Source organism: Urtica dioica, chromosome 4, assembly GCF_054948205.1.
Source record: "Urtica dioica subsp. dioica isolate 48M chromosome 4, U.dioica_male_clone48M_v1_H2, whole genome shotgun sequence".
NCBI lineage: Eukaryota > Viridiplantae > Streptophyta > Magnoliopsida > Rosales > Urticaceae > Urtica > Urtica dioica.
The window spans coordinates 12122986-12192076 of record NC_142759.1 but is presented as its reverse complement, the minus strand read 5'-3'; the positions used below and the strand labels follow the sequence as shown (position 1 = coordinate 12192076).

The window sequence follows — 69091 nt, the reverse complement described above, 5'->3', positions numbered from 1 at the left end:
TATGAAAACTCAAGTTTTACCATATAGTCAATCTTTGATAAATTTTAAGTAAATAGTCACAATATTTCATTAACAAAACAAAAAAGACATTAATAGTTGTAAATGTTAAAAAGTCCAAACAATATCGCATCATCATAATGACTATTTAATTAAAATTTACATTTTTTTTTTTGCTATTTAGCGAATCTCTTAATTTTTGTTGCTTAATTACTTAATTAATTGTTAAAAATTTATAAATAATCACTTTTCTTTCCCTTCTCTTCCACCGTACTTAATTCATCTACCAATTTTTCTCTATTTCCTTATAAAAAAAAAAGTCGTAACTCGAGATTCTCTTATCCCAAGATCTTCCAAAGTCTCTTGTTTCATTCTTTTCCCGAGCACTCGTGGAGCAACTTTAATGATTGTTCAAAAAAGACTTGCTAACAAATAATATAAAATTAAATAAAGTAGCTCCACCATTATTTCATATTTAAATCATTTGCTTTGTACAAAAAATTAGTTCTATAGAGCTAATTAGCTCTAGTAAAATTAGTGAGCCCAATAAAAACTCGTTGGATTGTTATTGGTGTTGATATGTGCGACATACTTAAAACAAAACAAAAAATGTATTGACTTATCATTAAAAGAAATTTTTACTTAAATAGATTTGAAAATTTTAAGTGGCAAGTAGAGTGATGTCAAAATAGTACTTGATTCACCATTAAAGTCGCTCTTATCTGGATGGATGTCTAGTTTCTGATATGAGACCACGCACATTCACCTCCTCATCTATGTCGTTTAGTGCAAATAAAAAATAAAATAAAAAATCATAGACAAAATGACTTTGTCTTGTCGTATTGCTGATTTGGCTGTTAGGACTTTAGGCTACCTAAAATATTGTTGACCGAAAAGTGAATTTTCGCTGCGTTTGATTAGAGACATCCACTCGGCGATCGCCATATTCTGGTGGGGGGTGGAACAGTGACGAAGAAGATCCACTGGTGTAAGTGGGAGGACCTCACGCGACACAAGTCAGAGGGCGGGATGGGCTTCAGAGATCTGGAGAAGTCCAACCAGGCCCTTCTGGCTAAGAGTGTCTGGAGGCTTCTCAGGAGACCGGATAGCCTGGTAGGGCGAGTCTTTAGACAGAGCTACTTCCCTGACGGTGAGATTATGACGGCTCTCCCTGGTTCGTGTAGCTCTTCCATTTGGCGCAGTCTTCTTTGGGGTCGTGAGATCATTCAGTCCGGCTCGAGATGGAGGATCGGGGACGGGGAGTCTGTGTTGGTCATGGGCGACAGTTGGGTTCCGAGGGACAGACCGGCCACCTGGACTGACCCATTTTGGATTCCCCCAATATGCGGGTTGCTGAGCTTATGAGACTCGACGGTAGCTGGGACGCTGATCTTATCACAGCGATGTTCGGGGAGGAGGACGCTGCGGCGATCCTGAGCATTCCGTGTGGGGGTGAGGGCATCCCTGACGTGCGGCGCTGGCATTTCACCGAGAACGGAGAGTACTCCGTCAAGAGTGGCTTCCGTGTCGCGATGGAGATAGCCAGTACTCCAGTCGCCAGTTCTTCAGACCCGACGGTGATGGAGAAGTGGTGGACGAAGTTCTGGCAGCTGAGAGCTCCTCCTAAGGTGAAACTCTTCTGTTGGCGAGTCTGTTTAGGCCAGATCCCGGCCAGAGCAGTCTTAGCCAATAAGAGGATCACTTCTGACGACAGCTGCCCTGTCTGTCATGAGGCGAGAGAGACTGTTTTCCACTCTTTTTGGGGTTGCAGGTGGAGCAGGAGAGTCTGGAAAGAGGTGGGCTTCGGCCACATTCTTCCGCCTTTCAGAGACGGCGATGCTTTTGACGCTATCCTCAGAGCGACGGAGACCCTTGAGGTTCGTTTCCATGAGCTTTTCATTACCATTATTTGGGAACTTTGGAACCACAGGAACAATGTCTTGGTCGGGAGATCTGCGTGGAGCCAGCCTCAGCTTGTCCAGTGGACGGTGAGCTTCCTCGAGGAGTACAGAGCGGCTACGGTTGGGGAGACTCCGACGAGCACGAGGGTGACTACGTCCCCCAGATGGACCCCCTAGAGACGGGACCCTTTCGATTAACGTCGACGCGGCACTCGCTCGCGACCGTGGAGGCTTCGGTGTCGGTTGTATAGTTCGAGACCATACCGGAGAGGTGATCGCCTCGCAGACGCTTTTCCTGGCTAGAGGGTTCTCCCCCCAGCTTGCGGAAGCGTATGCTGTCCTCCAGGGCATAGAGCTAGTTCGCAGCGTCGGTGGCAGGCGAGCGGAGATCCAGTCTGACTGCTTGGGGGTGGTGAGAATGGTCGATGAGGGCGGGACGCCTGCGACAGAGCTTGGGACGATCCTGCACCGCATCTTCAGAGAGGTGAGGGAGCTGGAGGTTTTTCGCATTTTGCATATTCCTCGTCTTTGTAATGTTGCTGCGCATAATCTAGCGCGCTACGCGGTTAACCATCACTCGTCCTCGACCTGGTTGGGTTTAGTCCCGCCTTGTTCGGAAGAGGCCATTAGAGCCGATGATCGCGAGTTGAGGTCCCGTGCGGCCTCCTAGGGCCTTGCTTGTTTGAGTTTATTTCTGTTTTCTTTCCGTTGGTTTCTTTTCACTCTTATCTTTGTAACCACGGTATTCCTCCGCCATACGTGAGGGCTTTTATGATATTCTGTGGCTCCGACCACGTTTCCTCAAAAAAAAAAAAAAAACAAAAGTGAATTTTCCTCTAAATAGCGCATGAATACGGAGAGATACCGCCTATATTTTAAATAAACATGGTTAAGTTAAATTGTTTTTTCTACCAAAAAAAAATCTAATAATGGATATTTTTGTTTCCGACAGCTGACCCACAATCAATTTAAGATCAAGAGGAGAGCTGACTATATTTTCAAAATGTTTCTCATCAGTAAATGCCATGGGTTAAATAATGATAATAATAAATAATTGATAATAACACCCACCAATTATGTAGATTGATTTGGTAGTTGGTGGTACATCTTTTCCCAGTCTCGTTGTCTGGAGATTTTTGCACTGTAAATTTGAGAAATAATTGATTGGAATAATAATTTGTTTGTTTTATTATATAGGAAAGGGTTCTAATCTATTCTTGAAATTGAAAGGAGAAAAAATAATTGATTTTGATAAATTATATTTAAGATGAGTAAATGTGTCACTTACCTTCAGAATATTTTATATTTATTTACGAATGTTAATTTTAATTGAATAAATTTTGGTCATTATTCAAATAAGATATAGCTGCATTTTCTAGACATTTAATAAAATAAATAAAACATTAATTTTGAAATAATCTTAGCAAAGTAGTTTTGGTCCTAGGTTAAGCCATGTTAAGTTGTTAACTGTTTCTTAACTTTTAAAGACGCGCACTATATAATATATGAAGAAAAATAATTTACAATTTGGATGAAACGCAATTGAAAGAAGAATGAGCTCAAATACTAATAGCTTAAATTAAATTATGTAACAAATACTTATAATCTGAGGTTTATCTCATTTGAGAGGACGACGGTTCAGTCACCATCGATGTAAAAACATATATTATGTTGATGTTTATTTTTATTTGTACTTAAATTTATAGTGTAATGTAATATAAGAAATAAATTATTTAAGAAAAATAGAGTGAGATTCAAACCACAATAACACATTTAACATGCCTAAAAGACTTTTGAATTTGAAATATGTTTTTAAAAGGCAAAAGGACCCTCGCTAAATCTCTTCCCCTCCAAATATGCTCGACAAACGTGAAAGAATATCTCAATACCTCACGCAAGAATAAGATGATACGAGACAAAATAGAGTTTGATATACTCCAATTCAACTTTATTTTTTCACCTCATTATTATAGAGTGAATGAATGATAAAACTCTAAATACGAAGTCTCACCGATCATTCAACGCTATTTTGGAGTAAAATTTGTAAATAAATTTATCTAATTAAAAAGCTGAATATTTATTATATTTAAATATTTTATGTGTAGCTGTATTAATCTATCACAAAATTACATATTAAATTATTTTATTTTATTCTAATTTGGTATGAAAATTAATTTTGATATGTGATAGAGAATAATTATACTAAAAAGCCATAAATATTATTAATTTTTATTGCAAACAAACAAGAAAATAAATTATATATATAACATACATATATAATGTCACTCTAGCCAATTAGCCATTTTGAAACGTTGTAATTTTAATATGGCCAATGTTTTGAATGTTTCAATAAACTAACCATGACATGTTAGCCTTTTACCCAAATACCCTTAATTATTTATTTTCATAAAATAAAAAGGAAAGTAATTAGAATCCCGCAAATTAAGTAATTGCTTCCATAAATACACACAATTGATTATTTCTCAAAATCCAAAAAATTCGTTACACTTCCATTTCTTTATAATCGAAAAAATTAAAATTGTTACATCACCAATATCTAAATTAAAACGCATAATTTTATTAACGATAATTAATGACAATTTACTAACGATTCATAAGTAAAAAAAAAAAAAAAAAAAAAAAAAAAAACCCCTGAAACCATACAAAAACGATAAGCAACAAAAAAAATTTGACGATTCAGAAATATAAAACCTAAAAACTATACAAAACTAGCTCTTATTGACATTAATTGACGAAATGGAATTCATGAGGTGGTCCTCTTTCATCCGCGACTGCACATGGAATCTCCTCGGAATAGCAGCTCCGAGGCGTCACTACTGCAGCCAAAACCCAATCCCGTCAAGAAACTCCATTTGTGGGAGAGTTCCACCGGCGAGGTCCGATCTCTGCACGGATTACTAAACCCTAACCCTAGCCATGATCTTCGTGCCTCCGGTCTTGTCATCATCGGACGCGTGAGAGGATGTCAGAGAGTCATGCGAGGAGGTCGCAACTAAGCAAGAGACCGTCTTTGTGGTGGCGCGACATGAGAGAGAGAGAGAGAGAGAGAGAGAGAGATAGATCCCTAATAATTATGAACCTTGAAAATAAATTTGGTTTTCAATTATTTTGAAATAAATCTTATTGAACTAACTAATAAAGACAGTAATAGTATAAATTACCTGACACATCAGCTTAATGGCTATATGTTTTTCTGTTTTCTAAACTTCGGTTATATTTAAATTATCATGTTTGAAGTTGCCTAATTGAAATTAGTTGATGTACTACTTTTAATAAATTGTGTACCAAGTATATGAAGTATACAAATGCTATATGCAATGGTGCCTCTGAACTTTTGAAAATTAAAATTTTTACTCCAAAAATTATCATTCTTTTATTTCTAACAAAAAAATTATATTATTCTTTCATATACGGCCCCTTTTAATATTTCCTAATTGACAAATCATGACTCTGCCAGTGGCAGCGGTGCTCCTACAACACAAATGCCATTTCCGGCTAGACATTCTTGTCTATTTGTTCGAATTTATTAGATTTTTCATTTACTCATTCGAGAAGACGATGTTATACTGTTGCCCACACATTTATCGGTGGCTAGACTAACATAGATTATGGGAGGGAACAACCACCATATTGCATTTTGCTAGGTGGTATTGATAGTATTAATAAATCATAAATTCGTTGCAACTAATAATTTTATTAGTTTATCTAATAATTTTATTAATTTATTTTAAAATTTTAGCTCGAGTTTTATATTATTAAAAAATAACACATCAACGGTAACAAGTTACAAGACTGCGTACAATTTAAAACGCAAAAAAGTTTCTCTCTCCTCTAAACTCTCTCTGGTTCTTCTTCTTCTCAGATCTAGATCCAGATCTGGTTTTTTTTCTCTCTCCCCTGGGGCTGATCTCGGCAGGGACTCCGGTCACTGCTGGGTGTCTTTCGGCTCCGGGGGAGAAGGTGCGACGGACAGCTACCAGGGTGGAGAAGCAACAACGAAGATTCGTGTCATGGCTGTGCGTTGCGGTGTGTTCTCCTCTCCGGCGACGGCGCTACGTGGCTCTCCGGCGACGACGCTGCGTGGCTCTCCGACGACGGCGCTGCGTGGTTTTTCGGCGACGGGGACGGCGTTGTGTGGCTCTTCGACAATGGCGACGGCGCTGCGTGGTTTTTCAGCGACGGGAGCAGAGTGGCGTGACTCCTCGGTGACGGGGACGGGGCTGCAGGGCTGCGACGGCGTGATGGCGTGGCTGTTCCGCGGCGAGGATAGTGAGGCATTGCTTCTCGGTGTTGTGTACCCAACTCTGGTGGCTAGTTTTAATTTTATGTTGGTTTTTTCAGTTTAAGAATAATTGCGAATGCTTTATTTGGTAGCAACATTTTGTTTGCTTTGTTTTGTTATGGAGTCGGATTAGCCGTCGTCCATTATCCCGGTAGGGATTTCCTGTTAGATTTTGTTCTATACAGGTTGAAGAGGCATCTTCTTCGTGATCATCGGACCGAGGTTGAGTGGACCTTTCCATCAACCATTATTGGTTTGTTGAAAGAGCCATACGTGTGCTCGAATTAAAGTTGAAAATTCGGTTAACTTCAATTAACCTTTAACCGATTTTTGTTTCTCACGGTTAATTGTTAACCGAATAAAAAAGTGAACAATTAATTGTTTTAACCGAAGTGGGCAATTGTGTGTGTGGCAGCTGTGGCTGTGTGTGTCAGCGTGTGTGGCTGTGTGTGTTAGTGTGTGTGTGGTTGTGTGTGTGGCTGTGTGTGTTAGTGTGTGTGTGGTTGTGTGTGTCAGTGTGTGTTTCAATTAACCTAGGTTAATTGATTTTTATTCGGTTAAAATTAACCGTACGGTTAATTTTAACCGAAAATTCAATTAAAATTAACCGTACGGTTAATTTTAACCGAACAATTTCGATTAAAATTTAAATCAAAATTCTTTTTTTAACCGAAATTTTTTCTTTAGCTCGAATATTGTGCTCGTCGTTCTTCCACTTGTTGGAAGCATGCACAAAACGTACGATTACCGGAACTTAGTGTTAGGTTCACTTTGACTTAGGTTTGAGGTGTTCCATGTATTAACTTGTTACTCTCCTGTATGGATGGGTCTTTTACTCAATTTTAATGGAAAATCCGTGTTATTCAAAAAAAAAAAAAATAACACATCAACAGTAAATTAAATTAATTAAAAAATTAGAGTTATTTTTTAATAAAATAAAATTTGGACTACTTTTTTAAATTGCTTATCTTTTTTTTAATATATATGTATATATATATATATGTATATATATATATATATATATATATATATATATATATATATATATATTAGTTGCCGTAGCAAGTGAATCATAAAATTTGGTCACCCACCAGCGTGGCCAGCTCTCTGTCGATTTGAATTTTAGTTAATGATTTGTTTTACAAACATATTAGGCATGCTTTTTTTGTTTTAATAAAATATTAGGCAAGTGTTTGGAAGACAAACTATTTGTCTTATTTATTTATGGTTTATTTTTGCTAGCATGGACCTTACTGTCTGAGTGTGAGTCTGAGTACCTAACACGATACGCATCCCAATGAAATGAATATTATATTATAATAATATTAATATTATATCAGTATTAGGATAAATTAGATCAATTAACTATTGACCACTTAAGAATAAAATCCTTAAAAAAAAATTTAAGTTTGCATGATAATCAACATTTTATTAATTATATTTAATTAGTTATTGATTCTAATAATAACAATTACTTGATAATTTTACACAAATAATTTTCGCATATTGGCAATTAATGGGCGAGAATTATATGGGTAAAATTGTCAATCATTATTATTAATAAAATAATTAATTAATTAATTAAAATTAACTAAACGGTGACTGTTTAATAATAAGTTTGATGTGGTTTGCTTATAAATTATTATTATTATTGGAGAAAAAGCAATGTGGCTAATTAAAGACAAAAATCACAAAATATTGGTTGCTAGGTTGCATGAGTTGTAGGATCCGCATTTTGTTGAAAATAATTGTTTGTTATGGATTTTTTTTTAATATATTTTTAAAGCAAATAGTAAAATGATACAATACTACGGGGCCGTTTGGTTTAGTTTTCTAAACTCGTTTTCTGTTTTTAAATTCTGTTTTCTGATTCTAATTTTTAAATTTAAAAAACAGATTTAGAATTACGTTTCAGAATATTTTAAATGTTGTTTGGTTATGTTTTCCATTCAATTGTATAGAGATAAAATAGAAAACAACTTTTCATTGTTTTCTGTTTTCTAAACAAATTTCAAAGAAAACAGAAACATGATTCTGAATCTGTTTTCTAAATTCATAACCAAACAATTTTTCTAAAACTGTTTTCTAGAATTTAGAATCAGAAAACAGAAAACGGGAACAGAAAACATAACCAAACGGCCCCATATTTTTTTTAGGAAGAGTTAAATGGAAATTTGAGCCTTATAAAATAACCGATATATAGTGCACACCATAAAATAGACAACAACAAAAAAAAAATAGAAAAATAGTCAATTTAAACGTTTCATATTGCTAAATAGCCAAAGTTTGATAAATATTAGGTAAATAGACATAAATGATGACTTAATATGACAGAGATTATTTACTTAATATTTATATTTGTAAATATATAAAATTGACTATTTATCTAATATTTATCAAACTTTGTCTATTTAGCAATTTTCAACGTTTAAGTTAGCTATTTTGCTAAATTAGAAAAAAAAAAAATAGATAGATTTAATACAATTATTCTCATTAAAATGAACTAAAACAAAAATTTCATTTTTTGGCTTCCAGTTTTTGGAAATCCTGCAAAAATCGAGGAAAACACTGTTACACACAAACAAGTCATATCAACTAACAAAAAAAAAAAGAAAAAAGAACGGTTTAAAACTTTACGCCCCAATATCGAAGGTTAATAATAGTTCTTAAAGAGATATATATATATATATATATATATATATATATATATATATATATATATTGGTTGATATCAATTGCTAACATATGAGAAAGTGCAGCAAAACAAAAAAAATCAGAGGGGAAGAATATCAATCAACGATTTATATATGTTATATTGGTTAATAACAATTTAATGATTGTTTGATAATAACTATTAGCAACAAATGTGCAGCGATCGAGTGCTTTGGGGACGGTGATTTAGCGATGAAGAAGAAAACGATAACCAACACGATGTTGAGCGTAACAAAATAGACGCTCATCGGTATCTTAGATTGAGACTGTTTTCCAGCGAATCCGTGATTTCAATTCTCGACCCTAATTGGATAAGGCATATTGTCGAACACGTATCAACATAGTGTTGGAGGGTGTTAGATACGTGGATGTCAGTTATTTAAAACCTAAATTACGAAGGTTAATGTTAATTAATGGAAGAAAAATAAACGAAGCATAAAATCCATTAGTGGAAAATAATTTTACACAACATAAATTTTGTGAACAACCTTTTAAACACAATATGGATTATTTTACAAATAATTAGCAAACTAGTCAACTACAACTGAAAAAGATAATATTTTGTAAATTTTAGATAAATAGTCAACGTTTTGTAAATTTTAGGTAAATAATCAACGTTTTGATAGAGTATTACAGTTAATTTACGCATGACTATTTACCAAAATTTTTGTTAAATATTGACTAAATGACAAATCAAAGCTGTAAATAAAGTTATATATTTAATGAACTCATTATTTTACGTGTGCCAAAGAAGCAAATTATTTTGGTGGATATTTATGCTTCGTTTTCCTAAAACAATATGGACAGATGGAAAGTGTGATGTCCAGATTGATGAACTACAACGGAAAGGGAGTAAATTTTTATGGCTATTATTTGTATATAGACTTGATCACAGAGAATCATATTTACTAAAAATAGAAAAAATAAAAAACTTGTACTCTATTATTCATCTTTTTTTTTTTTTTTTTTAATTTATAGATAAGCATTTGGTACTATATACTTTTAATTATTGGTGCTAGTCCCCACTTATCTTGGCACGATATATTCAAACTCAGAAATAAAAATCCATGGATGTGAAACGTGAAAAAGAAGAAAGGGATAATATAGTAAGATTTGTAGTTAATTAAGGCTTATAACGACAACTAGCAATCTTAAAATGCAAAACGCAAAATAACGTGTGATATTTCTCTATTTTAAAAAGAGAAAGGAAACCAAGATGGTAGGATAGAAATTCATGACACATAAACAAAATAAAAAAATGGTAAAAACATAAATATTAAAAAAATACACCTTTACAAGAGACATTAAGGTCACGATTGCTCCTCCATTGTTAATTAGTTTTGAGATGAATTGCATTTAGTATTAGAGAGCAAAAAAAAAAGAAAAAAAAAAGAAAAGAAAAAAGAAGAAGACATAAATGTCTATTAAAGAGGAAAAACAATGGTAAGGAAATCTACTCTATAAAAGGGTGATGTAGTTGTTCATTTGGGATACACCAAAAAAGCTTATCTCTTGATACATTAATCACTTCCTCCTCTTTCTTGTTCTAAAATAAGTGATTTCAAGACTACAATGGAGAAGAACAATCACATCAATGTCCTATCAAACGCTCACTCGGCGGTGTTCAAAGAGTCGGAAAGCCTTGAAGGAAAGTGCGAAAAAATTGAGGGATACGACTTCAACCAAGGTGTGGACTACTCTCGCCTCCTCTCCTCCATGCTCACCACCGGCTTCCAAGCTTCCAACCTCGGCGATGCTTTCAAAGTCGTCAATCAAATGGTAAAACCGACTTTTTTCCCTGCCCAAAACTCTCTAGGGGTCACCAAGTACAAATTTTCTATTAGTTTTCTTCACACAAGTTAGGTTAATATGTTCATTTAACTTATGACCGGTCTTATGTTATTGCCAAAACAGCTCGAATGGAGGCTTGCGGACGAGGAAATAGTAAAGGGTTGCAAGGAAGAGGAGAAAGACCCGACTTATAGAAAGTCGGTGAAGTGCAAGGTGTTTCTAGGGTTTACTTCAAACTTGGTGTCGTCGGGGGTTAGAGAGTCGATCCGGTTCCTAGTCGAGCACAAGATGGTTGATGTTTTGGTGACTACTGCCGGGGGAATAGAGGAAGACTTCATAAAATGCCTCGCGCCCACTTACAAGGGTGATTTCGCTCTCCCGGGAGCGTCTTTGCGCTCCAAAGGGCTTAATCGGATCGGAAACCTCTTGGTTCCCAATGATAATTATTGCAAGTTTGAAGATTGGATTATGCCCATTTTAGACCAAATGTTGAAAGAGCAAGTTGAGGAGGTTAGAGCTTTTCTTTCTTAAAAACTTTCTTTAAAAAATAAACTTCTTCAAACTATATAATTGACTAGTTATAATTTATAAATTAGTACGGCCTTATTTTTGTATTCTTGGATAGTATATACAAGATAAACAAATGATCTCTATCTCTCTCTCAAACAATTAACACACGAGACATGAGTATGACCTTGACTCTAATTGAGTTTTGTCCTCTCGTCCCAATTCTTTAAATGAAGCTGTTTGCCTGATCTAATTAAGGCAACATATATGTATATATTCATTTCTAAATATGAGTTGACTTTAATCAGAATGTTCTGTGGACCCCATCTAAATTAATTGCTCGCTTGGGAAAGGAGATAAACGATGATAGTTCTTACCTCTATTGGGCATATAAGGTATGTCAATTTTTATCCCCTTGTTTTTTATTTCCTTATTTAAAACATATATTATAAAATAGCTCCTCACCCACCTTTAAAAATATCTTTAACACACCCAAAAAAAAAAAAAACATAAGAAGATAACATTTAAATGTGTATATTTTTAATTTTTTTCAGAACAATATCCCAGTATTCTGTCCCGCCATAACTGATGGTTCCATAGGAGACATGTTGTACTTCCACTCTTACCGAAACCCCGGACTCATCCTTGACATAATACAAGGTACGTGATTACTAATAATTTCATTTTCCTCTCTTTTTTTAAATCAATAATCAAATAATTACTTAATATATTACGTAGATGTTAGGGCAATGGACAACGAGGCTGTCCATGCAAGCCCTAGCAAGACTGGGATCATCATCCTCGGAGGAGGTCTTCCCAAACATCACATTTGCAACGCCAACATGATGCGCAACGGTGCTGATTTTGCCGTGTTTGTCAACACTGCCCAGGAATTCGACGGAAGCGATTCCGGTGCCCGCCCCGACGAGGCCATCTCTTGGGGGAAAATCAAATCCACTGCCAAAAATGTCAAGGTATGTATAGTTTTATTAAATCGAAATAATATGTTGCATATAGATAATATATTAAAATATCCAATGAAGTTAGTTAGCTGTCTACTAGCATTATTGGAACTTTGTATATGATATTTTAAAATTTGTTGTTCTTATTTATTAGGCATTTATTAGTATTATATATATGGTTCGATGGTATTTTATTGGTTATTAATTCGTCAATAATTGTACTGCAGGTTCACTGTGATGCCACCATTGCCTTTCCTCTGTTGGTAGCGGAAACGTTTGCCAAGAAGTTTAAGCTGCCTTCTGATCAAGTGAAGAATTTTTAAGTAATTTATTTGCTACGTGTGATTAAGAATAAGAGCATTAAAGCTAAGGCAATGAGTTGAGATATGTGACCGAACGAAGCACACCCAAATAAAGACTGATATATATCAGTGCTTGCCTCTGTACTAATTTTTTATTTATTTATTGTTTTTTAATTTGGATTTATGTCGTTATACTTATAAGTTGGTAAAGGCAATTATTGCCGATCTATTAAATAAAATTATTGACACCATGGACAACGTGTCTGGCAAAAGTATTATAATTAATACAATTTTTATTTATTATTATATGATAATCTTGCAATTGTTTGGAATTCGAATATCGTGCTGGTGGAAGAGTATATTTACTTCCCTCAACAGAATAACAATATCATAATTGCAAGATTATTGATTCGTTATTGTTGACAGGTTGAAAATCGTAAAAAAAAAAAAAGAAAAAAAAAGGGGGTCAATTGATAGTCAGAATTAGATATTGAAATTATGAATGCAAGTATAAAATCAAAATAAAATAGAGGTTTACCATAAATATAGAGCTCGTAAATGGGTTTATTGTGTAAAAAAAGAAGTACAGGTGCTTGATTGTAAAAAGAGATTTGTAAGTAACTATGCCACTTTAAACATGTGATTTTGGATCTGGCCTATGTTTAACCATTTTTAGGGATATAGCCAAATGGCTTATGTGGCAATAATTAAGGTCTGATTTGCCCTTATTTATTAACAAATTCGTCACTTTCTCTCTCCTATTTTTTTTTCCAAATAATTTTTTTTGCATCAAAACTTCAAAAAATCGTATCTATCTCATACGAACTTGAAATTGAGTGATTTCAGATCCTACAAATTCGTGGCATCGAGATCTTCAAAAATAGACTCATTGTGTTTGATAAAAAATTATATTTAATGCATCATAGTTACGTTTCCATTTATTTTTTTGATAATTTCAAAAATTTCCAGTTATTTCCATATTTAAGGTAGTAACGTGATTTTTCTACATCTATGGTATTAAACATGATTTTTCATCAAACACAATGGATCTATTTTTGAAGATCTCGGCGTCACGAATCCGTAGGATTTGGAATCACTCAATTTCGAGTTCATATGAGATAGATATGGTTTTTTGAAGTTTTTATGTAAAAAAAAAAAGTGTAGGAAAAAGTATGAGAGAGAAAGTGACGAATTTGTTAATAAATAAGGGTAAATCAGACCTTAATTATTGCCACATAAGTATGTTGGCTACTTCCCTAAAAGTTGTGAAACATAGGCTAAAAACAAATTTTATAGTTTTATTTTGGCTATTTCGTTACACTACCCTTGTAAAAATGACTAACCATTCCTTTGTTATTCGAAGGGACTTTAAATAATTTTTTTGGCAATTGTTAACATTCCACTACTTCAAAAGATAACTAAATTTATTTTCTTTGGCATATCAATGCCAGGTAGTTGAGAAGTAGTTGAATTGAATAACCATCTAAGAAGTACCTCTAGTGGGAAATTTTTTGTCTTGCAGTACTCGTTTGATTTCTTATGGAAAAATGACACATATATACTTAGTGTTTTAGTAAAATATATATCGAGTTTAACTTTTGATTTGAAAAATATCGACTTTGTATCTTTTGTTTAATTAAAATGATGAAAATATACCATAAAATAGTAACAGTGCCACAAATATTCATTTTATTGATTTTTCGTTAATGTTAAATATGATATAATAAAAAATATAACCAAACCTCGAACCAGTGCCCCAATCCCAAATACCTAATTTTGAAGTAAAAAATAAACCTAAATTGAAATACGTTAATGAAACTTATACCTCCCAAGAGATGACTTCCTTCCGTATGCAAGTTGTAACTATGAGTCCTGGTTTAACACTCAAATCAGCGATTTTAATGACCATCGACTGTCAATTTTTACCCATTTTTTCTCTGTGTGTATTCTCCTTGATTCATGATTGTTGTTCATTTTTTTTGTTTTTAAATAAATTATATATAGGGCCCGAATGAGTAAAATGAGATTTACATGTAAATATTAGAGTCAACATCAATGAAAAGTCAATACAAAGAAAATTTGTAGCAATGCTATCTATATTAGGGTATAATTTTATCATTTCAATTAAACACAGGGTACTACAAACTCGATATTTTTGAAAATTAAAGGTTAAATCCGACATTTAACTAAAATTAAGGGTATATACGTCATTTTCTCATTTCTTATGGACCCGTTGCTTGATGAGCTAGAAGACCAGAGATTTCTGGCGGATTTGGGCCCAATAACTAGTTCTTATATATGTCGTCCAAGTGAGTGGCAGAAATGAGTTTTGAGTTTAGGTGTTAATAGTCGTGACTCAAGTTCATAAGAAAGAAACAACAACGCACACTAGGATACAATATCTAATTACCACACTCCACTTCCCAAGTGAAAAAAAAAAAAAAAAAAAATCAACTAATGAATACTATTTATAAACATTAGTTAGTAAAAAAAAAACTTTCAAAAAGAGCACTCCACGTAAATAATTAAGTTTATATATGTATATAAATAATTAATCCTTAATTCTTAACACAGTCTTTGTGATGAGTTGAAGAAGCACTAACACTACCGGTACTGGTATTGGACTTGTAACGCTTAGCGCAAAAAACAAAGAAGACAAAGTTCAGAGCCGCGAGAGCCGCCATGAGAAAGAAGAACCGATCCAGATGCCCGTCGTTCAGATTCCTCGCCACCCAGCCTCCTCCTCCGCCGCCGTCCGACGTGGCCTTGGTGACGGCCGTCAAGATCCCGCCGGCGACGTAGCTCCCGACGGCGGAGGAGGACATGCAGAGGGCCACCCCGAGGCTCTTCATCCCGTCGGGCGCCTCGGCGGCGAAGAACTCCATCTGCGCCACGTAGACGAGCGCCTCCGAGACCCCCACCAGCACGTACTGCGGCGCCTGCCACATGAGGGTGGCGGCGCTGCCCTCCGGCGGGAGGCTGAGGGCGAGGCGGCGGCGCTCAACGAGGGCGGCGGCGAGCATGGCGGGGACGGCGGCGGCGAGGCCGAGTCCGGCGCGGCGGAGCGGGGTGGTGGGGGGGAGGGGGAGGCGGTCGTGGAGGGCGATGAAGGCGGAGGTGGCGACGATGTCGAAGACGGTCATGGAGGCCGGAGGGACGTGGAAGGCGCCGCCGCCGAGGGCGGTGTCCATGGCGGAGCCTTGGAGGACGAAGAGGGACATCATCTGGACGAACACCACGGAGGAGAAGATCGTGCATAGCCATATCGGCATTAGTCTCGCCATGCGTTTCACTTCCTCCACCTGGCTCACCCTGCACACCTTCCACCGGCTCCGGATTTCGCCGTTCTCCGCCGTGGTGATTATTGCCGCCCGGTCCAGGAATCTGTTTTCGTCGCCGATCACCAACACAACACAACACAACACGTCACAGCGCTGTGTAAGTGTGTGCTAGATATAGTTTTAATAATATATATTTTTAGGGCAATTGAAATCGCTAGCATAATAGTCCACTCTACTAAAGTAATCCAAGTTTCGTTTTATTAAAAAAATAATGTATCAAATCTGTACTCAATTAATTAGTTAAAAAGTAAATTATATTTACTATTTTTTAAATAATTAATTTATTGCGGACCAAGTAGTTATTTTTTTTTAATAATATAAAACTTTAGCTCATTTTTTTTTTAAATTAGGGGAATGAGTAATTATAACAACTTCTCGTATATATTAAGTGTTCATGCGCTCTCTCTCTATATATTTTTCTCACTAATGTTTTCTCTATAAACTTACTATATCTAATTTGTATTAATTTACAAACTATTGTCCCTAATTTGAATGGATTTTTTTTTTTCTAGAATGGTAAATAAATACATGTCATTTAAAAACTAGATTTAGTGGTGAAATTCTTTGGGTACAAAAATGATGATTTTACAACTTTTTGAAGTAGCTAAAATGATTTTATATAGTGAGTTAAATAATCTCAGATGATTAATTTTTCAGCACTTTAGACTTTATATATATATATATATATATATATATATATATATATTAAATCCACCACCTAAGAAATTTTCAAACATATTTTTAGAACTGAAGTAAATTAAATATTCCTAATAAAATTATGAAATAAAGTTACACGAATTCTTAGTTTTTTTTTCATTATAATACAAGATTTTTCTTAAATGATATATTTTTTTTAATTAGAAGTAAAATATTTAAATTTATATATACGTTTTGAGATGTTTTAAGTGTTTGATGCTTATGGTAAAAAACAATAATATTGTCATAAAAAACTACAAAAACCAATCAAAGAGTATATATTTGTATTCGTTGAATTAGGTTCAAAGCCGTTCATCACACAAAACAGTAATCAGAACATCTCAACTAAAAATATTATTACCTGAACCCATCAGTGTGACAAAGCCTCTTCATCCCATCATCACTCTCTTTCCCACGAACCTCATAAAGCTCTTCCGGTTTATCAGGCAAAGCCCGACCCAAATTCCTAACCGAAGCCACGATGACCTGAGCGAATCTCGAAAAAGGGTTCCCACACGGCCTGAAGCGCCTATACCTGAAACTCCCGCTCAGAAAGGACACGTAACCTACGACGGAACAAACCGTACAGGCCCAAAACGCGGCGACCCAAAATCCCATGGTCTGGAAGTAGACGAGCACGGTCTCGGCCACGAGGCTTCCCAGGTTGAGTGCCACGTAGAAGTAGCTGTAGAAGGAGGTTTTGGACCGCCTCTCGGTCGGGTCGTCCTCGTCGAACTGGTCCGACCCGAACGCGGCGAGCGCGGGCTCGGGAGCTCCGTTCCCCAGCGCGATCAGGTATATCGAGGTGTAGAATAGCGCGGTCTCGAACGGCTTGTGAGGCTCACACGTGTCGCCGATCTTGCCGCAACCGTGGGGTCGGACCAGGAATAGTTGCGTCGACAGTGACAGCGATACCAACCCCTTTTAAGGGAAAATATAATTGAAAGGTTAAGATCTTTTTTTTTTGTCACGCCATCGATCGTATTGTGATGATGATAAAATCTATGTTTTGTCAATGCGCATTCATTTCAATCTGTAATTATGATCACGATATATAGGCAGTGTATTATGATTAATTCTTAAGTTTGAGTATATTTGTGATTCATAATATCTTTTGTTTAGAAATTTTAAGTCAATTAGCTGTAAGTTTGTAAAGTAGTATTACATTTCATTTTGAAAGCTCACTGTCTACAAAATAATTTATGAACTGGATATTCACACACACACATACACACACAAAAAAAAAAAAGCCCTTAATTCCATTTAGAAATTGATAACAAATAATACTAATTGTTTGTCACTTACAAAAAATCGACTAAAATACAAATATTGACACATTTAATACAAAATCGGTCACGAATTTGGTTGATTTCATGACATATTGACCATGAGTTAGTTGCAGTTCGTGACAAACATTTGAATTTTTATTGATTTTTTATAAGTGACAAACAGATGATATTATTGCATTCAATTTTTCAATTCGCTTTGGAAGAGTTTAATAATTTTCCCTTCACAAAACGGAAAAATAGAAATGAATATCAGCTTAAATACAAGAAAGACAAAACGTCATCATTACTAGCTCATTAACGATTGCTTTGTTTAATATATATTTATGACCAGAGAAAGAGTCCTCTTTTTAAATTATGCTTTATGTCTTGGAATTATTTGAGCCGCCACTAATCGAACATCATACCAAAAAACCATATAATATTTCAAATTATACTATATCAATTCAGAGAATCTGTTAAGGAATATCTCAGTTTTGGTTGCGAGCTGATATGTAGAATAGAGCGTTGCAAAATAAGTTTAGTCTTAATATTACTAATTCAATCATATAATGTGTATATAATATATATATATATATATATATATATATATATATATATATACACACACACATGGACGAAATAATTTTTTTAATATTTCATGAGATTTTAAAATATTTATAGTTTATTTCATGTTTTTAACCCTATTCTTAAATTAGAACTCATTTTAAAATATGTATAACAAATATTAATCTATTTTTCTTTAAAAAGTTATTAAATAAATGTGGATTAAAAAAGATTATTATCATTATTTTGCACATCATCCTAAAAATGTTACTTTAGCTCCCCCTCTACTAGATTTCTTAGCTATATATATATATATATATATATATATATATATATATATGTGTGTGTGTGTGTGTGTGTGTGTGTGTGTGTGTGTGTGTATTGACGACCTAACATCATCTCCAACTCACACGAATAGAGTGGGATATAAAGTTAACTTGTTTTCAGCAGAACTCTATTTCCTACTTTGTTGTAGCGACACTGAATAGTGGTACTCCAAAATTAAACACAAAAAATCAGCATATAAGCCTTTTAGGACTTTATGGAGACTTATTGTGATCCGTATATTAATTAAGTTGATAACAGTCATCCATGTAAAAAAAAAATGGTATTCTTTTATCATTACGAAAGAACAGATCCGCTATAGAGACATCCAGTGATCACACTAGCGACCGACATCAGCTTTGCATTCAGATTTACAATAAGAAATATTATAAGTTTGAAAGACGTACGTACGTTAGCTCTCAATAGTAATACTATTGTAATTTGGTGTAAGAGAGAGAGAAGAGAAGAGAAGACGTACAATGATGTAGATGATTTGGAAGACGACACAAGTGAGATATCTTCCGAAATAAGAGTCGCTGAGAAATGCCCCGAAAAGCGAGAACATGTAGACCGTTCCCATCCATCCGCTGAACGCGTGAGCCGACTCGGCGTTGGTGTAGCCCAACACCGTCTTCGAGAACAACACCAAGTTCACCTCTACCCCGGCAAACGCCAAAGTCACCAACCCTTGATTCACTACATATATATATATATATATATATATATATATATATGTATCACCAATTCCAATTATTCATAATGACTTGATTAATTAACTAACATGGAGATTTAAATTAATTTACCTAGCAACATCATTCCACATCTCCATCCACCGCTCTTCCTCTTCAGAGCCGGCTTTCCATGCCAGTCAACGGACCCGTCTTTCGTGCACTCATCATCGTGATCACTGCTCTCAACCCTCTCTACTTCTTTCACATCTTGCACTTGGTTCAGCTCAACCATCTTCAAATACATGTCATGAGAAAATAAGAACAATAATCAATATTTATATATATATATATATATATATATATATATATATATATGCGCCTTCAAGGGTAAAATGATTATTGGGGTTGAAATAAGTGTATTGAGTAATTTGAGAGGGATAAAAAGTTTTGAGTGAAATTATTAAAAATATATTGGAGCTGTCCCTCGAGTGATTATAATTTATAGCCACTTTGAATTATTAATTCATTAGTTTATAATTAGTTTTGCTATCTATTTCTTGTGAATTATTCATATGGGGCTAGGGTAATCATCATGTACTATAATAAAAGAATCACAATGTTTTTGTCCATTAGGCTAATATTAAAAAGCGTATGTATGACTTCAATAGATGAAAGTGATAAACACAAAATTCCCTCTAACGAGAGTAGAGTTATATTAGTCTTTTATAGGTGTTCGTTTCCCTAAGAAAGCAAATTAACAATTTTGAATACTCCATTGTCATTTTCATGAGCTCAATGACATGTACAGAGCTTCAAAACCACAAAATAAATATTCAAACACAATAGCTAGAATAACAAATGAAATGTTACAAATTACAAGAACTAATACCTTAAATTTGTAGACCCTAAGAATATTTACTTTGTGATAATTATCACCAAGTATATGAACCTGCCAGATTTTTCTCTTTGAAAAGAGCTTCCTTGTGTGAACCAAATGAGAACTGTCGTTGAATGAATGGAGGGAATGTGTATATATATAGCCACGAAAGTATTGCTGATCAGCTGTATTTAGTATCATTACTACATAAATAAGTAAATGAATAATGCTGCGTGGACCAACTATTGTACCCCTAAATTTATACAAGCATGAAATGAATAATCATTCATATCAATCCATAACTTGTAAAATGGTGATTAAATTTCAAAACCCTTTATTAAATTAATGTACCGCAAGGTGAAAAAAAAAAAAAAAAACATCAACAGAAAGACAATCTGATAATTGACCAAATCTCAAACTTGCTAATCAACACTAGAGAATATATTAATTAACTTTATTTTTTCTGTCATTTCAAATAATCGATACATAGAATAGAACATCATGATTCGGGTCTAAACTCACTTTATTTCTCACTAGGCGTTTGTGAGAAATTGTCCGTATTTTAGGGTAGAGAGTGATAATGACTGTCTAAGGAGGATCAAAATCGATCCTTTTCTATTGCCAGTATGTATCAATTACATAAAGTCAGCCTATATGTTTGACCACTTGGCCATCTATCATGGGCTATCTTTTTTCTTTATCGTAATGATCTTTTTTGTTTTGTTTTGATGACAACATCCCGATTTTCACGCGAGTCGAGTGTACCAAATTAATAATTGGATTAATCCTTTTGTTAACTAACGATCATAATCATATATGTACTGTCTGACACTTAGTTCGAGAAGCGAATTGAGGTCTGAACCTAATTATGGACTGGATAAGCATATGAGTTAGAGCCTTGTAACTTGTAGGCGATTGAGTTAGAGCCAGAGGCAGGGAAGTTTAAGGTTAATGCTGGTCTTGTAGCTGAATGGCAAAAATTTAAATATAAAATTAATAAAAGATTGCTTGCTCGCTAGATTTAACTTCTAGTTGTGGTGGGCTCGATAAGGTGCGCGTTCCAAACTTGATTTAGATATGCAGAACATGAGAGCCACATGCTGAGAAACATATATATTTTTTTTCTACGTACGTTTTTGTTTGATCTGTTCCCATTTTCTTATTTTGCGTCTTAGATTTAGTTTTAACGTAGTTGTCATAGAAAGATAGTGTGGTCGGACTTATAGATTCCTGTGAGTGTGGGGCCCTCCTTCTCACGCCAACAATTGTCGCTGGAATTTTGACAAGAAGTGACGAGCCGGATAGCTATATAAAATCCACCAAGACTTTCATTCTAAAAAACAAAAATCAAATAGTGGTTTCCCTTTCTTTATTTTTGTTGTCATTTTGTTCTTTTTTAGTGTAGTCGATTAACGACGAGTCGTTTATGTTATCTCAGTCGTTTTTGGCTTGCCTTATGACCGTTGTGTTTAAAAGGGAATTTCCTTTTTCTTTTTCAATCAATTAATTCATTTTTCTATCTCCGATCTGATTTTAAGTTGGTGCTCTTCTTCTTCTTCAATCTACTTCGTATTCTCGATTTCAATATGGTATCAGAGCGATTATGCACAATTTAAAAACCTCGATCCTTTTCCAAAGACGCGTCTCTCCTTCGCAATTTTAAGCTCAGTCACCGCACCGATGACGAAAAATGAGGCTTCATCGACAAAGACGCGTCCTACAGGAATCACCAATTTTCCAAGATCTAGGTCAACGATTGAAGATCCTTTCTCTTTGTTCTATCTCCATCATTCTGACTTGACTAGGGCGAGTCTTGTTTCGAATGTCTTGACTGAGATAACATAAACGACTTATCGTTAATTGACTGTACTATAAAAGAAAAAAACGACAACAAAAATAAAGAAAGGAAACAGAGCCAAACGACCTAGGCATTGATTCCGTACAACTCAAGCAAACTTCAAGCTGCACTAAGCTCCGAAATAAGTACGAGACAAAGTTTGACTTGGGCAAAGCTCATCAACCACTATTTGATTTTTTTTAGAATGAAAGTCTCGATGGATTTTATATAGCTATCCGGCTCGTTACTTATCGACCGTTGTTATATTGAGTTTTTCGAAGTTGAAAGACCATATAATTTGTACCTCCACTAAAAAAATATATGGAACTATGCACGTACGATGCCTCGATAGTTGAAGGTTCAAGTATAGACTCTTCGAGTTGATGGTTGATGTGACTGCGTGGCCATTTGTTAGGTTTAGACCGACGTGGAGGTCAATAATCATTGGCATATTAGTGCAATAAATGCTATGTTGGTTAGATTATTGATGGTGTGGCAAGTCATCGATTTTTCCCATCACAATGATGAACATCGTATTTTTGTGAGAAAAAAAACAAAATCTATGTTGTTAACATTGATTAAATCTCGAGGAAGTTCAAGAAATGACGAATTTTTCTACTACAAGAGTAGTGACATGTTTTACTACGTTATTATTGTGCAACTTTGTGTCCAATGACTCTTATCAGTTATGACACGTCTCTCTCAATTTTATACATAATTAAGACTTTTCTCGTTTGAGCTCTTGAATGTCGCATATCAACATTGTAACATATTTTCTTAATGTCTATTCTAATTAAGGGTTTGTAGAATAAAACGACTTGGATATCTTGCTAAGAAAATATGGTTGAGACAAAAAATAATAAGGTGTATGTGTTACTATCTTTTTGTTTTTACATTTGCATTAGTACTTCCGATTGCTACTACGTACACTGATTCATAGGATATTCTCTGTAATGAATATCATGAAAAATCGCTTACACAATCAAATGGAAGATCAATTTATAAATGATAACTTGATTGTGTATATTGAGAGTGAAATATTTGATGACATATATTGATTACCATCTTATTATCCAAAGTTTTCAAACCATGTATAATATGAAAATTGAGAAAGGTAGTTAAGTAGCCCAATGAACATATCTCCAAAAATAATTACTAGCCCAAGTATCATTTATATATATAAAAAAATAAAAAATAAAAATATTTTTGGCTCAAATAGTTCCTAACCTTTTATGATAGTGGCATTTTAGTTCTTAAACTCCTTTTTGAAGCATTTTGGTCCCTAATCTATTGATTTTGTAGCATTTTGGTCAATATATTTTATTTTATGAAATTATATACTTTATAAACTTAAAACATGTTTGTATACTAAATTAAATTGTTAATTTTACAAAATAAATTTATTACATCATATTTGATCCTAAAAGCACTAAAAAATTATACAATATTAGATTTTTATAGCATTATATATCTTACTTTTTCGACTTTTTAAAATTATAAACAAGTTATTTTAGTTTGCAAATATGTTTTAAGTTGATTTGGTGTTGAATTTTGTAAAAAGGTTATCAGTTCTTTAAAAAAGGATAAAAATGCTACAAAATCAATAGGTTAAGGACCAAAATGCTTCAAAAAAAAGTTTAGGGACTAAAACGCTACTATCATAAAAGGTTGGGGACTATTTGCGCCAATTTTTTTTTTTTTTTTTTAAATACCCCACCAGACTAAACAACATCATACTATACCCTCCCGTAGTAACTTAATTATTTATATTTATAAAGAAATTCCCCAATGAAGTGCGAGGAACCACAAGACAAAATCATTACTGGGAGAAACAAAATTCTTAATGAAATGAACCTACACAATTTTTTTTTAATGCAATCATCAACTATAAGAAGAAAGATCTATCTGGTCAATTAAATTTACTATTCAGGTGAACTAAAAAAATAAAAATAAAATACGTATTTTTTTATTGTAATTTAAGCTTTATCACAAATTAGGGTTTTAATTTACTAAAAAAATCATGAAGTTGTTAGATGAACTACGAGAATATAAAGCAAAGTTCATGACAAAATTATTCGAATGTATATGAGAATGAACCTATAAAAGAAAATTTTATTAAACAACAAAAACGTTAACAACAAAAACTTTTATCTTAATAGTAAATTTAATTTACTAGGCTGGTATTTTTTATTAACTTGAAAAACCTTCATAAATGAAATTCGTGAACCAGAAGGCGAAGCTATGACTGAGATATATGAAATCTTTGATTAAAAAAACAATCTTGAAAAATAGTTTTTTAAATGCAATCATCAACTATATCAAATAGAGAAAAGAAAAAAAAAACAGTAAAACTCTGAACAGTAAATTAATATATTATTATGGTAATGCTAATTTACCAAAAAAAAAATGGAATTCTTTTAAACTAAACTATGAGATGAAGTCGTGAGAATCCTTGACATAATGATTCAAAAAAATGAGCCAGTGAAGTTTTTCAACTAATTTATTTAATGCGGTAACAAATTATAAAATAAAACAAAGCGTCCCATCTTTGTAAACATGAAATGAATAAAATGTTTTTTTTTTTCAATTTGGTTTCGCCCCATCGATTAAAACTTGCAAACTCGATATGATAGTGGAATGCAGCAGAAGAAAGATTAAATATAAACAATATAGATAAAAATCAATGATTTTGATAATAAAACTGTTGGAATAGAAGAGGTCCAATTAGTTTTCACTTGGGCCAAGCCTATTTCGCAAGCCCACGAAGGAACAACACATAAAAGAGAGGAAACCCTAGACAGAGTCTTATGCGGCACTTTTCGACTCTCTCTCTACTCGGCTCTCTCTCTCTCTCTCACTAAAACTCTCGCAGCCTCTCGCTGTTCTTCTCTTTCTGATATACACTCGACTTGTTGCTCCCATTGCCGAAACCTGGTGTGTTCTGTTCGAGTGCGATCGTTGTGGTCTTGTGGAGGAATCTCCGACTCGGGACTCTCGGCTGAGTCAAGAAAAAGAACTAGGGTTTCGTTGTGGTTTGGGGGTTTTTCGTGTGTATTGGTTCAGCGATATCTTGGCTAGTTGTAATCTGTGGTTGTGTGCTTGTAAAGACTCTGTGATTAGTGAAACGAGCTTATCATCTGAGCTCAACGTGGAGTAGGCATTTGGACGCCGAACCACGATAATCCCTGGTGTTCTCTTTACTTTTCTGCACATTGTTGTTCTTTGATTCAATCGTCTGCGTAGGTTGTTAGTTTGGTTAATTTCAGTCTTTATTTGGTTCTTTATTAAAATCTTGAACCGGAAATAATTAGGGCTATAATTGTGTGTGAGCGTTGCTGTGTTGATTCGTTTTTGCCATCCAAAATACTTCAGTCACGGTGTTCAAATCCCCACAGTGGTATCAGAGCTTCGTTTTGCGATCTCAGTGACTCGGTATTTTTTGGATCTGGTAGACTAGGGTTTCTGTTCTTTGTTGTCTTGTTCGAACAATCACGGATCGGTTTGAGTTTCTGGTCCGTGATTCGGTTCGAGGTGGAGGAAACCCTAGATTGAGAGTTCTTGTGTTCTTGTTGTTGTTTAGAGATACCAGTCGAGTTTCTGGTTGTCTCAACTTTACAGCCCAACATTTTTTTTTTAGAAATATCTCTGTAGTTTCTTTCGTGAAAGAATTTGATACTGTTGTGTTGGGTTTTCTTCTTGCGTACAGGTTTGAGAAACTGAAAGGATATTCAAAGTCTTTTGGATCTGGACTGAGACGGACTGCATTTCGAGTGTATTGTGGTCCTTTCGGTGATCTAATTTGTAGCTGTTGAATATCTGGTTGTATTTTTCCTTTTTTTGTGTTTCTCTGTGTACGAAGAAGTAATATCTTTCAGTGTGTGAGAGTCCAGTCGAGTTTTCTGGGTCTCTCAAATCAACAGCCCAACATAATTTTTTCTTTTCAGAATTGTTTTTCAATAATTTTTCTGAAGAATTTTGATACTGTTGTTGTTGTGCTGTGTTCTGTTGGCAGGTGATACGTGAGAAGGAAACTGAAATTCTGTGAGACTGTGAATAACTTCAAGAACGGAGGACATTTCATAACAAAGGGGGTTTATTGTTGTGATATATAAATCCCGGGGTTGTTCTGTGTTGTGCCTCTGTTTAAAGCTTTCTTGGTTGTTATTAGTGTTTGTCTCTGGTTGTACATCTTTAATTGTTGTACTGTTTCAGTTGCTATTTTTCTCAGTTAATCTGCGTATCAGCTCTGTTTTTGTGTCGTTTTGTTACTCAGTTTGTTTTTCCTGAGTGTTGTCTTTTAAAGCTAGGTTGTTGAATCTTGATATTGATAATATAAGTGAATCTGTTTCTCATACTGTCCATATTTACCGATCTGTTTAAATCCTTTGTTTAGTGCCTGTTACTTTTCTGAAGTTTTTTTATAGATCTGTTTTGACTGCTGTTTGATCTTTATATTGGTCAATAATATTCAAGATCTTTTTCTCGGTTGTGTTACAAGTCTGAAACCTCAAGTTTGTCCATAGCTTGTTGTGTTTCAGTTTTGTAATCTTGTTTATAATCCTTGTGCAAGTTACTTCTCCTATAAGTTTCTTGTACTCTAAGATTTTTCACTTCTTTTCATCATCTCTTCTGTCAAGGTACAATGTCTTCGACACGTCTTGATGTGGCGGTGTTCGATGGCAAGAGCGACTTTGATATTTGGAAGAAGAAGATGAGAGTTCTCATTTCTCACTACAAAGCGCATTGGGCTCTAGAGAACGAATTGGAGAAGTGGCCGGAAGCATTAAAGGCAAAGAAATCGGAGGTCGATGAACAAGCGTACAACTTGCTGTTCATGAACCTCTCCGACACGGTTATCAGAAAGGTCGATGGTGCTGATACGGCACTCAAGTTGTGGGTAAAACTCGAGTCGATATATTCTAACAAATCTGCCTCTAGTCTTGCTTTTCTGAAAGGTTCTTTGTTCTCTTGGAAAATGGATTCTCAAAAATCCATTGATGAGAACATCGATGAATTTCTGAAAATCACTTTATTGTTGAAAGGGACAGATCAAGTTTTAGATGAAACCAGCATGTCTATGATTATTTTGAACTCTATTCCTGAATCTTTTCAAGTTGTTAAGGACATATTCCAGTATTCTACCTCTTTGCCTAGTTTTGATCAGATTTGTTCTGCCCTCAAAACTAGGGAACTTGAGCTAAAGAATCAGAATAGGTCTAGTTCTGGATCTGGTTTATATGTGAATAATAAGACTGCGAGTAGTACTAACAAATCTTCGAAGAAAAAGAAGATGTTTGATTCTGATACAGGTGAACGAGAACCAAGGAAGTGTTACAATTGTGGTAAGGCAGGGCATGTAAAGAAGAATTGCTATGCTTGGAAGAAGTCGAAGGGGAGCGAGACTAACGAGACGAACGTGGCTACCGCGGGTGTAGCAGACGTTGAGACTAGTGAGGTCTTGAACGTGTGTCGTATTTCTCGCCACGATCAGTGGATCCTCGACTCGGGCTGCGATTTCCACATGTGTCCGAATAAGGAGTGGTTTGAAGATTTCCAAGAAGTAGTAGAGGAGGATGTCTACTTGGGAGATGACCGTCCTTGTGAAGTCCTTGGTGTCGGTTCCGTGAAGTTCGTATTGGAAAGTGGTAAGCGAGTCACTTTGACTCGGGTGAGGTACATTCCTAGTCTTAAGAGGAATTTGATTTCTCTTGGTGTGTTAGATGATCTAGGATGTGTATATGAAGTGTCTAGTGGAAAGATGAATGTGTTTAGGAATGGGAACCTTGTTTTGAGTGGTACTAAGTTTTCGAACTTGTATGTTTTGGATGGTTCTCATGATTCCGCTTCTAGATACACTTGTCTTTTAGATACTAACCATGCAGCGAAGACAAATCGGCAAGAGAGCCGTGGAGTGCTTTATGCCGTGATCGACAATGGCGTCGAGATTAAGGTGGAGCCACCGAAGGAATTCGTGGCTGTCCCGATTGAGGTGGAGCCTCAAGAGGTTGCTGAAAATCCGGAGAACGACGTCTTAGAGCCTTCTCAAGGCCTCGGCTCAAATCTGATCGTTGACTTTGAGCGTGATGCTTGCGGTGGTCAAACGGACAGAATTGATCCAGGAGTTCCGACGGACGAGCGAGTGTTCCGAGACGGAGAAATAGAGGCTACAAGTGCTTCGGTGAAACTTCTTTCATCCCCTCTCATCTTTACCGCTCTTCTTCCCGAGCCAAAGGTGGTCGTAGAAAAGGGTAAGAAGAGATTTTTCCATGACATGTTGGAGGATCTCAGGGTCATGGGTAAACCCAAAAAGGTTATTGGTTTGCAAGGGTCAAGGAGTATCGTTCTAATCATTTTAGCCTATTGTGAATCGTTGAAATTTGTTGATTTCAAGTTTCGTTTCATTTCGAATATGCTTGCTATTGATATGATTAAATTGTTTCAGGTTCCTTGGGAAGCAAACTATGGGAGTGATGGATCCGAAAGAGCGACGGATGTCGAGTTTAACTTCGGTTTAAACTCGTGGCACGTCGAGTAATTATCGGACCGGGATGAGAGCAATGACGAGGATAAGTAAAGTTCACTAAGTCAGAGGTCGGAATGGGTCGGTGTTAGACCTAGGTGGAGATTGTTGGAATAGAAGAGGTCCAATTAGTTTTCACTTGGGCCAAGCCCATTTCGCAAGCCCACGAATGAACAACACATAAAAGAGAGGAAACCCTAGACAGAGTCTTATGCGGCACTTTTCGACTCTCTCTCTACTCGGCTCTCTCTCTCTCTCTCACTAAAACTCTCGCAGCCTCTCGCTGTTCTTCTCTTTCTGATATACACTCGACTTGTTGCTCCCATTGCCGAAACCTGGTGTGTTCTGTTCGAGTGCGATCGTTGTGGTCTTGTGGAGGAATCTCCGACTCGGGACTCTCGGCTGAGTCAAGAAAAAGAACTAGGGTTTCGTTGTGGTTTGGGGGTTTTTCGTGTGTATTGGTTCAGCGATATCTTGGCTGGTTGTAATCTGTGGTTGTGTGCTTGTAAAGACTCTGTGATTAGTGAAACGAGCTTATCCTCTGAGCTCAACGTGGAGTAGGCATTTGGACGCCGAACCACGATAATCCCTGGTGTTCTCTTTACTTTTCTGCACATTGTTGTTCTTTGATTCAATCGTCTGCGTAGGTTGTTAGTTTGGTTAATTTCAGTCTTTATTTGGTTCTTTATTAAAATCTTGAACCGGAAACAATTAGGGCTGTAATTGTGTGTGAGCGTTGCTGTGTTGATTCGTTTTTGCCATCCAAAATACTTCAGTCACGGTGTTCAAATCCCCACAAAAACAAAAAACTAGGAAAAACGAAAAAAAAAACAAGGAACTCAACAATGACCCAACGATTACGTTATCATAGAAATATTGGAATTTACTACAACAAACAAAATTTTGGATTAATATTTTAAGAGACGGTAGGAGATTAGCTAGTTTACATAATTTTGTGTTTTTAAAAATCATTGTTAGACCTTTTATATGATGAATTAAATATGTCGACACTTTTATTAGCCCTCTTTTTTGAATTCCAAGAACCGCCATTGAGTAAATGAGTAAAATTAACAAGTTATGACCACCAATCTGAATAATAAAAAATATGGTTACTTTATAATTACAATTTACATGATAAGCTAAATCCTAGGCAATACTATTGATTATGTATCATTATATTATTCAATAATTAATAGTAATGTAGTAAATTTATATAACATCATATTGTATGAATCAATCATCACAGGTTGTACTAACTTATTAGTTATGAAAACATTTGCACACGTCATTGTAATATATTTCTAAGTAGAAGTAATAAGATTAATTATGCTTCTCCCCTGAATTATTGATTTTATTTGATGTTGCCCCAAAACTGTAATGGTGTCTCATACATTAAAAAAAAAAAAAAAAAAAAAAAAAAAAAAAAAAAAATTGATGCCAATGATCTAAAATTGGCTGAGCGCTAGATGGTCATGAAGTGGAGTTTCGCTCACGGTGTATTCTCTTTTGTTTTTTGGACAATCAATTATTCCATATCGTTGCTATAAACCTGTCCGATTTTTTGTGGCTCAATCAAATATCATATTTTGATTTTGTAGCTGTCACAAGGGATTGCATTATTCTTGGTCAACATTGCTACCACTAGCAGAATGTTTAAAGTAGCTCAATTGTTGGCTTAGAAACGAAATGATCTTGTCACTAGCTCTTTAGTATATTAAATTGTTTGTCCCTCATGCATGGTATTGTGGGAGCCCCATAATACTTGAATTCAATCGAATTCTATCAATAATAATAATAATAATAATAATCGAATTGAGAGAGAAAGAGAGATGTGTTAAGTTTACTACTTTTTTAACGATGTAAAAACTTTATTAGAAAGAGAGTAAATTTTAAAAAAAAAATACAGATATCGAACGATTTTAACATGGTATAAATAAATGTCAGATCTTATCGTCTGCATCACAAAGATCAAAATGAAGATCAGTAATGTGTCAGCTGTTTAGAGATGAAAGACGACATTTTTAAGTCGTCTCTTTTGAGTTACTCTTGCACATCTAATATTATACTTTTCATTAATCAAACCATGAAAATATCTAATAGTAAAGAAAAAAATACGAACGAAATCTAATACGAGGGAGACAAAGCACCACCATGTTGCGCTGTCATTTGCACGCCTCACTCGGACGAGCTACAAACTCCCAACGAAAGAAACAACACTACTTTTTAAACTAATCGCGATAATAACGTGTATAAATTTGTTACTTCAAAAATAGTGTTTTTCAAATTATTTATCTTAATTTACTACTTAGAGTTTAATGCTTGAGATAAAAAAATAATCTCAACTAATATTTTAAACTTCAAAAACCATTATTTTTTAAATCATTTACATCTAATTTTTTAAAAGTACTACACTTGAAAAACACTAAATTTTTAAACATTATTCTTCCAAATTTGTACCATGTGTCTACGAAAAAGGAGCGTTACGCCAATGGGGCAATTAGGCCTTCGTCTGGGCCTAGAAATCTTTTGGCAAGTCCAACTAATTAAGTAGGGATTATTCCTATTCTATGACCTCCACAATGATTTTGGACCAAAATCAAATAAGTCCAATTTTATCCTAAAATATGACTACCTAAAATGAGTTATTACATTTATATCCTTCCTATTTAGTTTCTTTTTATTAGATAATTAAAACCTTCATCTTCGTCTCTCTCTCCATTTCGCTCTCTCTCTCTCTCTCTTCGTCTCTCTCTCTCTATAAAAAAAACAGCAACAATCAAGATCATCGACCATCACCGTCCCTTCCTCTTCTTCTCCATCTTCTTCTCGTCATCTTCTTCCTTGCGCTCAGCCGCCAGTCTCAACACCGAGTCATCGTGTGCATGCCGTGACCGAGGGAAAGGAAATCGCCGCGAGCCGCCGTGGCCGGCCGACCGGGAAGCGAGCGCCGGGAGAGAGAGAACACACCCCGGAGAGTCCAAATCCACGAAAATTAGGTAAGGAATCAAACCCGAAATGGATTTGTGTGATTCTAGGGTTTGTAGCTCAAATTGGGATTTTGATTTCTTGGTTTGATTTCGTGAAATTGGTTGGTTTTGGATCATGATTAGACTATGTTGGTGATGATTATCATATGGATTTGAGAGATTGAGATTGATGGTTTGAATTTATTCTTGAATTTTGGACGGTTTGATTTGAATTTTTGGACTTGGCCGTGAGTGTATTTCTTGGCCGTGTGATGTTTGTTTTGAAATTCTGATGTTTGGGTGATTAATGATTTGAGAATGATTAAGTATGGTTTGTTAGCACGGGTTCGCATTGATGATTAGAATTGTGACATGTTAACGTGTTTTGTCGCTTTGTTGTGAGTTTTACTTGTCGAGGGTCTAGACTCGATATAGGCAGGCTACGCAGAGCCCACAGCGACTGTTCGGGGCGGCGAAAATGAGGCCGGGAAATGACGGAGCTACGCTCGAGCATCGACGAGGCGAAGCCGAGACCGGGTGAATAACGGCGTTTCGGTTTAGGCTCGGAGACTCGCGGAACGTCCGTTTTAAAAATTCAACGAGTTATCTAATTATTATTACCTTGTAATTATTAGTAGTATCATGAATGTTGGAATGATGTACAGTTTGTTACACAACTATGGAATAGAGTGCCGAGATCCTGCCCAGAGGAGAGTAATGTTACCCAGTTTTTTTCGTGATTCATATGTTGTAATTTTCTTATTTCATATGAAATAGCAAACTGGAGAGTATGTTGTTTCCCAATTTTGATAACATGTGTTTTGTATTGACAGTAGCTAGTTTATTGATATCAATGTCAATAAACTGTCTGGTTTATTTACATTGATGTCAATAAACCAGACAGTTTATTGACATCAATGTCAATAAACCGAGAGGTTTGACATTGTTACTTCAACGTTATTGACATCCTTATCAATAAAACTGTTGGTTTTAAGAGAAGTAGAAGAATTTCATATTCACAAAAGTCAACATCCATAATTATAAAGTATTACATCATCTTCAGAATTACAAAATGGTTACAAAATTAAAACTTATTCAACGACTACTTCTCTGAGACAAAGGAACAAGATCGTCACATGTCTTTCTATTGTGTGCTTCTTTGCTCAACTTCAACAGGAATGTCTCATGCTTTAGCACTGCCATGGGGGTGAATGACACCTAAATAATAACTTCAACAGAAAAAGGTCTCACCTACAATGAACAAGTATTTATAGTTAGTTCTGAAACAATAAGTAATTTTTGTTCTTTTTTTATTCATAATAATGTCAATAAACATTGGAACTTATTGGTATTAATGTCATTAAAAAGTCACTGAGTTATAGAAAAATAATTAGTTCATGTTTTTTTTATTCATATTAATGTCAATAAACATTGGAACTTATTGATATTAATGTCAATAAAAAAGCATAGTGAGTTATTGAAAAATAATTAATTCATGTTCTTTTTTTTATTCATATTAATGTCAATAAACATTGGAACTTATTGGCATTAATGTCAATAAAAAGTCACTGTTAGTTATAGAAAAATAATTAATTCATGTTCTTTTTTTTATTCATATTAATGTCAATAAACATTGGAACTTATTAGTATTAATGTCAATAAAAAGTCACAGTGAGTTATTGAAAAATAATTGTGAGAAAGAACATATCACATTAGTATAGATCTTACCAACATTAAAGTAGAAAGAGCATGAAGGTTTAACCCATGTACCACTATGCTTGACATACACTAAAATATCACTCATTACTGCATAAAAGAGTGTAATCGGGATGTTAATTTCATATTTTAAACGTTTAAAATTTATTTATAAACATTTAAAATCATAACAAAAAAATTAAAAAACTGTGAAGATTTATTGACATTGATGTCAATAAAATTGCATTTTTATTGACATTGATGTCAATAAATCTTCAAAGGATTTTCCCAGAACCGTTGAAGATTTATTGACATTGATGTCAATAAAAATGCAACAATGTCAATAAATCTTCAACGAATTTCCAGAAATTTTCAGAAATTTTTACAGATTTTCCATGCTTCAAATAATCGTTCTTTCGTTGTTTTTTAACTTCAAAGACCACGAGAATTCAACGACTAAAACGCTAGTACAACAAGAAACTTTTTTGAGAGAGAGAGAGAGAGAGAGAGAGAGAGATGAGTTGAAAGAAATCCGAAAGCAATCCTCAAATTCTAAACATAATCCTCACTAATGGAGTCCAAAGACCAAATATCACTAGCCAATTTCACAGAATCCTCACCGAATTTAAAAATCCCCAAATTTGAGCATAAACCCTAAATTTGGAATTCAATCCGAGAAAGAGGAATTCTTACCTCAATCCACGAAATTAACCTTCCTTGGTGAGTTCTCACTTCTTCCCCGACGTTTTCCCTCGCTCCGGCGCGCCGTGGCTCGCGGCGAGACTCGTTTTCCTCAGTTTGGAGCGCGCGTGAATGGAGGAGCCCGGCTGGTGAAGATGGCGCGCGAAGGTGAAGGAAAGAAGAAGAAGAGAAAATGGTGTTAATAAAATTGAAGGTATTTTTGTACTTAAAGAAAATAGGTAGTCATAAAATAGGATTAAATTAGACTTATTTGATTTTGGTCCAAAATCATTGTGAAGGGCATAGAATAGGAATAATCCCATTAAGTAGCCAAACTTGCCGCTTGAAAACGCCCCAAGAAACGTTCGTAAAATGTGTGTCATTTCAGCGTTTCTTTGGTTCGTGTGAAAGAAGACACGATTGTGGTATACGCAATCTATCTATCTTCTACTTCTTCAATGGCGTTTGCTTCGGCACTTTCGCGCCTAAATCTACTTTCAAAACCCGCACTACCTTATCACAGATCACTGAAGCCTCTGACCTCGGGCTGGCTGTCTCGTTCATCATCAGCTTCTTCTTCCTTCGCGGCTCATCGCTCAACGACGACGAACTCAGCTTCAGCAACCTCTCGAGCCCTAGCTCCGAGGCCTCGAGAGAATCTCGTCATTCTCGGCATCGAAACCAGCTGCGACGACACGGCCGCGGCTATCGTACGCCTCTCCGTCCCGCTTCTTTTCGTTGTCGTTTTTCCGTTGACAAATTGGTGGTTTTCTCTTATTTCTTGGTTCCGATGCAGGTCAGAAGCGACGGTGAAATTCTCAGCCAAGTCGTGTCTTCTCAGGTACGCACACGTGCCATTATGAATTGCTTTCTCTGTTTGTTGGGTTTTGAAGAAAATGATCGAAGACTTCACCGGTGAGAAAAAAAAAGTATGTGAATTTCTTTGATTGATTGACTAAATCAAGGCAGATTTGCTTGCTCAATATGGAGGCGTATCTCCAAAAAAAGCTGAAGAAGCTCATTGTCAAGTGATCGATCAGGTACTGAAACTATACGTCTGTTACTTCGTTTCTGCTGATTTAGAGTTAGCATAAGAATTAGATGTGGGTGGATTTGCGAAGCATATAACTAGTTATCATAGGCAATTGGTTTACTCTGTGGAAGTTTCTTGTATTGAAAGATTGCTTCAACTTTGTAGAACCATTACTGGTTTTGTTGATCGCAGGTTGTCCAAGAAGCACTTGATAAAGCTAAGTTATCTGAGAGAGATTTATCGGCTGTTGCTGTTACTATCGGCCCCGGTCTAAGTCTTTGCCTTCGGGGTAGTACGATAACTCTGTTCTATTTACCTTCATTTTTCGCAAACTTAGACTGAAATATGCTTCCAAGGATATTTTCTAAAGGGATTTCAATGCAGTTGGCGTAAGAAAAGCTCGCAAAATCGCTTATAGTTTCAACCTGCCAATCATTGGTGTCCATCATATGGAGGCTCATGCTCTAGTGGCCAGGTACAAGATGAATAATCAATCGATGAGTTCCATTATAGACTACTGAGTATATTTGAAAATTTTGTATTTCATTTCTCTGGAAATTTATTTTTGTGCTTTCAAATGACTTATTATATAGAAACATTCTTGGCGTTTAATGTTTACGTTTATTTTTTCTCCAGATTAACTGAGCAAGATTTGCAATTTCCTTTCATAGTACTGCTTATTTCAGGTAAAAGCTTATTCAGATCAAAGTTTGTTTTGATCAATAATTATGATAAATGAGTAAAAATTCACTCTGGAAGAGAGCCAGGTTGAATTTTATGACTTTTGCTTGGGGAGTTGATTTCTCTGTCTTGTAAGGATTATTTGATTGTTTTACTACTTAACAATCCTCAGGAGGACACAATCTTATCGTGGTTGCTCGTGATCTTGGTCAGTATCTACAGCTTGGCACCACGATAGACGATGCGATTGGCGAGGCATATGACAAGACTGCTAAATGGCTGGGTCTTGACTTGAGGAGAAGCGGAGGACCGGCTATAGAAGAGCTTGCCATGGAGGGAGACGCGGAATCAATCAAACTCTCTGTGAGTTATCTGCCTTACTGGGCATGAATGAAACGTTTGCTCTTATGAAGTTGTGTAAATAACGAATGCTTGCGTTTTTCCACAAGACTCCAATGAAACAACATAAAGATTGCAATTTCTCGTACGCTGGTCTAAAGACTCAAGTGAGGCTGGCAATTGAATCCAAAAATGTGTATGTATATCTATACCTATTGTCAAGTATGAAGATAAAAATTTACCCACTATTGCAATTTTTGTGGTTCTGTGCTGTGATTATATTGATAGCTATATAATCTTTTATATCTGCTTTGTCCTGAATATCCTTCCGATTTCTTCAGTAACGCTGCAGTGCCTATTTCCTCTGCAACTAGTGAAGATAGACAGGCTCGAGCAGATATTGCTGCCTCTTTTCAGGTTACCTAATTTATTTTATTCTTGATGCCTTTCTGCTTTTATTTATGGTGAATAATGATATTATTCATCTTTTTTATTTATGAAAATATTCACTCTGCTCCCTGTTACTATTTAATGGCAGCGGGTTGCTGTATTACATCTTGAGGAAAGGTGTCAGCGAGCAATTGAGTGGGCTTTAAAGATTGAACCTTCTATAAAACACTTGGTAACGAGAATTTTGATCGTTTTCTACTCTTTTTATTTATGCCATTCAAGATAGTTTACTTTTTCACTTTTTCATACAGCATCTTTTTTTTTTTCTGGCGCAGGTCGTTTCTGGTGGTGTTGCCTCAAATAAATACGTCCGGGCTCGGCTTGATTATGTTGTCAACAAAAACAACTTAAAGCTTGTTTGCCCTCCTCCCAGCCTTTGTACAGACAACGGTAATTCAAATGACCATTGGTTTTGAAAACATAGATTTTGAATATTTTGTACGATTGATTTTCAAGTTTAAAAAATTGAAGAAGGAAATTTTCAAAGTCAATCTCATTCGTGGAAGTTCAACTTTCTGGAACTCCATTTCTTTATTTTGTTGTATCTAGTTTGGCACATATTTGAGCGATGATTTACTCAATACATCCATTCCTTTTATATTCCCAACTACACATCTGTTTGGTTTGGTATTACGTGCATGCCTGCTTTAGAGCTGAGCTCATTTTTTCTCCTTGCCACTTGGTAAACAAAAATATATGGATGTTATTATCGGACAGAATTTGAAATTGATTGATCATTTAATAAATAAAAAAATGAAAAAATAATTTGACCAGGTGTAATGGTGGCTTGGACTGGTATTGAGCAATTTTGCGTGGGAAGATATGATCCACCACCACCTTCAGAAGACCTCGAAGATTTTATGGTTTGTTTCAAATCTTCTAAATCTTACAACCTTCCACTTCCTCCTCCAGATTAATTAACATCTTATGACTACTCTTTAATAAAACACCTGAATCAGTTTGATGTGAGGCCAAGATGGCCATTGGGAGAAGAATATGCAGAGGGAAAATCCGAAGCTCGGTCCATGAAAACAGCCCGGGTACATCCATCTCTAACCTCTCTTCTTCAACAACAATAAGAACTACATCGCCAGTGCATGAGGAGAGCGATTTCAGAGTCCATTGTTTGTTTATAGATAGCCATTTCATAAGATCATTGTTTGTTATTTTGTTTATTTTTTAACCGTATGCATTCTCTAATATTAATTGTTGTTACTATCAGTACTAAAATTAGATCTTTTGTTGAATTTATAGGCTTTGAGTCTAATTTATAAATGTTTATGTTGATTTCGTGTTGAGTTTTCAAAGCTCTCCTTATTCATTTTCAAATTTAAGCAATGAAAATGCAATTTTCGAATAACGCTTGCAAAGCACGTGTGTCACTTGAGATCCTAGGTATTGTGTTTTCGGTGGTTTCGAGAGGGTTGTGAATATTTGAGAACTAACTCTAGAAGAATCTCATAATGGCGATGAGGATGGTGAATCGTTTCCGTCGAGATCACGAAGATTGTGGCGATTGGGGTGTTATCCCAAATGCCACAATATCTACGTGTCTTGGGAAAGATATCGGTGATTAGGTCGCTTCTTTTGTCTCCTTCTCATCGAAAGTTAAATTTTGGGCTTTTGTCACCTGAACAAGATAAAAGAAAATATGAACTATTGAAGCGCGCAGGATTTCTCTTGATGTGGGCTCCGACGCTTAACATGACTCGAGAGATAATGTGAGATAGGCGTTTTAGTTCTTTGCCTTTAAATCTTTGGAGTGGTGAGGAGAGAAAGAGAGAGTAGCTCCCGCACGATGCTAGCGAGAAGAGAGTCGTCTTTGACTTGTTGTTTTTTGAATTTTGTTTCATGTCGTGTGTTGATATTTGACTGTCATTTTGCTGTTTGACATTCGTTTTTACCGTACTAAAAATGACAACATAACAAACACTCTTTTTCATAATTTGTTCGTGAAATATTGTGTTTTAATAATGTTATGTATGAAAAATGGAAATATGGAGCAAAATTTTTTACCACGGCTTTAAAAAAGAGCGATAACATATGCTGGCTCAGTTCATAATGCACCACCAAATAAATTAAAATAGAAAAATGCAAATGTATGCCCGAAGTTGAAAAACGACAGTGGAGTTTTGCAAACATATAAACGACAAGAAACAAGGTTTGAGGCGCGAAAAAGCTCGATCGAGAAAGAAGATGGAAATCGGGAGACTGCCAATATCGGCGTCGCACAGAGGCAAACTCATCTCCGCCGGCTTCACCTCTCTCTCCGCCTTCTCTTCTCTCTCTCCTTCCCAACTCGCTCAAGGTTTTCTCTCTCTTCATTCCTAAAACGCTCATTTCACTTTAAGGTTTCAAGCTCTCAGCTTTATTCTCAAATACCCAATACATTCATGGAATTTCCTTCAATGGCTCTTTCTAACTCCAGATAATGCGTCTGTATTTAGGGTTTCCGACATTCCCAGGATTAGAATCACTATCCAATAATTTGATCCCCATCGTTCGATGGACATACTTTCTGGCCCCAAAATCGGTAAGTTAACCTATTAATTTATTCCTTTTTATTTTGACAGAGTTGACGATACCGGAGAGTGAAGCTTGCGAAATTCTCAAGGTTGCTTCACTCAACACTAGACTAGACAGCGGCCATGGAGTCCACCACAACCATTCTATTGCCAGCTCTGGTAATTTCCCTCTCACCGAGCTATGTATTTCTCCGGCCAAATCAACCAAACAAACAAAAGTCAGGAAGATGAGTTTTTATTTAATGTAATAACATTCCAAAGAAGCTTGTGATGTTTCCATGGCGCTTTTTTTTTTTCCCAGTTCTTCCCTTGAGGGTCGGTTATGATGATACTAAAACAGTCGTACTTAAGAATTCGGGCCAATTTTAGAGTCATGGGTGTTTGGAAGGCAATATGGATAACCTTCTGTGAGGCAATCTGGAAGGATAAATGTTCCGAAAAATAAAGTCCAATTTTTTGGTTGGCAATTGGGTGCTAAGGAAGGTCAAGATACCGCCAATAAGCAAGGAGGAAAAAGACACTAAGAACGTTTCATATAGTGCCATTGTGTTTTGAAAGCCTGTGAAATCTTACTCTCTAAGCTTCAACTAGAGACACACACACACACACACACACACACACACACACATATATATATATATAGAAGTTCAAATAGAGAATACCTGCCCGAATTCAGTTGAGGCAGCTCTCACGACCCATACCTTCACGGGAAGTGTTCATGTGAAAACCGGTGTTTTAGCATAGTATGAAATATCTGGGAAAGAAGGAATACATGCCTATTTGAAGGCGAGGAAATGAATTATCTGGAAACGATCAATAGTTTCACCTATCACATGGCCTCGTGGTTTTCCGTCTAAAAAGATTTCAGGGGATATTCCATGTCGGAACTAGCCAGGGCTAGTGGCCTTTAAATATTTTTTATTGGTTTGCCGTTTGCGTATGGTCTGGGTTCTTTAAGTTAAAACTAGTTCCATGTCTTGTGTACTGTTTCCTGGCTTCTATGATAATGGAACGGCAGTTAAAAAGAATTGAGAGTTATGTCTCGTTCTCTGATTTTTTAGGTGCACAAACGGCGTGGGACATGCTTCGGGAGGAACAGATGTTTCCGAACATTACTACTTCGTGTGCTGATTTGGATGAAATCCTCGGTGGTGGAATCAGTTGCAAAGAAGTAACCGAAATTGGTTTGTGATATACGCTTATCTAATTTATTTCTTTAGTTGTGACAGTTTAGTTGGTAGGCTTATTCTGTTTCGTAGTGTGCTTATTTGGTCACGTTCGTCTTAAACTATTTTTTAGGTGGCGTTCCGGGAATTGGTAAAACACAGCTCGGGTATGATCTTTTAAAATTTGAAGTTTGGTGTATTTTTTTAATACATATATTTTCAGTAGAGGCATATTTTACTGTTGGAATCACAGGATTCAACTTGCGGTGAATGTTCAAATTCCCGTTGGTTTTGGCGGATTGGGAGGAAAAGCTGTATACATAGGTTAAGCAATAACTAATTCGGCTCGTTCATTTTTCTCCACACATTCGAAATCACACAATCGATATTCATGTCTTCATGTTGTGACTAATGTATGGTAGCAGATACCGAAGGAAGCTTCATGGTTGAGCGGGCTATGCAAATCTCTGAAGCTTCGGTACTCGACATGTCAGAGTACAATGACTTGTTACGCAAGGAAAATCGTGCGTGCAACGTCAGAATCACACCCGCTGATATCTTGGAAAACATTTACTATTTTCGAATCTGCAGTTACACCGAACAGATGGCCTTGGTGAATTACCTGGATAAGTTCATCTCCGAGCATAAAGATGTAGGTACTAGGTACTACTGGATTTAGCCTTTTTATTTTGAACGCCTTAGTGCTCGTACTTGTTCTAACCAAATAGAAAGGAGGAAAAAAAAAACCTAACTTTAGCTTCTGGTGATTAAACCTACGAATCTACAGGTTAAGATTGTCATTATCGATAGCGTCACTTTCCATTTCCGTCAAGATTTTGAAGACTTGGCTCTCAGGACTCGATTGCTTAGCGGGATGGCTCTAAAGTTTATGAGCCTTGCAAAAACCTACAAATTAGCGGTGAGTATAGTTCGTGGACCCTGGTGTTGGTCGCATGGGATTATTATTAAAAAAAAAAAAAAACAACCTACTGAACACAATTTCTGTACTAGTTTGCTATCCAATTTATACGAAAAATTATGTTTGCATGGCAGGTTGTTATGTTTAACCAAGTGACCACCAAGTACATGGAAGGCTCGTTTCAGTTAGCTCTTGCACTAGGTTAAGTTCTGACTCAGATGCACTTTTTGACCATTTATAAACCCTCTGGTAAAAATTAACCGGAAAACCCGAGTTTTTTTATTTTTTTTATTTTTTATGACGAGACCTGTTAAAAAATGGTCAACCGAGACCCCCCTAAAGATATGGATTTTAATTAGAACCAATTTTATGATCTATATTCTGAGCTCTTAAGTTGCGCGGTTTTCACATTTGGCTTGTTTGTTCAGGTGAAAGCTGGTCACATTCTTGTACGAACCGAGTGATCTTGTACTGGAACGGCGATGATCGGTTTGCTCACATTGAAAAGTCGCCCTCTCTCCGCTCCGCATCGGCTCCGTTTTCCGTCACCGGAAAAGGGATCCGCAACTCTCCGATCAACTTCAAGCGAACCAAAATGATGTGAGCTTCGTAACAGTAACAAGAAAGTTACTGACTGAAACTTTGGCTATCTGACAAAACTTTTTTCTGCCATACTAAAAACAAAGAAGCGCCAAATTCTGTGATAATATATTGGAAAAATATTTTGGTGCACAAGTCAAAATAGAAGTGCTCTGAGACTAATATAGTAACTTCATTTCTTATCATGAGTCACAAAGGGAAAAAGGGTGATGAACTTTGAATGTCAAAGGGTTTGTTACTATATTTCCCTTCCACCAACTTACTTCAGCATTATTTTTATAACAAATCTTTGAACCAAAGCAAAACATATATTTATTTATTATACAAAGAATATTATATAATAACAATACTTATGCCAAAATGCTTACATGAGATGATATCGTTTGACGACCGAATTCCCTTACCAACCTTCGCAAACTTTTTTTGCCTGCCAACTACCACAAAACAAAGTGATGGCACATGACAATATTTTTCTTTAATTTTTTAATTAAGGCTAAAACTATTGGCGCTTTGATTTTAATTTGCTAATTGATTTTTCTACTGGTTGGAGCGCCCTGCACAGCTGTTAGCTTTTTAATTAAATAGATTTTGAGATATGGAAACCATTAAGCATAAGAACTTGGTGGGAATTTTGAGGATAGTTGGATCATTTCCAATGTAATTTTTTTTAAGGAAGTGCAAATATAAATTCATGCTAGCAAAACTAAATTGATAATATAACTATTATTATATATTTTAAAACTTAGCAATTATTATTAGGACAATAGAATGTCTGCATGAATTGAGGATACTGATTGAGAAAAGTGATCATAAGCAACTTATTAATGAATGACATTTAATTGGTTATAAAATCATATGCTTGATTCTTTAGTGACGAAGCTATATGTTATCCAGTCTAGAACTAACCAAGCAAGAAAAGAAAATGGATGAAAAAAATGTTAAACAAAAATGTTAAAATTGTTTTACGTGATAGTTTTTTTTATAAAATCGGCTGCGGAGAAATCAAAGTCAGTTATCTAACATAAACAATAAAAAAAATCCGTTTTTTTTTTTGTTGGCAAAAGAGACAATTGAAAAGGCAAAGCAAACAGAAAGCCTTTTTTAATAACCTTTGTGGCTCTTTCAAAAAAAAAAAAAAAAAACCTTTGTGGCACTGAAAAAATATACCCAAAAAATACAAGTGGATTTTTTATTTCCTTTTATTTCTCCAAGAAGAAAATGAAAGGCAGAGCATTTCTCTAAACTGATAGACCCAGCCAACGGTTGATATTGACTCTTCAGCGAATCGAACGGCCATTACTCTTCACCCCTGTTTTCTTCTCTCTCATCTTGTTGGCGATAAAACTAAGAAGGAACCAAAGCCTCGAAAAAAAATCACTCTCTGTGTCTCACTGAGGTTTGATTTTAGCCAAACAGACCTCAAAACAACAAGCTTCGTCAACCAATAATGGCTTCCTCAACATCCCTAACCCTATCCCAGGCCCTCCTGGCCAGAGCCATCTCTCACCACGGCTCAAACGCCTCCTCCGACCGAGTCTCTCTCACCACCGCCTCGATCCCCGCTTTTTCCGGCCTCAAATCTCAGCAAGCTTCTTCTTCGTTGCCGTCCCGGGCTGCTCGCCGGAGACTGAGCCGTGGACGCGCCGCCGTGAGAGCCTCGGCGGTGGAGACGCTCGATGCGACCACTGAGAAGTCGCTGGTGGAGAAGTCTGTGAACACGATCAGGTTTCTGGCCATCGACGCCGTGGAGAAGGCGAACTCCGGCCATCCTGGTCTGCCTATGGGATGCGCTCCGATGGGACACGTGTTGTACGACGAGGTCATGAGGTACAACCCTAAGAACCCTTACTGGTTCAACCGTGACAGATTCGTACTCTCCGCCGGACACGGATGTATGCTTCAGTACGCTCTTCTTCACCTCGCTGGCTACGACAGCGTCAATGTATGCATATCTCTCTCTCTCGCTCTCACTTGTCATAGAGATAGATCTGTTTGTTTCGATGATTTTTGTTTGTTTTATTCGTAACTGAATTTAAGATTTCATTTCTGGATAATTACACGGTGAAAGAATCTGTTTTTATTCAGGATAACTTTTGGATTGATCGAGTGGACAATTGTGGGAAAATATTGTTTCGTTTTGGATTTTAAACATGCTTATTTGTCTTCAGTGGTTTTTCTTTTCGTTGCTCTATTTGGTGTCGTTTTTTCATGTTTATGCGATGGGTTTTTGGCTTAATATGACTCTTTTGTTTTGGATGGATCATAGGAAGAAGATCTGAAGCAATTTAGACAATGGGGAAGCAGATCTCCTGGACACCCTGAGAACTTTGAGACTCCTGGCATTGAAGTGACAACAGGTCAGATTTAAATTTAGTGCCTAATGTTCGTTGTATGATCTTGATAAGTTTTCTTTTTCTCGCTAGAAAATATTTAACGATTGACTGACTAGGTCCCGGTTTCTTTGTGCTGTTATTAAGGTCCGCTTGGTCAGGGTATCGCAAACGCTGTTGGTTTGGCACTTGCTGAGAAGCACTTGGCCGCTCGTTACAACAAGCCTGACAATGAGATTGTTGACCACTACACGTAATACAACTTCCTTATGCTTAAATTCGTAACGGTTATTCTTGTTAATTCATCTCATCTGTTACTGTTTATCGTATATATTGGCTAATAAAAAAAGGTGTTGCTTGAACACAGATATGTTATCGTGGGTGATGGTTGTCAAATGGAGGGTATATCGAATGAAGCTTGCTCTCTCGCTGGGCATTGGGGACTTGGAAAGCTTATTGCTTTCTACGATGACAACCACATTTCCATTGATGGAGATACCGATATCGCATTCACTGAGAGTGTCGACCAGCGTTTCGAGGCTCTTGGATGGCACGTTATCTGGGTGAAGAATGGAAACACCGGATATGATGAAATTAGGGCCGCGATCAAGGAAGCCAAGGCCGTGACAGACAAGCCCACCATGATCAAGGTCAGAAACTTGTTAGTTGTCTGTCTGAAAGAAAGGTGTTGTGTTCTTTATGTACTCGAGACCGTTTATACTGATCGCGTTTCTTGTCTCAACAGGTAACCACAACCATCGGTTACGGATCACCAAACAAGTCGAACTCATACAGTGTGCACGGAAGTGCACTCGGTGCCAAGGAAGTGGATGCTACGAGGCAGAACCTAGGATGGCCATACGAGCCATTCCACGTTCCTGAGGAGGTTAAAAAGTAAGAAAACACGGGTAATTTTTTTTACAGTCGATATAGCCTCTGATGTTATGATCACGTGTTGAACCGATGTTTTTTTTGTGTCTCAGGCATTGGAGCCGCCACACCCCTGAAGGCGCTGCTCTGGAAGCTGAATGGAACGCAAAGTTCGCTGAATATGAGAAGAAATATGCCGAGGAAGCGGCTGAGTTTAAATCCATCATCACCGGCGAGCTACCAGCTGGTTGGGAAAATGCTCTTCCAGTGAGTCATCAACTTTTGGTTAAAAAAATTTCTTTTTTCGGCAAAAGTCAGCTCATATATAGTGATCCACCGATAGAGCATAAATATAAGCGACGCATTTTTTATATAAAGTTGCAACTATATTCCCGATTTTGCTTGGCGATCCCCATGCTGAGACTTAATCCTTGTATCTGATTTATGTGGTTTAATTTTATATGTATTATAAAACACTCCGCTGCTCGATTTTGCAGAAATACACTCCGGAAACTCCATCTGAGGCCACCAGAAACTTATCTCAGACGATGCTTAACGCCCTCGCACCAGTCCTTCCCGGTCTTATCGGTGGCAGTGCCGACCTGGCTTCTTCAAACATGACTCTTCTTAAGATGTTCGGAGATTTCCAAAAGGACACCCCGGAAGAACGCAACGTGAGGTTCGGCGTCAGAGAGCACGCAATGGGAGCGATCTGCAACGGGATTGCCCTTCACTGCCCGGGATTCATCCCTTACTGCGCCACCTTCTTTGTCTTCACCGACTACATGAGAGCCGCGATGAGGATATCCGCTTTGTGCGAGGCCAGAGTGATCTACATCATGACCCACGACTCGATCGGGCTCGGAGAAGATGGCCCGACCCATCAGCCCATCGAGCACCTCGCCAGCTTCCGAGCCATGCCAAACATCCTCATGCTCCGACCGGCCGACGGGAACGAGACCGCCGGATCGTACAAGGTCGCAGTGGAGAACAAGAAGAGACCCTCCGTCCTCGCGCTCTCGCGTCAGAAGCTTTCGAACCTCCCCGGAACTTCCATCGAAGGAGTCGAGAAAGGTGGTTACACCATCTCCGACAACTCGTCTGGGAACAAGCCCGACGTGATTTTGATTGGAACCGGGTCGGAGTTGGAAATCGCGGCTAAAGCTGGAGACGAGCTTAGGAAGGAAGGGAAGGCTGTGAGAGTGGTGTCCTTTGTTTCTTGGGAGCTGTTTGAGGAACAATCGGAGGAGTACAAGGAGAGCGTTTTGCCCGAGGCGGTGACGGCTAGGGTTAGCATCGAGGCCGGGTCGACTTTCGGGTGGACCAAAATCGTGGGAAGCAAAGGGAAGTCCATCGGGGTCGACCGTTTCGGAGCGAGCGCACCGGCCGGGACAATATACAAGGAGTTCGGTATCACCGCCGAGGCTGTTGTTGCGGCCGCGAAAGAGCTGTGCTAGGTTTTGACTTAAAGAGCTTAGTACTCATCGTCTTTTGAACTCCGGCTAGATTGTTATTGAGCAAATTCCATCTCGATTGATTATTGATCTGAGGAGCAATATGTTGGATGACAGTTTTCTATTTTGTTTCAATAAAAAAAAGTATTAATTTACTTATGTTGCTTTAAATTGTGGAAATAGAGCATAAGAAAGAGATAAGTAGCGAGTCAAGAATGTGTCTCAAATGTACTTATAATAACTCTCGGACCTGAATTGAGTTTTTGTATTTGTTGTATGGTTGATTAATGAGGTTCAGTTTTCTGCATCTTCTGAGCCTTCTCTTTCTCTGACAATAGCTGTAAACTCAATTAGCAAGCAAAAAATTGTTGAGCAAAAATGCTACTAGACTTGGAATTCAAGGCACCAAAGAAGAAGCCAGGTATGTTTGTATCTTGTGGGACCCATCAGAGGAAATTTGGCCGCCACATGGCGTACTTGTGGTTTGTTGAAACTCTTCTTTTGCCTATCTATATTGTGTGGTGGTACCAACGTCCAATAACTTCCCTTCAAAGTTGTGGTTTGGTTTGGGCTAATAACAAACATCTCTCTTAGTCTTATCTACTTGCGCCAACTAATTCATGGTTGAGTTTACAGTGCCTGCCAATGTGGGACCCTATTTTACTTGACTATTGTGTATTCATATACCATGATATTTGTTAAAGCATATTCTTCATCTTATCGGACTCTTGATACTTGGCATATGCTTTTGCCTTGATAAGTACTTGTGTGTTTTTGTTGGATACAATGATTGGTGTTTGTTTGTCACTTTTTTCACAAATCTAGCTTATCTCAGACGATGTTGTCATCACATAAATGTATCACCTAACAAAATGTATATACATACATGATATTCTTTTAACTAAACGATGACCAAAATCTACATAAATAAATGAATAACTTCTCTTTTGTTTCCACATTTTCCGAAAATAGTGGTGGTATTGGTATTGATGGACTGTCGATGAAATCTTTGCGCGTGCGCGTTGACTGAATTTACGTTATATGGTTGGACGAAATCAAATAATAGTGTTATACTAATTTATGACATAAGATTTGGTTGCTTTGATTGTTTTGCTGCTTGTGCACATTGGTAGTATTATTATGTCTAATGCATTTCTGTTTGATAGATTAAATATAATTTCTGGTAGGGTGTCGTGTGAAGATGTAGTGGAGATACTGATAAAAGAAAATCTTAAATGTGACACATTGTGTAGGATTAGAATTTAAACAATACTTTCGAGTATAAATAAAAATAAAGTGGCAATTGTTTTTATAGTAATTTTTTATTTTATTGCAAGAATGGCGGGTTTAAAGTTTTTACTGCAAAAATATAATGTTTTTTAACTTGTGAACAATCATTTTTCTTGAGGTGTACTAATTATTTTTAAGATTAGTCTACTATTTTCGGATATATTTAACGTTAATTACTGTTTACAATTTTATTTACAAAAAAACGCTAATTTTTTTAAAGAATTTACAATGACCGCTATTTTTAAAATGTTAGCAAGTTTTGTTATTTTCGTAATCTTCTCCAGTGGTTTTCTCAGAAGTTCACTTACGCTTATGGGCTACTCATGAAGTAGTCCATGGTCTGCTACTACCCAAAATGACCACTTGATTAGTTGGAAAATTCAAGGAGAAATTCCATAATCAGATTCTGATAATTCCCTAAATATTTAACTTTTTAAGTATGTACATAAGTGAGGGAAAATTCGATTTTTTTAAAAAAAATTTAAAGAGTCAAAGTCAATACAGTTTCAAATATAAAGAATATATTGGTCGTATAAATTAAATTTATTAGTACTCTTATAAATAATAAACTAAAGGTATAAATGTGACAAATATGAAAACTAAAAATAATATAAACGTAATATATTTCTTAAACTTAGGGTATATCCATGTCATTTTCCCTATAATATAATACATAATTTTTTTTCAATTCGATGGCTTATGGGTATTTTTTTTTTAAATAAGAAATATACAAAAATTAGAGATACTTTGCTATTATTAATATACTCCACAACTTATATTATATTCATGTCCCTTCATGTAGAAGATTTTTATAAATAATTTTTGTTAAATTTCACATTTAGCCCTTGAACATTCCCACTCCGAAGCCAGGAGTACAACAGCAGTCTTCAATTAGCCACCTTTTAAATGATTGAAACGTCACAAGAAGTAAGCAAACTACACAATATTCACGTAGATTTCATCTTTTTTCTTTAATTTTATTAATATTATAATTATACCCCATCTTTCTTTTTGCTTGTCTTTATAATTATATTTATATTTATACCTACCAAACCAACCCCTTCATTTTTGTCCGGTGGCTTAAGCAGTGGTCCCACAGAGTGGCGACGAGGGTTGGTGAGAGACTTCTCTCTAATCCCAATACCTAAGACGTGGACTACTTCTCTCACCAACCCTTATTTTCTTATAATTACATAATACCCCTTGTATTATTTTTATTTTCATTCTTACCCCTCAATATTCAATAACCAAAACAGAACTATTTTCCAACTACCACCGGTCAAACAAGCCCTTATAGTTTTCAAAAGTTGTTCTTTCCTCCACAAACGAACGTTTGTGATTGATAAATCCAATCTTCTTCACTAAATAACACACCTGTTTTTAATTTTCCCATAGCCACCAAACACAAAGCTTTCTAGAGAGAGAATCCCAGAAGAAACCGGAATGGCACAAGCGAGCAGAGTCTGTGGCAGCGGAGCTCAAAGCGCCGTCGCTTTACCTAGGATCTCGAAACCCAACAAACCCAGATCGTTCGCTTCGGTTTCGCTGGGGTCAAAGTTCCTAGGCTCGTCGAGCTTGGCGGGCTTAAAGCTCGAGACCAGACCGAGCACGGTTCGCGTTGCCATGGCGGGTCGGGTCGTGGCTTCGGTGGCGACGGCGGAGAAGTCGTCGGAGATCGTGTTGCAACCCATTGAGGAAATCTCAGGGACCGTGAAGCTTCCGGGCTCGAAGTCGCTATCGAATCGGATTCTTCTTCTCGCTGCGCTCTCCGAGGTGCGTTAAAATGCTTCAGAGACTTCAAGAAAGTTTGACATTTTGGTCTTCTCGATTGTGATGCTTTGGTTTGTATTTGAGTTGAAACTTAGCGACTTTTAGGGGGTGAATTGAATAAAAAATTCAATCTTTTTTGCTTTTGCTGATAAGAATACAAAAATCATACCGGGTCTTAGCTTTTTGGAAGTGAATTGGGAGCTGTGGGTTCAAATTGCTGAGGCAAATAGGGATATTGGTTAAACTTAAAAATAGTGTACCAAAAGCCATTGGAGCTCTCAGTATTGGGTTTCTTGGCATACCTTGACTCTTTTTTCTTTTGATACACGATATGATCATGTCTAGGGAACTACTGTGGTGGACAATTTGTTAGACAGCGACGACATTCACTACATGCTCGAAGCCCTGAAAACCCTCGGACTCCGCGTCGAAGTGGACAAGGAAAACAAACGAGCCACCGTGGAAGGAAGTGGCGGTCTGTTTCCGATAGGCAAAGAGTCAAACGACGAAGTCAAACTTTTCCTTGGCAACGCCGGAACTGCCATGCGCCCACTTACGGCGGCGGTTACCGTGGCCGGTGGAAATTCCAAGTCTCTCTCTCTCTCTCTACACATATTTCATTTTTTTTTCTCTCTTCCCTTTATTTTTTGAATTGGTTACCCATATATATGTGAATATGTTTCAGCTACGTACTTGATGGAGTGCCTCGGATGAGAGAGAGACCGATCGGAGACTTGGTCGATGGTCTCAAGCAGCTCGGTGCGGATGTCGATTGTTATCTCGGCACAAATTGCCCGCCTGTTCGTGTGATTGGCAACAAAGGCCTTCCTGGTGGTAAAGTGAGTATCGATTCTCTGTTGCAGTTTTCTTTTTTATTGCTAATCTAATTGTTCAAATCTTCTCCTTCTGAGAAATGTTCCCATAGATTCTACCAAAAAAAAAAAAAAAAATCAGTTGGAATAAAAATTTAAAATATTTTTTATGAATATATTCTCATCCATTTCAAATAATATTGTAATACGTAAATGATTCTTTTGACTTAGAGCCTTTGATAATGAAAAAGTACCTGATGCTAGTAAAATCTGAAATAGAGATGAAGATCACCAACTTTTAACACAAGCTATCAAACTTGTTTCTCACAACTTTTTCATCTCTGTAATTTTATTATTAGAGAACTAGAGATAAAGGCAAACAGACACATACTTTCATTAAATGCTCGAAGTCGGAAATGATAAAGAATTTGGGTACAAGTACAACAATGTATAACAAAATGAGGTTTACCCATTTGCAGGTTAAGCTTTCGGGATCCGTAAGCAGTCAGTATTTGACTGCCCTGCTTATGGCAGCTCCGCTGGCTCTCGGGGACATTGAAATCGAGATCATCGATAAACTGATCTCTGTTCCGTACGTTGAAATGACACTCAAGTTGATGGAACGCTTTGGGGTCACCGTCGAACACACAGATAGCTGGGACAGGTTTTTGGTCCGAGGAGGTCAAACTTACAAGTAGGTTCTCTTTCATATATGTTCCCTCTGTCTTTGGGTTGTCATTTATGACTAACTAATGATGAATCGATAAACGTCACAGAACCTCTGGAAAGGCTTACGTTGAAGGAGACGCGTCCAGTGCTAGTTACTTCCTCGCCGGGGCTGCCATCACCGGTGGGACTATCACCGTTGAAGGTTGTGGGACGTCTAGTTTACAGGTAATTTTATACGATCTTTATCGAATTTCGAATAATCCTCCTCCAATTTTGGTTTACATTCCGATTTTTTTTTTTCTTTTCCCTAATATGAATGCAAGTTGGGCTTATTGGTGATTTTTTATTCAGGGAGATGTGAAATTTGCTGAGGTGCTTGAGCAAATGGGTGCCAAAGTGACATGGACAGAGACGAGCGTGACAGTGACGGGACCGCCAAGAGGTTCTTCGAAAAGAAAACACTTGAAAGCCGTCGATGTGAACATGAACAAAATGCCCGATGTTGCCATGACTCTCGCCGTCGTTGCTCTCTTTGCCGACGGCCCAACTGCTATCAGAGATGGTATGTTTAGGGGTTTAGGTTCCGATCATTTTTACGAAGAAAAGTATCATGTATAGTCTCCGAATAGTTAAGTTAATAAAAATTCACAATTCGATAGGTGAAATTGATATCTCTGAGATTAAACTAACTAAAAATCTACTAATAACTCGAAATACCTTCTCACGAGATATGAACAAAGTATATTGCCATGTTTTTCGATAGTTAAAACATTTGTGTAATTGGCAGTGGCGAGTTGGAGGGTGAAGGAGACCGAGAGGATGATTGCCATCTGCACAGAACTCAGGAAGGTCGATTTTCTTCGTTGCTTGCAATACACTCTATCAATGCCATCTATTACTCTCGTTCTCGACGTGTATATATGTATAAGCTGACATTCTATAATTTATTCCAGCTTGGAGCGACAGTTGAGGAAGGTCCAGATTACTGTGTGATCACTCCTCCGGAGAAACTGAAGGTGACATCCATAGACACGTACGATGATCACAGGATGGCCATGGCTTTCTCTCTCGCTGCCTGCGCTGAAGTTCCGGTCACCATCAACGATCCCAGTTGTACCCGAAAGACCTTCCCCGATTACTTTGAAGTCCTCGAGAGATTCACAAAGCACTAATCATCAGCAACTCGTTTGCTCGGACAGAGAGAGGGAGTTATAGTCTCTCCGGCTTCGCAGAGTTTTGGGAAGGCAAGCAAATCCCATTTTTCCCTTATGTTATTTTGCTATTTGAGCTTCTCATTCTGATCTATTTTTAGACTCTTAGAATCCTCTTGTTTATTTATTGTAACGATTTGCTGTAAGATGTAATAAATTAAACTACCATGTTTTTTTTCCTTCAATATATAATAAAACCCCGTGTCGCAAAAATCCACGTGTACTATGAGTATGAAGTTGAACCATCAAAACAGTGTTAGCCAATAATAACTCTTTTTTGTATAGGTTTTCCGTTTGCATCACAACTAGCACCGCATTTCATTTATTTGTGTAACTCATCTTTGGTATTATTAAATTTTGACATCTCAATTGGTTGTTTAACCCAAGTCACATGGGTCTAGTTGTCATATATCATGTTTTTTTTTTAAGAGAACCTAAAAATTATGGAAAGAAAACTTCATCTAGAACGAAGCAAAACACAAACTAGTTCGCACTTGGGCCAATTTCAGAAGAGATTCAAAAGGCTTAAACTAAAAAAATCAGAATTAAGAGTCAAAATCCAAAAGCCAACACTCTTACATATGTTGTCCCGGAGTTCCTCGGGCGAGAAGGCGGAATCGCCAAAGATGCATCTGTTTTTTTGGTTCCAAACACCTAACATGTTGCCAAAAAGACCGTTCTAGTCACATGTTGCCATTCAATGGAGGGATTACGGCGTTGTCGGAAGAAAGGAGCCAACCAAAGAATCACACTTTGAGAGGCTCTTTCACTTTCCATATTGTCTCATAGAAAGGAGTTTCAAGATCCGTCGAGAGCGGAGACATTCGTAAATGGATTTAATTTAATGGAGAATCCTTGAAATCGGAAAAGCCACAGTCTTCTATCTTGAAGGCCGGTCCAAATGGAAACAGATCCATGAATTATAATTTAAAAAAATAAAAACAATACACAAATTTGAGAGAGAGAGAGAGAGAGAGAGAGAAGATACTTATTTACGTTAGTGACTGGACTTGTTATATTACAGAGGCTGATCAATACTCTGCAGCTTGGGGATCGCTCGGTTGAGAACACGAATCGGCATGGTTTCCTTTGTCCCCATATCTCTTTCTCACAAAATCAGCGAGCGACAAAGACTTCACGGTGCTCGCGTGTAATAGGGAGGGAAGACCTCAGATCAGTCACCTCTCTTTCATTGAAGATTCCCTCCTATTTTGTCAGGCCCACGACACCGACACTCGGGTGATCAAGAGATGCTTGGATCGTTACACCACTGATTCGGATCGTTGTATCAACCTCAAGAAATCATCACCACCACGTTCCTTGGCCTCCCACACATGATCAGCCGGAACAAGGAGACCTTTCGCTCCATCCGAGATAAGATCGGAAGTCGTCTAGCACAATGGAAGGGGAAACTTTTCTCTCACGCCGATCCGAGGTCCTTATATCAAAGTTGCCCTCCCAACCTATATCATGAGTATTTATCGGCTACTAGTTGGGCTTTGTGGGGGCATGGAATAGCTTATGGTGTGCATCTTTTAGAGGTCACGGGACACCTTTGCTTGCCAAAAGTCCAAGGGGGTCTCGGGTTCAAGAACTTTAAAAAGTTTGACCAAGCTCTTTTGGCAAAACAAGGGTGGCGGATAATCATCTCTCCTCACTCGTGAGATAATTGACCGGTGGTCCAATTGGAAGATTGGCAACACACAGCGTGTTAGAGTCTATTCCTCATTCAGAGTCTGTCACATTTGGTGAGGAAGATATATCATTTCGATTTCAATAAATAAAAAAGATACTGATCACTTTCTCTTGATAAATTGAATCAGCTATCTTTTTGTTTGCGTTTAAATTAATAGACAATTACTAGTCTTAGTTGTTTCTTATCTCCAGGTCATGTGGACGGTCCATACTACTTAAAAACATATCAATTTTTCAGTAGCTGTTTATCGGATTTCGGAAACCGTTTAGGACCATTTTAGGACAAGAAAAGTGGTACAAATTTCATTAAACTCAGTCATGGAGGACTAAGGGAAGAGAAAAACTACATATTGAATAGACATTCTATCTTTCAGGCAGAACTGTTGGGCATGGAGCTATAAAACCAAAATCGAATGAATCAAAAATCGTACTTGGTTCTTCCGCTCTTTAACACGAGACACAACATGTCAGACATCTTGGCAGAGGAATTGAAGAAATTCCAAGACTCAAGCATCAGCCGCTTCCTCAACCCTTTAAAATGCACGACCTGTCATCAATTAACAAACAATTAAAAAAAAAAAAAAATCCCCTCAATATCATTAAAATAAAACTTTCTCATGAATTTTGGAGATATTCTTTACTAGACTAGAAAGAATAAATAAATAAAACTACCTTGACATCTAAAGGCATGCCGTGAAATTGCCCTGCACCTTCTGGCGGCGTCCAATTGTGAGTGGCACAAGGTAAGAACAGCACCGAAGTGCCTCCTATATTTTCGAGAAAAGCTTTCGGTTTCGAAAATCTCGAAGTGTCAAAAGTTGTACGAGACCTCACAACCCAGGCAAGAGCCAACTGATCCCCGAGCATCCGAGAGGCTTTCATATACTTTGATTTATAAACTTCAAGCACTTCCTCTAAGAAACTCTTCGCCCTGAAATATACCAAATCAGATCATCATCATCACACAATAGAGCTCATCTTGAATATAAATAAACAAGCTCGGGTACCTCAAAATACCCTCTGTAGTTCCCTTTACAGCTATGAACCCCGAATTCAGAGGCTGAGCCTTGTTATTCCTGAAGGTGAGAGCCAAGTCAAATTTAGTGTATTCGCGGAAAATCTGTCTCAAATCATCGACCACTGCTATATCCGAGTCTGTGAAGATGTAATGAGTCACATGTTTTGGACTCCGAGAGAGCTCATGGAATTTAGCTTCCAAGAATGCCTGAAAATGAATTTTCCTAATTATTTTTTACAGTTCATCATCATCAGAGCAGCGAATGATCATAAAAACCAACGAATAACGCAACGCGACTCTTACAATGTAAGACCTGATTCTTTGCAGCATCAACTTGTCTCGCGAATAATCACCCGGGATCTGATAAACAGCGACCCCATTTCTGCTCATCGAAAGATCAGACGCTGGATCTGTAAGAACCACCACATTGCTTCGTGGCATCGTCACCTGAACGATGTCACTGAGCTCTCCAAAAACAATCTAAACTAAAAAAATTCATGGAAGTTTTGGACGGATAAAAGTAGTACCTGAATGAAGTTGACAAAGGTATTCAAAACAGCCATGGACCTCTCAACTTTGCCGTACGAGGCGTTCCCAACGACGACCGAACTCGTCGCGCCGACGGACGAGGCATTGTAGACAGTGAAGACGGTGACGAACGCCACGCCGTCACCGGCGTCCATGGCGGTCGAGAAATGGGTCTGGTTGAGAGCTTTGGTGCCTGGTCTAGTGAAAAGAGAAGATTAAACAGATAAGAGAGCGAGAGAGAGAGAAAGAAGAGAAAATTGTGTTGAGAAACAAACACCATGGCAGTGTAGTCGATTGGGGAAGCCTTGACCGGAGGCGGGACCGAGGACGAGGTGATCGAATTTACGATTCCTTTTGGTTTCCGATTCTTGAAACGCGTTGCTTCGATGCAATTCCCTCACTGTTTTTTTGGCAATGTTAGTCGGATTTCAGAGCACAGGACGATAAAAGAAACACAGGGAAGGTGATGAGAGAGGAATAAGTCACCATTGAAGAAGTAAGGAAGGAAGCAAATGAGTGGAAGGAGGCCCAGAAAGCGAACTCGTCCACTCGGGAGCTTCATTTCCCGATGAATCGATCACAGGACTTTTTTTTTTTTTTTTTTTGGACTCGCTTTTCCTTTCCTTCCTGAATCAACTTGGACGTTTGGGATTTGGGGCCAATCCCCAAAACGACGAGTCGTATACTCGCCATTAGATACTCTGTCGTTTCTGAGTTACCATTGAATATTGACAAGGGTCAATTGGGTGATAGTTTGAGCTTTGTAAAAAGCTGTTATTGGTTAAATAAAATCTAGATCCTCTCAGTTTTAGTGTAATGATACATGTGGTATGTTTATCTCATTTCAAACATGCTTATTGAAGTCTAGTAAAATGATCTAGATGATCGGAGGGATGAGATTTAAGCATCTGCACAATTCAGTATATTTTCAAACAATCGACTGTCCTATCATATAGACAGATTTATTAGATTGTAAACTATTTGTAAAATCGTGTTCTGAGAAACACTACGAGGGAATTGAAAAGAGGTTTGGGTTTGAATGTTCTTGGGAAAACTTGGGTTGACTTGTACTGTTCTTCATTGTTTAGTGAAAAGATCAATCTCTGATCTAAGGCACGACGTAGGGGTTAGTGCTGAACTAGGATAGAACTCTTTGTGTTGATTTTACATATGTTCATCGTTGTTGAGTTCGAGTAGACTTGCATTTCAAGAAATCCATTCATGAAGGTTCGAAACCGGTATTGAGTTTGTGTTCGATTATACTTGCATTTCAAGAAATCCAAAAATGCTCAAAGCAGGGGATTTTTACAATGATGCAAGTATCTTTCCTGTTTGAGTTATAATATATATTTTCTCATAACAATACACCGGTCCACATTAGAACTGATTTTCTGAAACAATTTTTTTTAACAAAGCTGAAGAAACTAATCAATTTATTATTATTATTATTATTATTATCAAATAACAGTTTAAATGCATTTTATGGAAACAACTTCAATTCATGGATGAATGATCTGCAACTAATATAAACGAGATTACACTCCAAATTGAGTGACTCAAGAGACCATCCCATTGAATTGACCCTTAAAAAAACGAGAGATCATAGAGAAAGAGCTTGTCTACTCGGCCACGATTCTATCTTCTCAAAATATTTGACGGGAACGACGCCATCAAAACCTTCTGTCAATATCACCTTGTTGTCTGAAAGATAGAGCTTCATTCCCTCTGCCGAAAATAAAATAATAAGGTAACAATCGACGAACTTTGAAGAAGAAAAAAAAAAAAACTTGGAAACTAATACCTTCCAAAGCTTTCTTTACGTCGAGATAAATGAGAACATTCACATCTCTTCTCATACCTGTAACCGAAAAACAGAATAAATTTCCACAGACCGTAATTTGAGTTGTTAGTAAATAAAGTGACCACAATGATAATAATTTTACCGCTGATCACTTCTCCGTCCATTGGCAAGCCAGAAGAGAAGTGGACGTGTAATCTCTTCATGCGTTTGAGACCCGACTCCAAAATGGAGTCCAAGTTCCTTCTATAGGTACCGTGTACACACACTGCAAAGGAAACACACATATAGTTCAAGTTTAAACAAGCCTAGACAGAGAAAAGAATTCAGGAGAGAAGGCTCTACGAGAATCAATGTTCATAAGACAATGATACTTTCTCTTTCCGATAAAAAAAGAGACCAATAGTACTTTGTCAATTCTCAAGAGAGCCAAGGGTCTCTGGAATATCTGAGGTCCTACTTTGTTTCCATTGTTCTTCCCTAAAATCCAAACAAACAATACTCTAATTCATAACAGAGAACTTCAGCTAGCAAATAACCTGGAAATTCATCGGCTGAAAGTATTTGCTTCAACAGGCTCTCGGATTCAACTGCCTGAAAAAAAAAAAAAAAAAAAAAAAAAAAAAAAAAAAAAAAAACACACACACACACAATTTAGCAACGCAGAGATATTGATACTTTCTAAAGAAATTCGAAGAACAGGCAGAGAAGCAGTACTGTAACGGTGTGCCCTTGATTTGCGCGTATGAAGAGCTCTCCGTTCTCTTCCGTGAGGCTAAACCTTTGCTTGTTATCCCTACGCACAGCCTAATAGCATGGTAAGTAACGACTCTATGTTTACATAAAACCCTAAAAACTAAAAGGATTTGAATGGAGAGAGAGAGAGAGAGAGAGAGAGAGAGAGAGAGAGAGAGAGACCTCTCTGATCTCATCAACGGTATGAGATCTCAACGGGACATTGGCGAAAGTCTTGTTACCGAGCTTCAAGAGATCGTTGACCTTCACGAAACCGTCACTCCTCATCTCCAATTTCAACTCCGACGCCATGTGGCGCAGAATTCGAGTCCTGAAAAGCATCAACATTGGTGCTTTAGCAAACAAACAAACAAACAAAAAGACCGCCAAAAACATTATCGAATCAACCGAATTGCACTTACAACAATCTACCGAGAGCGTCGATCCTGTCTTTACCGGAGCCGGAGCCGCCGCCGCTGCGACCTCGACCGCGAGACCTTTCTCTTTCATTTCTCGTGTCCATGTCACTGGATGAAGGTTTTGCGAAGGTAGAAAAATTATGAATGTGAGAAGTAGAAATAAAGTCGTTGGGGCGAGCGAAGGAAGACCACGCCGGACGTGTCATACAACAAGGGAAGTAGGAACAGAAGCGTAGAGTTCTCGATGCCCACATTGAATACACTCTTAATGATGAAGTAGACGAAAATTTATCTCATCAGTCGAAATCTCTCAGGCAGAACCACATTGTTGCTTTTGGTTTGACATCGTTTGGCATCAGAGCTAGGTTGGTGATCCTAAATATGATTCATGATCCAACTAAGTTCACCCATAATTTTGACTTATATCGCAGAAGGTCCCCAAGCATATATATAAATTCACTAATTAGTCCGAAGTTGATAGGACCTGCCGTTGATTTGCTGTTAGTTCAGTAGTGGCACAGCCTTCGATAGCGCTTCGTGAAAAATTAATTGAGTGTTACTGTTCTATATGATTCCCCAAAAGGATTCACAGCTACAATGTTTAATAACATTTATTTTCTTATTATTATCCAAACTCCTAAAGAAAAATATGTAACCCAGACGAAGAAAATATATTCTACAAGCCCTAGAATTTCTTTGGAAAATTCGGAACCACATCTGTGTAATTGAGGGGAAATCAACCATTTTACTATATCCAACAAAAATCAAGCTTTATCAACGAAAATCAATGCCAAACGGGCTTGAATTTGATACCAATCAAGATAAACCCCAAGTATTTCACACTGGGTTTTGAATAGAGGAAGGGAAGAGGGTCAGAGAATTTTACCTGGGGATGAAGATGAATCTCCAGCGTCGAATCTTAGATTTCCGGTCGAAATTCCTTGCTCTCGCCGAGTCTCTCTCCCTCCCTTTTCTCTCCAACTTTTCCTAATCAAATTATCCTACGTTGATTTTGGGAATATTCTTCATAGTCACTACTAGCCTTACTAGTCTGGTTCATTTTCATAATAGAAAAACTACAACCATATTTTTTTTACCTTTCGATTATAAAACTAAGTTTGTCAAATAAACACACTTATTTATTGACAAGTGTTGTCAATAAATGATCATAACTTTAGAATTACAAAATAGATTTTAGTAAAAAAAAAAAAAAAAAAAAACGTTTTAGTGGTCATAGTTTGGAATTATCCCCTTCCCTACTTACTGTTTTTTTATAGGAGAATTTACACAAATATTGACTTTGATAATTTATGAATGAAGACCCATTTTCTTAGTAGAAGCTTATCAATGCAGTATATAAAATATATCACAGTTGGGAGGAAGAAAAACACTAGATTCAAATATGTGACGAGATCTCTGGCGGAGTGTTGGGCAGCATCATCATCGAGGCTACGTTAAGCAGCATTTTTCGTTTCTCGACATTTCGACGATGGAGCCGCAACTATTTCCCGGTTTGCAACTTTTATGACGTGCTTCGGTCACTCGGGGTCTTCTTTAAGATCATGAGCCAGGAATAGATTTGATGTGTATGAGTTGGGAATAATGAATTTTTTTGGGATATTAATATAACATTTTCTATGCCATTTGGTTATTTAGTTGTTAGGTGTTGTTTTTCTTTTTCCACATTTCACTTATGGGTATTTTATTCTAAAGATAGAATAGTCATCTTTCAGGTTTTTGCTAGTGGGAGTTTTGGCCGTATAGTTCATCGAACGTCCTTTCTTGAGGTGGGTGCTTCTCTTGTGTTCGGTTTCACCGTTTAGCTTTTGATAGTTTTTTGAACAAGTCTGGAACTTATTGTGAATTTATAGTGTACTCTATCACTTGAAAGTTTATTATACCCACTATGTATTTTACTTGTTAGAGTTTTGGTGTCTATACTTTGTATATATCATCCATTTTTAATATATAAAAGGATAACTTTCATTTTTGCACCATGAACTATAGCATTTGTAACAATCTATATTCTTGTCACGACCCGCAGGACACCCGTTGTCCTCGGATCGAGACCTTTCCCGTAATATTTTAATAATCCATTATATTTTCAACTGAAAGTAGAAAGAAAACATTTCAAACATACTTTACATACACGTTTTATCAAACAAACAGCGGAAATAAAATTAATTTACATATAAGGAATAGTAAGGGTTCCTAGAGCTAGTCCGCTAAAAACCGGTAAAATTTTTCACTTCTAAAAGAGTTAACAAAAATACGGACTACCTTAGCTTGCTATTCGTAAGCACGGGCCCATAATCGTGTCAACCGAGTTTCAAAACGTAAAAAGAGTTTCGGGCCGATTATCTAAACGTTATTATATTATAAAAGTTCTTTCAAAAGTTATATAAAAACTTTCATGAGCATACAAGCTCGGTTTTCAAAAACTGATACCCATTCCCAAAAGACATTTCCTATGCCACAGGTCGTCATGAGATCTACCTCGGCTAGCACTCCAGCTTCGCCTGAGTTTTTCCTTTATCTACAGGGAGAGGGATTTATGGGGTGAGTCACACCGACTCGGTAAGCAGGATATTTAACTTAACACTACAAGAGATGCATGGATGCAAATGATGAATGCAGATGACAGCAGCTAACAGATCCAGAAAGATAGAGAAGTCTAAGCCATTCAAGTAGCATAGCAAAAGATTATTCAATAACATGAACATATACAAATTTAAAACTCAGTTCTAAAACAATCATTCATACAATCATATAGGAGTCCGGCTAATAACCGTCTTCCTAGAAACTCATCCATCTCACTCATACCGACGCCTTACATCAGTGGACTGGCCAATCAACACTTCAGTCCGTAGCCGTTCATAAGAGATGAGTAAACCATTCCGGGAACTCGAGCCTAGTCCTCGGAAGGCCGAAGTTTTTAACGTCTGGAATCCACTAGCATATGTAGGAGGGCCTTAACGCGCGTTTGGTAGAGGGGATCAAACCTTCACCAATCCCTGGTTGATCCAGGGTTCATATTCCCCTCAGGACAGGTAAGCCACCCATCGACTTACCTGAAGCCACCCGTCGACTTTCCATTAAAGGGCCTCTGGGGATGTCACCCGCTACATTGCCGACAAAGGTTCAATATGTTTTACAGGAGCTGACTACAGCATACCTGCCTATCCTATTACAGGAGGAGATCTTATCGGGATAAAGCCCGTCATTAACATTATTAGTTTCACTGTATGGCTCTTTACGTATTTTAGAAAGAATTGTCAACAGCTGTGAAACTGGACTTCTTCCTAGAACAGTTCCTCTCGGGATTGAATCCGGAGGATACCGTCTTTCCTCCTCCTGTTGTCCTCCTCATCAGGACAATGGGTAAAACCTAATACAGAAGCTTAACATAGTTTTAAAGGCTTCAAGGTTCTTAACCCGCTAATCGTTTAACCCTACCATTTTATTATCTTATTAGTTAGTGGCTGAAGCCTTATTCGGTCATCTTGTCTAGCTGAGGGTTTCTCTTGGTTTTAGGATTAAACGAATAAACATAAACAATTATTCTACTAGGCACCATTCCCCTTTGGCGCCTCCATCCTAAATCTCACTTACTCGGAATAGTTCGTTTGAAAACTCGATGAATTCCGGAGTCTCTTTGCTTTACACGCTTCCCAAGACCTTAGCACGTCCTGAAGTGTCGAGAGAACTAGAATCCGAAGTTGGAACTTCGTTAGTTACGTGATTTAGAAATTACTTAAAAAGATAAGGTTCGTTGTAGGGATTAGATTCGAGTCAACCACTAATTCCAGCACAGACTCGAACCATGAAATCCAATTTCTCGGTCTCTCATCAAGACCCGAGAGACTCCCGAGACTTTGATAAAAAGACAAACCACAAATCTCAATCAACCCAACCATACCAAACCGAAACGAGCTAACCGAAACTCCAACATAAACCTCAAAACACTCTAGCCAACTCCAAACCAAACAAACACTTAACCAACCCCGGCTGAACACACAAGAAACGAACGCTCGACAAACATAAACAAGTCAAAAGAATTTCCCGACAGCCCGACCCACTAGCGCTTAAGCCATCATAACTCGAGCTACAAAACTTGAAATTGATTGATTCTAGCGGCGAATGAAAGTAGACTCACGTAGCTTTCTAACGAGATATGACAAGCATATATACGACAAGAATAGCTATCTCAAAAACAGCCCGTAATTCCGTTTACAATTCTGGAAATCCCGTTTTACTGCTGCGAAACACAATCTTTGAAAATTCATAACTCATTCAATACTAAATGGATTTACATGTTCTTGGACGTTTTAGAAAGCCCATAGAGTCTACTATCCAGGAAAAATACTAACAAAAATTATCTCAGACCATATCGGACTGTCCACGTCCGTTTTACCAAGCTGTCCAAAACAGTTTACCAAATCAAAATGAAATTTCGATAAATCATCACAACTCATCATTAATCCAAGCTACAACCACCAAGAATTCGAGTTCAATCACATAGAAACACATCAAAACCAGGGCCGGCCACAATGATAAGCGATGTAAGCATATGCTTAAGGCCCAATAAAATTAGGAAAAAAATAAGGCCCAACTTTCTGTATTTAATTGCATAATCTAATAAGTCCCACAATATATTCATAAGGCCCATATGGTTCAAAACACTAAGGGCATAATATGATAGGAACCTTATGGACAACTTGTATTGAATTCTATAAGGCCCACCACGAAATTGTCATTTAAAATAAAGAAAAAAAAGGCCCACCCATAGCCCTTTGATCTTCTGAGTGCCGTTGCACATCCAATTGAAACACTTGATTATATTAAAAATGTGGATTGTTTTCTAAATGCATGCACTGCTTATAGGATATTACTAACTATTCCTGTAACCGTGGCTTCCGCTGAAAGGATTTTTTCAAAGTTGAAATTAATAAAATCTTATTTGAGATCAACTATGTTGCAAGAACGGTTGAACGGGTTAGCCACGTTGTCAATTGAAAAAAATATGTTATCCGAGCTTGAATTCAAAGATCTAATTAATATGTTTGCATCACAAAAGGTTAGAAAAGTTCAATTTTTATAAATATTTATTTGCTAAATCTTTTGTTTGTATGTTTATCTATTTGTTAGGTATTTGGATCGAAAAATGGACAAGTTGAAGACGCGTGCTCACAAAGATCTTAATAGACATTTTCTCTTTTTGTCTTTTAAGTTAAGAAGATAATATTAAAAATTGTTGTTAAAAAATTGATATTATTACTTTTGAATTTTATATTTATTTATTTTTATAAAGCCTCGTTTTAATGTTTCGCTTAAGGCCTCGACAATCATTGGGCCGGCCCACGTTTTTTGCCCAAAACATCAATTTTTCTGACATTTAAGTCCTTCAACTTCTATTACAATTAGGTCCTTTTTCACATAATATTCAATTAAATCCATAATTGAATAGAAAATAATTATGTGATTAAATCTGGTTTTTACTTGTTTAAACATGATTAATTTAAATACAATTAAGGTTTTTCTCGGAATTTATTCACGTCCTTGAGAATAATAAATTTCAAATTACTCTCCCAAAGTATTTCGTCGAAAAATATTCTCTTGATTGGGAGGTACTCGATAAATCTTTCATTTATTCCGAGATTTCCATCACCTTAACGTCAATTAAATTAATTCAACATATTCACCGGAACACAACTTCGTTTAATATTCTAATGGTAACAAAGGAAGATCTTTTATTTTATCCGAAATTCACGAAGAGAGTGATACAAAAGTCGGGTCTCAAAATTCTACTCTTTTTTTTTCTTACAACCGTTTCCTTCGAACTTTACAAATGTTTTAATTATGTTTCTTCTGTCTATTTTTTTAACAGAGAGTTAGACACGTGTTAGCATATAAATGAGTTTGAAATAGAATTTACTAATATACCTTTAACATATGTTATTAATACTTTTTTTAAATGCTATTATTATTAATATATATATATATATATATATATATATAGGGATTATTCCTAAACTATCACCTCCTTAATACTTTTGGACCAAAATCCAATATGTCAAAATTAATCAAAAGTATGACTTCCTTATATTTCTTGGTACAACACTACCCTCAATGAAATATCATTTTTCTTTCATATTTCGTCTATCTAGTTTATTTACATGATTGTCAATAATCTACTTGATTTATTGACATTGTCTACATTAAGATTTTTTTTTTAATCTGAAAAATATGAATAAAAAATATATATTCAAGCAAACCAAACGAAAATCAACAACTACACATCCGAAATCAATCTCGTTTCGAGCCTCTCTCCATTTACCAGCGATGATTTAGGTTTATTTGTCATGACATTAACTTTAAGGTTTAAGTTTTGGTGTTTTTTTGTCATTTTGGGTGAAGATTAAGAAGAATAAGAAATCATGACGGAGAAGAAAATGAATTTACGTGGAGAGAGAGAGAGAGAGAGAGAGAGAGAGAGAGAGAGAGAGAGAGTGCGATTTATGTCCATATCAATGTGTTTCAGATGTACCTAATAACTTTCGAAATCTGGAAAAGAAAAAAAATGGTTTTAAAAATCTGGAAATTCGTTTGAAGATTTATTGATATTTTGTCATTTTATTGACATCAATGTCATTAAATCTTCAAACGATTCTGGAAAATTCTTTGAAGATTTATTGACATATTCTGGATGATAATAAATCTTCAAAGAATTTGGTCTGTTGGAGATTTATTGACATGCATAAATTTTATTGACAACGATATCAATAAATCTTCAAACAATTTTCCAGAATCATTTGAAGATTTATTGACATTCTTGCCAATAAAAAGACAAAATGTCAATAAATCTTCAAACCAATTTTCAAAATTTTCAAACCAATTTTTTTTTTCTTTCAAATTTTCAAAATTTCCAGTTTTTTTTCTCTTTTTTTTTTTTAAGTTCACATACCAAACGAAAAATGATAACTTTACTTTTGTGACCATTAAGTAAATAAAAAAATAGAAATTTTATTAAGGGTATTTTTGTACCAACACATATATGAAAGTCATATTTTTATTAATTTTGACTTATTGGATTTTGGTCCTAAAGTATTGAGAATGTCATAGATTAGGAATAATCCCATATATATATATATATATATATATATATATATATATATATTGATTAATAAAAATTTAAAACATCTTCTCTCTCTTTTGAACATACAAAGAAAAAAATTGCTTTAAAAAAAATAAAACTCCCTAACACTTCGAATTAATGACTCCATTTTTTTTAATTATCTTAAAAAAAAAAAAATTAAAAAGTTCTTCTGTTTGTGTTTTATAAAAACAAAGAGAGTAAATTAGGTTAAATATTTATTTTTAATATTAAAAAAATGAAAATATGATTTACATATTTATTTTTAATATTAATAATGATAAAAAAAATGAAAATACGATTTTACTTTTAAATTGTATTAAATATTTGACGGATGACTTGTTTTGAAACAAACAAAAAAGTTCAAGGAAAGCGGTTGCAAGGAAAAAATGTAAGATAGAATTTGTTACATGTACTATAATTCCGGGGCAAATATGTAATTTTCCTATATAAAAACCTTTCTTAATATAGGAAAAAAAAATACCGTTAAGATCAATCGTTCATAACATAAGTCTTTCATCTTCAAAGCCTGAAAATTATTAACTAAGAACTGCGTTTAACTGCCTAAATGATACAACTAATGTTGATTAAAAATATTCAATAAAACAAAAAAACATATAGTAACAAAATATAATTATCAATGTGAGTCGTTGCGCTGGTCACAGAGATGACATTCGGTCAAAATATAAATTGAAGTTGAGGACAAAAACTGATACTTGTAAGTTCTAAGTTCCTTTCGTTATCCGACATTTTGTTCTTTTAGTTGTTTATTCCGATGTTACCATGTTATGGGCGATTCTCTGACTTCTTTTTAAAGTCAAAACAATGAACGAATAGCTAAGCAATAAAAAAAGGAACCGGATATTAAAACCGAATGCTAAGAATTTCATGAATAAGTTATTTGGCTCGCAAAAGGCGAGTGACACTAAAATGAAGTATCAACTGAAATAGTAAAACATCACAAGGAACAGAGTCTCTTGATATCCAAAAAAAAAGTTACAAAAAAGGGAAACCCCTAAACTGTGAAACGATCCCTTACTTAGGCCACAAGAGTGCTGGCTGTGGTAGATTCACTGCAAAAGAAGAAGAAGAAGAAGAAAAAAAAATAGAAACCAGACAAAGTCAGCCATTATCATCAGTCAAGCATATAAACCATTAGATTGATCAAAACCCTACACATTAAATCCCACAACTAAACTCCACTTTCCAAACACTAATTTAAATGAGCCATTAAGCATCTAAATTTTGACAGAAAAGCAGTGTCTTACTATTTCCAGACTGGTGGAAGCTTCTTGGTCTTCTTGTAGTAACGAGCGAGGCGGTGGATTCTGCTCTCGACAAGAATCAATCTGAACTTGGAATCTTTGTCCTTCCTGTTCCTCTCCAAGTGCTTTCTGATCGATACAGCCTTCTTGATGAGGTGGTACAAGTCCTCGGGGATCTCCGGACCCAGCCCTATTGGAAGAAAAAAAAGAATTCAATATGGCATTAGTCACACTGACACATAATTTTTTCTATGCAAGATTTAGAAGGAATAATCGGGGGTATAAAACTCACCGTGAGCCTTAAGGACACGAAGCACTTTGCTTCCGGTGATGGTGCTCACTTGAGCGATACCGTGGGAATCACGGAGAATCACACCAATTTGGGACGGTGTCAAACCCTTCTTCGCAAACTTGCAGATGTTTTCCTCAACCTTAAATACCGAAAAACCAAGAGAGACCTTTTAAGTACTAATAGTAACTGTAACTAACAAAGGTTTTCAATTTTATTTTGAGGGGTTGGGGAACCAAAAGCGAAAAGAAAAGTACAGTTTGAATTCTGATATTTCAATCCTCATTTAGATTAGCTAAAGAAGAAAAAAAACCTACTAAAATCATTACATGACAATGACACAGTAAGATGAACGACAAAGTTTATAAGCGTAAATATCAGTATGACTAGAGTTTCTATTTCCTAACTCATGCAATGAGATTGATATGCTGTAGAAAATAATGCAAGTTCAACTGAGAGAACATAATATGAATAGAACTCAACTAAATTAAGATCTTTAATTATCAAATATGGTCTTTGGCGATGGAATACAAAAATGATTGATGGCTACAAATTGACTTGTAAAAAATGCGCAGTGTTTAAATAGCTGACAACAATGGTTCAGAAATGATTGAACCCAACTCTTTAACTAAGGGAACATGATCTTGTGCATATAAAGCTGTTCAAACACTAAAACAGTTGACAATAAAAAAAAAAAGTAAAACTCATGTTATACTTTAGAGCAAAACAAATTCAACCTAAATCAGAAAAAAAGTAATATCTAGTTCAACCAAGCATTGAGGCGGTAAAACAACCGATAGAAAAATGCTTAAAGTCTGAATTTGGCCTTACTTAAGTAAGGTTTTATTCACTGCATACAGAATTTAACGCTCTTATTTTTTTCCAGAGCAATCAAGGAATGGCTAAATCACATAATCTAAAAATCAGAACTTAGAGTAGACAGATCATCTGCCATCTTCTATGATTCGAGAGAACGAGCTAAGCGAAACATTCCTAGTGCTTTCAAACTGTTTCGCATACAATATCCTCTAACCACATTGTAAGATACAGAGTTGGGGTTAAATTCTCACATCCTGGGGAGAGGTCTTCAACCAGCTCGGAGCAGTCCTCTTGTACGGCAAGGCCGAAGATGAAATACCCTTACTGTAAAATTAAAAACAGAAAAACAAGCTCAAATACTGTGATTCTCTGAAACAATAAAAATCAAAGCTTTGGTGCCGATTGGAAAAAATTAGGGTTTAGGTTGTAACAAACCCTCTGCTGTGCATTCTCCCCATGGCGACGGATTTCTGGAGCTCTGGTCTCTGCCTCCGATGGTGAGTCTGGCTTTGCCTTCTCTATTCTTGAGCACAGAAACCCTAATCGAGAAGAGAAGAAGAAGAAGAAGAAGACAAAGGCACTTCCAAATTAAAGTTGAGCCTTTGGGCTTTGTTTATATTTTGGCCCATTATAGAATGCTCTGGTTTTGCTATTGAGTGCCTTGACGACCCAACTTTAGCCCAATAGTCTAACTTCTAATTCCCAGCAACTCGTCAGCCAAATTTTTGCCCATTAGAGAATGTCGAAAATTTCACTAGTTTATAGATTCCCCAAGTATTTCAACTGTATTTATGTTATAAATTCTATTTTTACAGTTTTTTTTGTTGTTTACCGTTTTTTTTTACTGGTTATAATGTCATTTACTTGTTATTGTTTTATTTAGAAAAAGATCAAATCAACTATAAATAACCATCAAACATCAAAAACATAAATGAAATACTCAAACAATTTCACATCAATGGCTATCTTAGATTAATTCCAATGGTTCTATTTTAACCGAATCTTTACTAATACAAAACCACTCACTCCAAATATGTATCACGAGCTTTAACTTCTCTTCTTCTTTTTCTTTTTCTTTTTCTTCATTTTTTTTTCCAATAGATAACTTGATGTCGAGCACTATCTAACCACGCACAAAAAGTTTACTTTTTATGGTTGTCTTTCTCTCATTCATTCATCGTCTTTTATGTGATGATGATGACGATGACGACCACACTAAATTCACCACACAAAGGCTACATGTTTTTTTTAAGGCAAAATGAAAGCATATGACCTTTTTCTATGGGCTAAAATATTTAAGATTCATATTTGGTAAAATTAACCAGTTTCTCATTATCA

The 69091-nt window shown here is 36.5% G+C and overlaps 9 protein-coding genes across 13 annotated transcripts; 5 read left to right on the top strand and 4 right to left on the bottom strand.

Annotated features, from left to right (window-relative positions):
* Nucleotides 1-10257: 10257 nt before the first annotated feature.
* On the top strand, nt 10258-12631 carry LOC149400494 (deoxyhypusine synthase-like). Its single transcript, XM_089612339.1, has 7 exons — nt 10258-10356; nt 10470-10692; nt 10828-11214; nt 11520-11606; nt 11766-11871; nt 11950-12185; nt 12401-12631. Exons 1-7 carry the CDS (start codon nt 10331-10333, stop codon nt 12494-12496), a joined length of 1161 nt encoding a protein of 386 aa, XP_089468465.1. The 5' UTR covers nt 10258-10330; the 3' UTR covers nt 12497-12631.
* A 2179-nt stretch (nt 12632-14810) lies between these two features.
* On the bottom strand, nt 14811-20423 carry LOC149400493 (protein NRT1/ PTR FAMILY 7.2-like). Its single transcript, XM_089611053.1, has 5 exons — nt 20229-20423; nt 19472-19631; nt 19147-19364; nt 16874-17433; nt 14811-15859 (listed from the first exon to the last, which is right to left on the bottom strand). Exons 1-5 carry the CDS (start codon nt 20415-20417, stop codon nt 15034-15036), a joined length of 1953 nt encoding a protein of 650 aa, XP_089467179.1. The 5' UTR covers nt 20418-20423; the 3' UTR covers nt 14811-15033.
* Nucleotides 20424-34277: 13854 nt separating this feature from the next.
* Nucleotides 34278-37725, top strand: GCP1 (glycoprotease 1). Its single transcript, XM_089612347.1, has 13 exons — nt 34278-34625; nt 34712-34756; nt 34881-34955; nt 35141-35237; nt 35333-35423; nt 35585-35634; nt 35802-35992; nt 36079-36164; nt 36310-36385; nt 36507-36590; nt 36694-36808; nt 37193-37281; nt 37378-37725. The coding sequence occupies exons 1-13, from the start codon at nt 34374-34376 to the stop codon at nt 37495-37497; spliced, it is 1371 nt and encodes a 456-aa protein (XP_089468473.1). The 5' UTR covers nt 34278-34373; the 3' UTR covers nt 37498-37725.
* An 810-nt stretch (nt 37726-38535) lies between these two features.
* Nucleotides 38536-41729, top strand: RAD51C (RAS associated with diabetes protein 51C). The gene is made up of 9 exons (XM_089612636.1): nt 38536-38726; nt 38992-39102; nt 40005-40127; nt 40243-40276; nt 40363-40433; nt 40535-40761; nt 40897-41028; nt 41163-41229; nt 41457-41729. Exons 1-9 carry the CDS (start codon nt 38615-38617, stop codon nt 41630-41632), a joined length of 1053 nt encoding a protein of 350 aa, XP_089468762.1. The 5' UTR covers nt 38536-38614; the 3' UTR covers nt 41633-41729.
* Nucleotides 41730-42955: 1226 nt separating this feature from the next.
* LOC149400490 (Transketolase) lies at nt 42956-46589 on the top strand. Its single transcript, XM_089611206.1, has 7 exons — nt 42956-43570; nt 43895-43985; nt 44106-44211; nt 44326-44608; nt 44704-44852; nt 44942-45095; nt 45326-46589. Exons 1-7 carry the CDS (start codon nt 43076-43078, stop codon nt 46283-46285), a joined length of 2238 nt encoding a protein of 745 aa, XP_089467332.1. The 5' UTR covers nt 42956-43075; the 3' UTR covers nt 46286-46589.
* Nucleotides 46590-48831: 2242 nt separating this feature from the next.
* LOC149400489 (RNA 3'-terminal phosphate cyclase/enolpyruvate transferase, alpha/beta) lies at nt 48832-52304 on the top strand. The gene is made up of 8 exons (XM_089612298.1): nt 48832-49345; nt 49688-49932; nt 50028-50181; nt 50634-50848; nt 50931-51048; nt 51175-51385; nt 51611-51672; nt 51777-52304. The coding sequence occupies exons 1-8, from the start codon at nt 49016-49018 to the stop codon at nt 51993-51995; spliced, it is 1554 nt and encodes a 517-aa protein (XP_089468424.1). The 5' UTR covers nt 48832-49015; the 3' UTR covers nt 51996-52304.
* A 1548-nt stretch (nt 52305-53852) lies between these two features.
* On the bottom strand, nt 53853-55889 carry LOC149400488 (polyphosphatidylinositol phosphatase). The gene is made up of 7 exons (XM_089612615.1): nt 55762-55889; nt 55553-55675; nt 55275-55468; nt 55051-55194; nt 54737-54954; nt 54402-54660; nt 53853-54276 (listed from the first exon to the last, which is right to left on the bottom strand). Exons 1-7 carry the CDS (start codon nt 55835-55837, stop codon nt 54148-54150), a joined length of 1143 nt encoding a protein of 380 aa, XP_089468741.1. The 5' UTR covers nt 55838-55889; the 3' UTR covers nt 53853-54147.
* An 829-nt stretch (nt 55890-56718) lies between these two features.
* On the bottom strand, nt 56719-59281 carry EMB1067 (RNA 2'-phosphotransferase, Tpt1 / KptA family). Of its 5 annotated transcripts, none has more exons than XM_089610285.1 (8): nt 59114-59281; nt 58231-58760; nt 57992-58139; nt 57791-57880; nt 57613-57667; nt 57219-57341; nt 57077-57133; nt 56719-57000 (listed from the first exon to the last, which is right to left on the bottom strand). In XM_089610285.1, exons 2-8 carry the CDS (start codon nt 58479-58481, stop codon nt 56876-56878), a joined length of 849 nt encoding a protein of 282 aa, XP_089466411.1. In that variant the 5' UTR covers nt 58482-58760; nt 59114-59281; the 3' UTR covers nt 56719-56875. The 5 variants fall into 5 exon arrangements, with proteins under 5 accessions (XP_089466411.1, XP_089466409.1, XP_089466412.1 ...); XM_089610283.1 differs by having other exon boundaries at nt 58231-58711; XM_089610286.1 differs by having other exon boundaries at nt 58231-58602.
* Nucleotides 59282-66244: 6963 nt separating this feature from the next.
* LOC149400486 (small ribosomal subunit protein uS15-like) lies at nt 66245-68351 on the bottom strand. The gene is made up of 5 exons (XM_089613246.1): nt 68189-68351; nt 68005-68077; nt 66938-67076; nt 66649-66835; nt 66245-66453 (listed from the first exon to the last, which is right to left on the bottom strand). The coding sequence occupies exons 1-5, from the start codon at nt 68209-68211 to the stop codon at nt 66420-66422; spliced, it is 456 nt and encodes a 151-aa protein (XP_089469372.1). The 5' UTR covers nt 68212-68351; the 3' UTR covers nt 66245-66419.
* Between the last annotated feature and the right edge of the window lie 740 nt (nt 68352-69091).

Excerpts from the sequence above, each read along its gene's own strand:
- LOC149400494 (XM_089612339.1), top strand. The coding sequence starts at position 10,331 with ATGTCTATTAAAGAGGAAAAACAATG. Across the intron at positions 11,607-11,765 it reads ACCTCTATTGGGCATATAAG|AACAATATCCCAGTATTCTG; the intron begins GTATGTCAATTT and ends AATTTTTTTCAG. Across the intron at positions 12,186-12,400 it reads CCACTGCCAAAAATGTCAAG|GTTCACTGTGATGCCACCAT; the intron begins GTATGTATAGTT and ends ATTGTACTGCAG.
- LOC149400493 (XM_089611053.1), bottom strand. The coding sequence starts at position 20,417 with ATGATACTAAATACAGCTGATCAGCAATACTTTCGTGGCTATATATAT. Across the intron at positions 19,365-19,471 it reads ATGTGGAATGATGTTGCTAG|TGAATCAAGGGTTGGTGACT; the intron begins GTAAATTAATTT and ends ATATATATGTAG. Across the intron at positions 15,860-16,873 it reads TGTCACACTGATGGGTTCAG|ATTCCTGGACCGGGCGGCAA; the intron begins GTAATAATATTT and ends CGACGAAAACAG.
- GCP1 (XM_089612347.1), top strand. The coding sequence starts at position 34,374 with ATGGCGTTTGCTTCGGCACTTTCGCGCCTAAATCTACTTTCAAAACCC. Across the intron at positions 34,757-34,880 it reads GCCAAGTCGTGTCTTCTCAG|GCAGATTTGCTTGCTCAATA; the intron begins GTACGCACACGT and ends GACTAAATCAAG. Across the intron at positions 34,956-35,140 it reads ATTGTCAAGTGATCGATCAG|GTTGTCCAAGAAGCACTTGA; the intron begins GTACTGAAACTA and ends TGTTGATCGCAG.
- RAD51C (XM_089612636.1), top strand. The coding sequence starts at position 38,615 with ATGGAAATCGGGAGACTGCCAATATCGGCGTCGCACAGAGGCAAACTC. Across the intron at positions 40,277-40,362 it reads ATTGGTAAAACACAGCTCGG|GATTCAACTTGCGGTGAATG; the intron begins GTATGATCTTTT and ends TTGGAATCACAG. Across the intron at positions 41,230-41,456 it reads TCAGTTAGCTCTTGCACTAG|GTGAAAGCTGGTCACATTCT; the intron begins GTTAAGTTCTGA and ends TTGTTTGTTCAG.
- LOC149400490 (XM_089611206.1), top strand. The coding sequence starts at position 43,076 with ATGGCTTCCTCAACATCCCTAACCCTATCCCAGGCCCTCCTGGCCAGA. Across the intron at positions 43,571-43,894 it reads CTGGCTACGACAGCGTCAAT|GAAGAAGATCTGAAGCAATT; the intron begins GTATGCATATCT and ends GATGGATCATAG. Across the intron at positions 45,096-45,325 it reads GTTGGGAAAATGCTCTTCCA|AAATACACTCCGGAAACTCC; the intron begins GTGAGTCATCAA and ends TCGATTTTGCAG.
- LOC149400489 (XM_089612298.1), top strand. The coding sequence starts at position 49,016 with ATGGCACAAGCGAGCAGAGTCTGTGGCAGCGGAGCTCAAAGCGCCGTC. Across the intron at positions 50,182-50,633 it reads AAGGCCTTCCTGGTGGTAAA|GTTAAGCTTTCGGGATCCGT; the intron begins GTGAGTATCGAT and ends ACCCATTTGCAG. Across the intron at positions 50,849-50,930 it reads CGAGGAGGTCAAACTTACAA|AACCTCTGGAAAGGCTTACG; the intron begins GTAGGTTCTCTT and ends TAAACGTCACAG.
- LOC149400488 (XM_089612615.1), bottom strand. The coding sequence starts at position 55,837 with ATGAAGCTCCCGAGTGGACGAGTTCGCTTTCTGGGCCTCCTTCCACTC. Across the intron at positions 54,955-55,050 it reads AAAGAATCAGGTCTTACATT|GCATTCTTGGAAGCTAAATT; the intron begins GTAAGAGTCGCG and ends ATTCATTTTCAG. Across the intron at positions 54,277-54,401 it reads GCATGCCTTTAGATGTCAAG|GTCGTGCATTTTAAAGGGTT; the intron begins GTAGTTTTATTT and ends AATTGATGACAG.
- EMB1067 (XM_089610285.1), bottom strand. The coding sequence starts at position 58,481 with ATGTGGGCATCGAGAACTCTACGCTTCTGTTCCTACTTCCCTTGTTGT. Across the intron at positions 58,140-58,230 it reads GACGCTCTCGGTAGATTGTT|GACTCGAATTCTGCGCCACA; the intron begins GTAAGTGCAATT and ends GATGCTTTTCAG. Across the intron at positions 57,881-57,991 it reads CCGTTGATGAGATCAGAGAG|GCTGTGCGTAGGGATAACAA; the intron begins GTCTCTCTCTCT and ends CCATGCTATTAG.
- LOC149400486 (XM_089613246.1), bottom strand. The coding sequence starts at position 68,211 with ATGGGGAGAATGCACAGCAGAGG. Across the intron at positions 67,077-68,004 it reads TGAAGACCTCTCCCCAGGAT|GTTGAGGAAAACATCTGCAA; the intron begins GTGAGAATTTAA and ends TCGGTATTTAAG. Across the intron at positions 66,836-66,937 it reads TCGTGTCCTTAAGGCTCACG|GGCTGGGTCCGGAGATCCCC; the intron begins GTGAGTTTTATA and ends TTCTTCCAATAG.